The sequence below is a fragment of the Sphaeramia orbicularis genome, chromosome 7 (genome assembly GCF_902148855.1).
Source record: "Sphaeramia orbicularis chromosome 7, fSphaOr1.1, whole genome shotgun sequence".
NCBI classification, from domain to species: Eukaryota; Metazoa; Chordata; class Actinopteri; order Kurtiformes; family Apogonidae; genus Sphaeramia; species Sphaeramia orbicularis.
This window is the reverse complement of record NC_043963.1, coordinates 5,687,997-5,760,085: the sequence shown is the minus strand read 5'-3', so window position 1 is coordinate 5,760,085 and position 72,089 is coordinate 5,687,997. Positions and strand designations below refer to the sequence as shown.

The 72,089-nt window shown below is 37.4% G+C and overlaps 2 protein-coding genes and 2 long non-coding RNA genes across 8 annotated transcripts; all 4 read right to left on the bottom strand.

Moving 5' to 3' along the window:
* Nucleotides 1–12,313: 12,313 nt before the first annotated feature.
* LOC115422150 (pre-rRNA-processing protein TSR2 homolog) lies at nucleotides 12,314–21,233 on the bottom strand. The gene is made up of 5 exons (XM_030138252.1): nucleotides 21,136–21,233; nucleotides 19,171–19,261; nucleotides 18,941–19,032; nucleotides 16,578–16,736; nucleotides 12,314–12,846 (listed from the first exon to the last, which is right to left on the bottom strand). Exons 1-5 carry the CDS (start codon nucleotides 21,211–21,213, stop codon nucleotides 12,736–12,738), a joined length of 531 nt encoding a protein of 176 aa, XP_029994112.1. The 5' UTR covers nucleotides 21,214–21,233; the 3' UTR covers nucleotides 12,314–12,735.
* Nucleotides 21,234–24,449: 3,216 nt separating this feature from the next.
* On the bottom strand, nucleotides 24,450–26,011 carry LOC115422153 (uncharacterized). Of its 3 annotated transcripts, none has more exons than XR_003935800.1 (2): nucleotides 25,990–26,011; nucleotides 24,450–25,540 (listed from the first exon to the last, which is right to left on the bottom strand). It is a non-coding gene; the product is annotated as an uncharacterized LOC115422153 (long non-coding RNA). The 3 variants fall into 3 exon arrangements; XR_003935799.1 differs by lacking the exon at nucleotides 25,990–26,011 and adding an exon at nucleotides 25,895–25,948; XR_003935798.1 differs by lacking the exon at nucleotides 25,990–26,011 and adding an exon at nucleotides 25,806–25,879.
* Nucleotides 26,012–26,868: 857 nt separating this feature from the next.
* On the bottom strand, nucleotides 26,869–27,083 carry LOC115422156 (uncharacterized). Its single transcript, XR_003935803.1, has 2 exons — nucleotides 27,038–27,083; nucleotides 26,869–27,003 (listed from the first exon to the last, which is right to left on the bottom strand). It is a non-coding gene; the product is annotated as an uncharacterized LOC115422156 (long non-coding RNA).
* Nucleotides 27,084–29,737: 2,654 nt separating this feature from the next.
* Nucleotides 29,738–64,684, bottom strand: LOC115422145 (metabotropic glutamate receptor 6-like). Of its 3 annotated transcripts, none has more exons than XM_030138243.1 (16): nucleotides 64,462–64,573; nucleotides 58,953–59,088; nucleotides 57,056–57,210; nucleotides 56,783–56,923; nucleotides 52,236–52,436; nucleotides 43,211–43,350; nucleotides 42,903–43,025; nucleotides 40,830–41,094; nucleotides 39,193–39,428; nucleotides 37,422–37,583; nucleotides 37,183–37,332; nucleotides 35,522–35,662; nucleotides 34,064–34,214; nucleotides 33,983–34,017; nucleotides 31,199–31,900; nucleotides 29,738–30,380 (listed from the first exon to the last, which is right to left on the bottom strand). In XM_030138243.1, the coding sequence occupies exons 1-13, from the start codon at nucleotides 64,571–64,573 to the stop codon at nucleotides 34,125–34,127; spliced, it is 2,052 nt and encodes a 683-aa protein (XP_029994103.1). In that variant the 3' UTR covers nucleotides 29,738–30,380; nucleotides 31,199–31,900; nucleotides 33,983–34,017; nucleotides 34,064–34,124. The 3 variants fall into 3 exon arrangements, with proteins under 3 accessions (XP_029994103.1, XP_029994104.1, XP_029994105.1); XM_030138244.1 differs by having other exon boundaries at nucleotides 33,983–34,015; nucleotides 34,082–34,214; XM_030138245.1 differs by having other exon boundaries at nucleotides 33,983–34,214; nucleotides 64,462–64,684.
* Nucleotides 64,685–72,089: the final 7,405 nt, after the last annotated feature.

Below are 72,089 nucleotides of genomic sequence, written 5' to 3'. Positions count from 1 at the left end.
ATGCCTTAGGAATGCTCTAAAACACTTTTTAAGCATTTATGAAAATATGTTTAAAATGACGATTTTTGAACGTCATAGCCTTATGAAAATTCCAATTTTGAGCCTTTTGGTGACCATCTGAAAAAGTGTTGAAACAACCTGAAAATCCTCAGGGAGTGTTTATCAATGCATTAGGAATGCTGTAAAACACTTTTTCAGCATTTATGAAAATATGTTCAAAATGACGAATTTTGGACATCATACTATAGCCTTATGAAAATTTCAATTTTGACCCTCTTGGTGACCATCTGAAAGAAAGTGTTGAAACATCCTCAAATATCTCAGGAAGTGTTTATTGATGTCTTAGGAACACCCAAAAACACTTTTTCAGCGTTTATGAAAATATGTTTAAAATGACCATTTTTGGACATCATACTGTAGCCTTCTGAAAATTCCAATTTTGACCCTCTTGGTGACCATCTGAAAAAGTGTTGAAACAACCTGAAACACCTCTGGGAGTGTTTATCGATGCCTTAGGAATGCTCTAAAACACTTTTTAAGCATTTATGAAAAAATGTTTAAAATGACCATTTTTGGACATCATACTATAGCCTTATGAAAATTCCAATTTTGACCCTCTTGGTGACCATCTGAAAAAACGTGTTGAAACATCCTCAAATATCTCAGGGAGTGTTTATTGATGTCTTAGGAACACCCTAAAACACTTTTTCAACGTTTATGAAAATATGTTTAAAATGACCATTTTTGAACGTCATACTATAGCCTTATGAAAATTCCAATTTTGACCCACTTGGTGACCATCTGAAAAAAGTGTTGAAACAACCTGAAAAACCTCAGGGAGTGTTTATCGATGCGTTAGGAATGCTCTAAAACACTTTTTCAGCATTTATTAAAATATATTCAAAATGACCAATTTTGGACATCATACTACAGCCTTATGAAAATTCCAATTTTGAGCCTCTTGGTGACCATCTGAAAGAAAGTGTTGAAACATCCTCAAATATCTCAGGGAGTGTTTATTGATATCTTAGGAACACCCTAAAAATCATTTTAAGCACCTATGAAAATATGTTCAAAATGACCATTTTTGGACGTCATACTATAGACTTATAAAAATTCAAATTTTGAGCCTTTTTTGTGACAATCTGAAAAAAGTGTTGAAACAACCTGAAACACCTCAGGGAGTGTTTATCGATGCCTTAGGAATGCTCTAAAACACTTTTTAAGCATTTATGAAAATATGTTTAAAATGACGATTTTTGAACGTCATACTATAGCCTTATGAAAATTCCAATTTTGAGCCTTTTGGTGACCATCTGAAAAAGTGTTGAAACAACCTGAAAATCCTCAGGGAGTGTTTATCAATGCCTTAGGAATGCTCTAAAACACTTTTTAAGCATTTATGAAAATATGTTTAAAATGACGATTTTTGAACGTCATACTATAGCCTTATGAAAATTCCAATTTTGAGCCTTTTGGTGACCATCTGAAAAAGTGTTGAAACAACCTGAAAATCCTCAGGGAGTGTTTATCAATGCATTAGGAATGCTGTAAAACACTTTTTCAGCATTTATGAAAATATGTTCAAAATGACGAATTTTGGACATCATACTATAGCCTTATGAAAATTTCAATTTTGACCCTCTTGGTGACCATCTGAAAGAAAGTGTTGAAACATCCTCAAATATCTCAGGAAGTGTTTATTGATGTCTTAGGAACACCCTAAAACACTTTTTCAGCGTTTATGAAAATATGTTTAAAATGACCATTTTTGGACATCATACTGTAGCCTTCTGAAAATTCCACTTTTGACCCTCTTGGTGACCATCTGAAAAAGTGTTGAAACAACCTGAAACACCTCTGGGAGTGTTTATCGATGCCTTAGGAATGCTCTAAAACACTTTTTAAGCATTTATGAAAAAATGTTTAAAATGACCATTTTTGGACATCATACTATAGCCTTATGAAAATTCCAATTTTGACCCTCTTGGTGACCATCTGAAAAAACGTGTTGAAACATCCTCAAATATCTCAGGGAGTGTTTATTGATGTCTTAGGAACACCCTAAAACACTTTTTCAACGTTTATGAAAATATGTTTAAAATGACCATTTTTGAACGTCATACTATAGCCTTATGAAAATTCCAATTTTGACCCACTTGGTGACCATCTGAAAAAAGTGTTGAAACAACCTGAAAAACCTCAGGGAGTGTTTATCGATGCGTTAGGAATGCTCTAAAACACTTTTTCAGCATTTATTAAAATATATTCAAAATGACCAATTTTGGACATCATACTACAGCCTTATGAAAATTCCAATTTTGAGCCTCTTGGTGACCATCTGAAAGAAAGTGTTGAAACATCCTCAAATATCTCAGGGAGTGTTTATTGATATCTTAGGAACACCCTAAAAATCATTTTAAGCACCTATGAAAATATGTTCAAAATGACCATTTTTGGACGTCATACTATAGACTTATAAAAATTCAAATTTTGAGCCTTTTTTGTGACAATCTGAAAAAAGTGTTGAAACAACCTGAAACACCTCAGGGAGTGTTTATCGATACCTTAGGAATGCTCTAAAACACTTTTTAAGCATTTATGAAAATATGTTTAAAATGACCATTTTTGGACATCATACTGTAGCCTTCTGAAAATTCCAATTTTGACCCTCTTGGTGACCATCTGAAAAAGTGTTGAAACATCCTCAAATATCTCAGGGAGTGTTTATTGATGTCTTAGGAACACCCTAAAACACTTTTTGAGCATTTATGAAAATATGTTTAAAATGACCATTTTTGAACATCATACTCTAGCCTTATGAAAATTCCAATTTTGAGCCTTTTGGTGACCATCTGAATAAAGTGTTGAAACAACCTGAAATACCTCAGGGAGTGTTTATTGGTGTCTTAGGAACACCCTAAAAATCATTTTAAGCACCTATGAAAATATGTTCAAAATGACCATTTTTGGACGTCATACTATAGACTTATAAAAATTCAAATTTTGAGCCTTTTTTGTGACAATCTGAAAAAAGTGTTGAAACAACCTGAAACACCTCAGGGAGTGTTTATCGATACCTTAGGAATGCTCTAAAACACTTTTTGAGCATTTATGAAAATATGTTTAAAGTGACCATTTTTGAACGTCATACTATAGCCTTATGAAAATTCATATTTTGAGCCTTTTGGTGACCATCTGAAAAAGTGTTGAAACAACCTGAAAATCCTCAGGGAGTGTTTATCAATGCATTAGGAATGCTGTAAAACACTTTTTCAGCATTTATGAAAATATGTTCAAAATGACGAATTTTGGACATCATACTATAGCCTTATGAAAATTTCAATTTTGACCCTCTTGGTGACCATCTGAAAGAAAGTGTTGAAACATCCTCAGATATCTCAGGAAGTGTTTATTGATGTCTTAGGAACACCCTAAAACACTTTTTCAGCGTTTATGAAAATATGTTTAAAATGACCATTTTTGGACATCATACTGTAGCCTTCTGAAAATTCCACTTTTGACCCTCTTGGTGACCATCTGAAAAAGTGTTGAAACAACCTGAAACACCTCTGGGAGTGTTTATCGATGCCTTAGGAATGCTCTAAAACACTTTTTAAGCATTTATGAAAAAATGTTTAAAATGACCATTTTTGGACATCATACTATAGCCTTATGAAAATTCCAATTTTGAGCCTCTTGGTGATCATCTGAAAAAAGTGTTGATAAAACCTGAAACACCTCAGGGAGTGTTTATTGATGTCTTAGGAACACCCTAAAGCACTTTTTCAGCATTTATGAAAATATGTTCAAAATGACCATTTTTGGACGTCATACAATAGCCTTATGAAAAGTCCAATTTTGAGCCTTTTGGTGACAATCTGAAAAAGTGTTGAAACAACCTGAAACACCTCAGGGAGTGTTTATCGATGCGTTAGGAATGCTCTAAAATACTTTTTCAACATTCATGGAAATATGTTCAAAATGACCAATATTGGACGTCATACTATATAGCCTTATGAAAATTCCAATTTTGACCCTCTTGGTGACCACCTGAAAAAAAGTGTTGAAACATCCTCAAATATCTCAGGGAGTGTTTATTGATGTCTTGGGAACACCCTAAAACACATTTTGAGCATTTATGAAAATATGTTCAAAATGACCATTTTTGGACATCATACTATAGACTTATGAAAATTCCAATTTTGACCCTCTTGGTGACCATCTGACAAAAGTGTTGAAACAACCTGAAACACCTCAGGGAGTGTTTATTGATGTCTTACAAACACCCTAAAACACTTTTTGAGCATTTATGAAAATATGTTTAAAAAAACATTTTTGAACGTCATACTATAGCCTTATGAAAATTCCAATTTTGAGCCTTTTGGTGACCATCTGAAAAAGTTTTGAAACAACCTGAAACACCTCAGGGAGTGTTTATCGATGCGTTAGGAATGCTCTAAAACACTTTTTGAGCATTTATGAAAATATTTTTAAAATGACTATTTTTGAACGTCATACTATATAGCCTTATGAAACGGCCAATTTTGAACCTTTTGGTGACCATCTGAAAAAAGTGTTGAAACAACCTGAAACACCTCAGGGAGTGTTTATTGATGCCTTAGGAATGCTCTAAAACACTTTTTGAGCATTTATGAAAATATGTTTAAAATGACTATTTTTGAACGTCATACTATAGTCTCATCAAAATTCCAATTTTGACCCTCTCGGTGACAATCTGAAAAAAAGTGTTGAAACATCCTCAAATATCTCAGGGAGTGTTTATTGATGTCTTGGGAACACCCTAAAACACATTTTGAGCATTTATGAAAATATGTTAAAAATGACCATTTTTGGACATCATACTATAGACTTATGAAAATTCCAATTTTGACCCTCTTGGTGACCATCTGACAAAAGTGTTGAAACAACCTGAAACACCTCAGGGAGTGTTTATTGATGTCTTGGGAACACCCTAAAACACATTTTGAGCATTTATGAAAATATGTTAAAAATGACCATTTTTTGACATCATACTATAGCCTTATTAAAATTTCAATTTTGACCTTCTTTGTGACCATCTGAAAAAAGTGTTGAAAAAACCTGAAACACCTCAGGGAGTGTTTATTGATGTCTTAGGAACACCCTAAAACACTTTTTCAGCATTTATGAAAATATGTTCGAAATGACCATTTTTGGACATCATACTATAGACTTATGAAAATTCCAATTTTGACCCTCTTGGTGACCATCTGACAAAAGTGTTGAAACAACCTGAAACACCTCAGGGAGTGTTTATTGATGTCTTACGAACACCCTAAAACACTTTTTGAGCATTTATGAAAATATGTTTAAAAAAACATTTTTGGACGTCATACTATAGCCTTATGAAAATTCCAATTTTGAGCCTTTTGGTGACCATCTGAAAAAGTTTTGAAACAACCTGAAACACCTCAGGGAGTGTTTATCGATGCGTTAGGAATGCTCTAAAACACTTTTTGAGCATTTATGAAAATATGTTTAAAATGACTATTTTTGAACGTCATACTATATAGCCTTATGAAACGGCCAATTTTGAACCTTTTGGTGACCATCTGAAAAAAGTGTTGAAACAACCTGAAACACCTCAGGGAGTGTTTATCGATGCCTTAGGAATGCTCTAAAACACTTTTTGAGCATTTATGAAAATATGTTTAAAATGACTATTTTTGAACGTCATACTATAGTCTCATCAAAATTCCAATTTTGACCCTCTCGGTGACAATCTGAAAAAAAGTGTTGAAACATCCTCAAATATCTCAGGGAGTGTTTATTGATGTCTTAGGAACACCCTAAAACACTTTTTAAGCATTTATGAAAATATGTTTAAAATGACCATTTTTGGACATCATACTATAGCATTATGAAAATTCCAATTTTGAGCCTTTTGGTGACAATCTGAAAAAGTGTTGAAACAACCTGAAACACCTCAGGGAGTGTTTATCGATGCGTTAGGAATGCTCTAAAATACTTTTTCAACATTCATGGAAATATGTTCAAAATGACCAATTTTGGACGTCATACAATATAGCCTTATGAAAATTCCAATTTTGAGCCTCTTGGTGACCACCTGAAGAAAAGTGTTGAAACATCCTCAAATATCGCAGGGAGTGTTTATTGATGTCTTGGGAACACCCTAAAACACTTTTTGAGCATTTATGAAAATATGTTCAAAATAACCATTTTTGGACATCATTCTATAGCCTTATGAAAATTCCAATTTTGAGCCTCTTGGTGACCATCTGAAAAACGTGTTGAAACAACCTGAAAAACCTCAGGGAGTGTTTATTGGTGTATTAGGAACACCCTAAAACACTTTTTAAGCATTTCTGAAAATATGTTTAAAATGACCATTTTTGGACATCATACAATAGCCTTATGAAAATTCCAATTTTGACCCTCTTGGTGACCATCTCAAAAAACTGTTGAAACAACCTTAAACACCTCAGGGAGTGTTTATCGATGCGTTAGGAATGCTCTAAAACACTTTTTCAACATTTATGAAAATATGTTCAAAATGACCAATTTTGGACGTCATACTATACCCTTATGAAAATTTCAATTTTGAGCCTTTTGGTGACCATCTGAAAAAAGTTTTGAAACAACCTGAAACACCTCAGGGAGTGTTTATTGATGTCTTAGGAACACCCTTAAACACTTTTTGAGCATTTATGAAAATATGTTCAAAATGACCATTTTTGAACATCATACTTATGAAAAGTCCAATTTTGAGACTTTTGGTGACCATCTGAAAAAAGTCTTGAAACAACCTGAAACACCTCAGGGAGTGTTTATCGATGCGTTAGGAATGCTCTAAAACACTTTTTCAACATTTATGAAAATATGTTCAAAATGACCAATTTTAGACGTCATACTATAGCCTTATGAAAAGTCCAATTTTGAGCCTCTTGGTGACCATCTGAAAAAAAGTGTTGAAACATCCTCAGATATCTCAGGGAGTGTTTATTGATGTCTTAGGAACACCCGGAAACACTTTTTGAGCATTTATGAAAATATGTTTAAAATGACCATTTTTGAACGTCATACTATAGCCTTATGAAAATTTCAATTTTGAGCCTTTTGGTGACCATCTGAAAAAAAGTGTTGAAACAACCTGAAACACCTCAGGGAGTGTTTATCGATGCCTTAGGAATGCTCTAAAACACTTTTTAAGCATTTATGAAAATATGTTTAAAATGACTATTTTTGAACGTCATACAATAGCCTTATGAAAATTCCAATTTTGAGCCTTTTGGTGACCATCTGAAAAAGTTTTGAAACAACCTGAAACATCTCAGGGAGTGTTTATCGATGCGTTAGGAATGCTCTAAAATACTTTTTCAACATTCATGGAAATATGTTCAAAATGACCAATATTGGACGTCATACTATAGCCTTATGAAAATTCCAATTTTGAGCCTCTTGGTGACCACCTGAAAAAAAGTGTTGAAACATCCTCAAATATCTCAGGGAGTGTTTATTGATGTCTTGGGAACACCCTAAAACACATTTTGAGCATTTATGAAAATGTTAAAAATGACCATTTTTTGACATCATACTATAGCCTTATGAAAATTTCAATTTTGACCTTCTTTGTGACCACCTGAAAAAAGTGTTGAAAAAACCTGAAACACCTCAGGGAGTGTTTATTGATGTCTTAGGAACACCCTAAAACACTTTTTCAGCATTTATGAAAATATGTTCGAAATGACCATTTTTGGACATCATACTATAGACTAATGAAAATTCCAATTTTGACCCTCTTGGTGACCATCTGACAAAAGTGTTGAAACAACCTGAAACACCTCAGGGAGTGTTTATCGATGCGTTAGGAATGCTCTAAAACACTTTTTGAGCATTTATGAAAATATTTTTAAAATGACTATTTTTGAACGTCATACTATATAGCCTTATGAAACGGCCAATTTTGAACCTTTTGGTGACCATCTGAAAAAAGTGTTGAAACAACCTGAAACACCTCAGGGAGTGTTTATTGATGCCTTAGGAATGCTCTAAAACACTTTTTGAGCATTTATGAAAATATGTTTAAAATGACTATTTTTGAACGTCATACTATAGTCTCATCAAAATTCCAATTTTGACCCTCTCGGTGACAATCTGAAAAAAAGTGTTGAAACATCCTCAAATATCTCAGGGAGTGTTTATTGATGTCTTAGGAACACCCTAAAACACTTTTTAAGCATTTATGAAAATATGTTTAAAATGACCATTTTTGGACATCATACTATAGCATTATGAAAATTCCAATTTTGAGCCTTTTGGTGACATTCTGAAAAAGTGTTGAAACAACCTGAAACACCTCAGGGAGTGTTTATCGATGCGTTAGGAATGCTCTAAAATACTTTTTCAACATTCATGGAAATATGTTCAAAATGACCAATTTTGGACGTCATACAATATAGCCTTATGAAAATTCCAATTTTGAGCCTCTTGGTGACCACCTGAAGAAAAGTGTTGAAACATCCTCAAATATCGCAGGGAGTGTTTATTGATGTCTTGGGAACACCCTAAAACACTTTTTGAGCATTTATGAAAATATGTTCAAAATAACCATTTTTGGACATCATTCTATAGCCTTATGAAAATTCCAATTTTGAGCCTCTTGGTGACCATCTGAAAAACGTGTTGAAACAACCTGAAAAACCTCAGGGAGTGTTTATTGGTGTATTAGGAACACCCTAAAACACTTTTTAAGCATTTCTGAAAATATGTTTAAAATGACCATTTTTGGACGTCATACAGTAGCCTTATGAAAATTCCAATTTTGACCCTCTTGGTGACCATCTCAAAAAACTGTTGAAACAACCTTAAACACCTCAGGGAGTGTTTATCGATGCGTTAGGAATGCTCTAAAACACTTTTTCAACATTTATGAAAATATGTTCAAAATGACCAATTTTGGACGTCATACTATACCCTTATGAAAAGTCCAATTTTGAGCCTCTTGGTGACCATCTGAAAAAAAGTGTTGAAACATCCTCAGATATCTCAGGGAGTGTTTATTGATGTCTTAGGAACACCCTGAAACACTTTTTGAGCATTTATGAAAATATGTTTAAAATGACCATTTTTGAACGTCATACTATAGCCTTATGAAAATTTCAATTTTGAGCCTTTTGGTGACCATCTGAAAAAAGTTTTGAAACAACCTGAAACACCTCAGGGAGTGTTTATTGATGTCTTAGGAACACCCTTAAACACTTTTTGAGCATTTATGAAAATATGTTCAAAATGACCGTTTTTGAACATCATACTATAGCCTTATGAAAAGTCTAATTTTGAGACTTTTGGTGACCATCTGAAAAAAGTCTTGAAACAACCTGAAACACCTCAGGGAGTGTTCATCGATGCGTTAGGAATGCTCTAAAACACTTTTTCAACATTTATGAAAATATGTTCAAAATGACCAATTTTAGACGTCATACTATAGCCTTATGAAAAGTCCAATTTTGAGCCTCTTGGTGACCATCTGAAAAAAAGTGTTGAAACATCCTCAGATATCTCAGGGAGTGTTTATTGATGTCTTAGGAACACCCGGAAACACTTTTTGAGCATTTATGAAAATATGTTTAAAATGACCATTTTTGAACGTCATACTATAGCCTTATGAAAATTTCAATTTTGAGCCTTTTGGTGACCATCTGAAAAAAAGTGTTGAAACAACCTGAAACACCTCAGGGAGTGTTTATCGATGCCTTAGGAATGCTCTAAAACACTTTTTAAGCATTTATGAAAATATGTCTAAAATGACCATTTTTTAAAGTCATACTATATAGCCTTATGAAACGTCCAATTTTGAACCTTTTGGTGACCATCTGAAAAAAGTGTTGAAACAACCTGAAAAACCTCAGGGAGTGTTTATCGATGCCTTAGGAATGCTCTAAAACACTTTTTGAGCATTTATGAAAATATGTTTAAAATGACCATTTTTGAACGTCATACTATAGTCTCATCAAAATTCCAATTTTGACCCTCTTGGTGACCATCTGAAAAAAAGTGTTGAAACATCCTCAAATATCTCAGGGAGTGTTTATTGATGTCTTAGGAACACCCTAAAACACTTTTTAAGCATTTATGAAAATATGTTTAAAAAAACCATTTTTGGACGTCATACTATAGCCTTATGAAAATTCCAATTTTGAGCCTTTTGGTGACCATCTGAAAAAGTTTTGAAACAACCTGAAACACCTCAGGAAGTGTTTATCGATGCGTTAGGAATGCTCTAAAACACTTTTTCAACATTTATGAAAATATGTTTAAAATGACCATTTTTGAACGTCATACTATAGCCTTATGAAAATTTCCATTTTGAGCCTTTTGGTGACCATCTGAAAAAAGTGTTGAAAAAACCTGAAACACCTCAGGGAGTGTTTATTGATGTCTTAGGAACACCCTAAAACACTTTTTGAGCATTTATGAAAATATGTTCAAAATGACCATTTTTGAACATCATACTATAGCCTTATGAAAATTCCAATTTTGGACCTTTTGTTGACAATCTGAAAAAGTGTTGAAACAACCTGAAACACCTCAGGGAGTGTTTATCGATGCCTTAGGAATGCTCTAAAACACTTTTTAAGCATTTATGAAAATATGTTTAAAATGACCATTTTTGAACGTCATACTATAGCCTTATGAAAATTCCAATTTTGACCCTCTTGGTGACCATCTGAAAAAAAGTGTTGAAACATCCTCAAATATCTCAGGGAGTGTTTATTGATGTCTTAGAAACACCCTAAAACACTTTTTAAGCATTTATGAAAATATGTTTAAAATGACCATTTTTGGACATCATACTATAGCCTCTTGAAAATTTCAATTTTGAGCCTTTTGGTGACCATCTGAAAAAAGTGTTGAAACAACCTGAAACACCTCAGGGAGTGTTTATTGATTTCTTAGGAACACCCTAAAACACTTTTTAAGCATTTATGAAAATATATTTAAAATGACCATTTTTGAACGTCATACTATAGCCTTATCAAAATTCCAATTTTGGACCTTTTGATGACAATCTGAAAAAGTGTTGAAACAACCTGAAATACCTCAGGGAGTGTTTATCGATGCCTTAGGAATGCTCTAAAACACTTTTTGAGCATTTATGAAAATATATTTAAAATGACCATTTTTAAACGTCATACTATAGCCTTATGAAAATTCCAATTTTGACCCTCTTGGTGACCATCTGAAAAAAAGTGTTGAAACATCCTCATATATCTCAGGGAGTGTTTATTGATGTCTTAGGAACACCCTAAAACACTTTTTTGGTATTTATGAAAATATGTTCAAAATGACCATTTTTGGACATCATACTATAGCCTTATGAAAATTCCAATTTTGGACCTTTTGGTGACAATCTGAAAAAGTGTTGAAAAAACCTGAAACAGCTCAGGTAGTGTTTATTGATGTCTTAGGAACCCCCTAAAACACTTTTTGAGCATTTATGAAAATATTTTTAAAATGACCATTTTTGGACATCATACTACAGCCTTATGAAAATTCCAATTTTGAGCCTTTTGGTGACCATCTGAAAAAAGTGTTGAAACATCCTCAAATATCTCAGGGAGTGTTTATTGATGTCTTAGGAACACCCTAAAACACTTTTTGGGAATTTATGAAAATATGTTCGAAATGACCATTTTTGGACGTCATTCTATAGCCTTATGAAAATTCCAATTTTGAGCCTTTTGGTGACCATCTGAAAAAAGTGTTGAAACAACCTGAAACACCTCAGGGAGTGTTTATCGATGCCTTAGGAATGCTCTAAAACACTTTTCAAGCATTTATGAAAATATGTTCGAAATGACCATTTTTGGACGTCATACTATAGCCTTATGAAAATTCCAATTTTGAGCCTTTTTATGACCATCAGAAAAAAGTGTTGAAACAACCTTAAACACCTCAGGGAGTGTTTATTCTGAACTTTGAAAGGTCCAAAAACACTTTTGGAGCATTTCTGACCTGGTCATCTTGGATCTTTTTTTCACCCATGCTAAAAGTGTTCAGGACAAACCTGACTTCAGAGTTAACACTCTGAGGTATTTTTGGTCGTCCCAAACTCTTTTTCAGATGATCACCAACAGGAAACAGGTGGTGTTCTATGGCATGACCCCTGAAAACGGTTATTTTGGATCATTTTTCCATCGCGGTTTCAAAGGTTTTTCTAATATATTTTTGGTAGATTTGGAGCATTTTTCATCATAATAAACAATAATATGACCAACTTTAAAATCACAAACTAAAGCTGATGAAAATGAAACATATCTGGTAATCTTTTATTTGGACAGTTTGAAGCATTAGTAAAACTTCAACTGCACATTTACAAATAGTTCTAAAAATGTCTAATTCAAACAGAACGTATCAACCGTGAGGTGTTTAAATAAGCGAACAGGGATCCTGTTCCTGTCACTGACTCAGTAAAAGTCTGATGGGATCAAACCTACAGGAGTTGACGTTTAAACACAGTTATTTAAAAAACACCATGAAGGTCATTTAATCTGGGGTCAAAGGTCACGCTCCCCTCCCTTCAAGTCCACATCCCAGGGTTAAACCTTCACAGAGGTTCGACCAGGACGTCCCAGAGACCAACATGAGGACAAATGTCCAACAGTCTGTGTGTCCCATGCTGAAGGTCAAAGGTCAAAGGTCAGCTCCTCCAGGCTGCACAGTTCATCCTCTTCACTTCTTCCTCCGCACCACCGTCCACCCATCGTCTTCATCCTGAGGAGGAGGAGGAGGGGGGGCTTGTGTCCTGCTGACCGATGGACTGGACGTCTCACACTCCATCCCCTGGACACAAAAGCACCGGTCAGCAACCATCAGACCAGACCAGCTGACGTAAACACTGGTCTGACCTTTACCATCCAATGGAAACAGATGAACAGGAGCCGTTATTCAACACTTTTACCGACAACTTTATGAACAGATTTCACACATTAGATTAAATTGAACTTTATCGATCCTTTGGACGGGGCCTCGAACAAAAAAAACAGCAGCGAAAAAATAACAGTAGTAATAAGAAAGAAGTTATAATACTGTGTTCTAATTCTAATAAAGCGATAACAGTACTAGTAGTCATAACAACAGTATATACGGGGGGGGGCTGAAAAGTTCGTAGCCTGAGTAAGAAGGAGTTCTTCCACAGCAGTGAAACTGTGCATACATTAAATTCAACCTCTCCTGACACTGACTGCATGGTTTCCTTCCAGATAAACCCACACTGGATAAATAATTTAGGACTTCGAAAAGTACTGAACTTTCCAGACTATAAGCCGCTACTTTTTTCTCGTTTTGAACCCTGCGGCTTATACAGCGATGCGGCTCGAGTATAGATTTTATACAGGCTAATGGTCTCCAGGGGGCGCTCTAGCAGGAAGCACAAAAGTGAGACAGACAGGTGGAAGAGGTGATGAAGAGGAGAAGTTTAAGCTTAACTTTTAACAATCATTTTGTGTGTCATGCACAAACCCTCATCATGGAAAACGTGAAGAAATGCATATTTTGCTGCTTTTAAGTTAAAACCAATCGATGCATCTGTCTAAGAAGGAAACAGAGCTGCAGCACAGAAGTGCCATTGAGCAACAACGGAGGAGAGACGTAGAAGGTGAGTGACGGAGCCTTTGAACTCCGACACTGAAGAAGACGACTGCTGTAGGTTCAATGAGCAGAAGGAAGATGAAGATACAGATCCAGGACTTTTCTGGGTTTTTGAACCAGCCTGTTCCTGCCGTTTTACAGGCACTGTTTGGAAAAAAGCAGTTAAGGTATGGAAATAAATATTTACATAATCTGTCTGTTTACCATCTTTCTATGTAAATATCTCATGTCACAACGTGGACACCTGCGGCTTATAGTCAGCCGCGGCTTATAGCCCAGAAAGTACGGTAGTACCAGAGACATTTGGTGAACCATCCATGGCACCGTGGTCTTATCAAATGTCTGCAGAAAAAGGGCTTAGCCCCCCCAGGACGTCCATGCTGACATGGCTGCTGTAGGGGCTGATGCTCCAGGTTTATAGACTGTGCAAAACTGGGAAGAGGAATTCAAGAGGGGTAGGGAGAACGAGGGAGGGGTGAAAAGCAAGCATTTTCATGAAATGTCTGTAGTACTACTTTTCCAAGTCCTAAATTATTTATCCAGTGTGGGTTTATCTGGAAGGAAACCCTGCAGTTAGTATCAGGAGAGGTTGACTTTAATGTATGCACAGTTTCACTGCTGGGGAAGAACTTCTTCTTAGTCAGGCTATGAACTTTTCAGCCCCCCCCTCGTATAAGTAATAGAAAGAATAATAACATAGTAATAATAAAAATGGGAATAATAATACAAAGTGACTATTGACACAGTACTGTGGCATGAAATATGGGTTTATCTATAACCACAGAGCCAATCAGCGCCCTCGTTATATCATGTGTAGACCATCATGTACATCCCGAAAAGTACTGAGGCAATCATAAGGTGAACAGGTCATCGTGAAACACAACTGATGCTTAGCTCACTTGGTAATGTATCAGACTGCAGCATGGAAGACCTGGGTTCAATTCCCAGTGGAAATAGCTTCTTTTTTTTTCCCTAAAGATTTTCGGGGGGGGAGGTGTTTACTGGTAGGTAAATACAACATTGATATAAATCAGCCACTGGGACAACGTTCAGAGTGCAGAATTCAACAGGACCACAGCACTGAACTGACACAGAACTGAAGTCACATGACACACTACTGCATCTAACATGTAGCGCCGCCCACCTTCTCCAGAGCAAAGAACACCATAAAACAACATATAGTGTATTTAGCACAGTAACTCCTTTTCTATAATATATACTATCACTAATTTGTCATTTCTTCCATGAGTTGCCACAGTACTGTGGTAGAAAAATGCACAAAAGAATGAACTGAAGTATACGGCATATATGACCACAGTACTGTGGCAACAAGAGGAGAATGAGTAAAATTTTAAAAAACACAAGAGGATAATGAGTAAAATAAAAATTAAAAAAAACCAAAACAAGTGGATAATGAGTAAAAAAAAAAAAAAAATAGAGGATAATGAGTAAAATAAAAAAAAAAAAGAGGATAATGAGTAAGATTAAAAAAAAAAAAAAAAGAGGATAATGACTTCATGGAACAGTATCCCTGATTGGCAATAGACACAGTGATATTTTGTGCCACAGTACTGTGGCAGTAGCCATCGTCATAATAATAATTAGTATTATAAAATTAATTGACAAAGACAACAATACTTTACACATAGTCTACTATGACCACATTTCATCACATACATTTAAAGCAGCGTCTGATTTTTATCACAATCCATGTATCATTCGTTCTTTTCATATTCAATTGAGAATCCACAAACGGAAAATGAAAAACTGACTTGTTACTTCATTATTCATGTACAAATCAAAAATCAAAAAACAAGTTGTTTTTCATTCTTTTGATTGTTCACACAAATTAAAAATTGGAAATAATCAAATGGACCAAATGTGGGGTTTCATGTTGACATTTTTGATATCTGATTTGGTCTGACCCAGAAGTTCCTGACTTCTTCATGTGTTACTGAAGTGTCTTCTGCTTAGATTGTCTACCATGGACCCACTGTATCAGACAAAACAACACCTGGAAGGCCCGGACCATTTTTTCCAGTTTGTCATGTCGTCGTCCTTCAGAGTAACGCGTTTTCTGCCTCTGAGTAACACCACATAACCAATAACACGACTGTTCAGCTCAACACACCAAGAAGTTAGTGACTTCTGGGTCATATCAAATCAGAAAATTGTTTTACCTGCAGTTTAACGCTATATTTTTTTCTGAAAAAGTGACTTTTTTTCAGTTTTCTCTGTTTTCATACAATAACCTTTGAATTTACTCTGAGTTTTAATGAACAGCTACATGATCAGTGGGTTAAATATTAGAAAATACACGATTTATACTGAAAAATGCAGTGGATAACATAGTAATAAATCGTGATAAATCCCTCAGGAAAAGGTTAAATATAGAGAAACATTCATTTGGAAATCTATAAATGTTAACATAACAAGCATTTGTTTTGTTCATTTTGTTTTTATTATTTTTTTCTCAGTTTTGTTCAGTTTGTAGCTTATATTGCTAATGTTGTTTTGTTGATTTATTATTTGTTTTTGTTCACTATATAGCATATTTTATTCTTTTTTACTATGTTTAAGATTCTTTTTTTTACTTATTTTTTTATATTATTTATTATTTTGTACATTTTTTATTTATGTTCATTCTTTTTATTATTTCATATATATATATATATATATATATAAACCCAGTGTATCCATCCACTGTCATTGATCCAACTCCATGGGTTTTACTGGTGAATCAATGCTGTAGAGGATGACGGTGTTTCCATGGTAACCACCTAACCTCTGAACGTCCACATTATTTACACATATTGATAGGATTCGTGGATCAACAGGTATGAAACATCTCAGACACAAAAACAGATTCTTTGATGAACCTGTGAAACGTTCGGATCGACAGAATCAGAACCGCTCAGACCCACCTCTGCGTCGCCGCCGTTGCTGTCCTGGTCGGAGTCGCTTGGTGCCGCCGTGACCTTCGCCCTCTGCGTGTTCTGTGTCAGTTTGCTGATGTTGGTTTGGAGCTGCTGCAGCGCCCCCTGCTGCCACAGAGCGAACATCTGCATCAGAGTCAGCGACACCTGAAAGGACAGAGACGCAGAGGTGAAGGTTCAACTGCAACAAATATAAGAAAGAACTAACGCACTAGCAGCAGGAAGTAGGTCACGTAGACCACTGGAGAAAACTGCATTCAAAAGTGTGGACTTGAAACACTCGCTCACTTTTCATTTGATGTTGATAGAGGAAATACAAACAGAGATATGACGGTTTGAAACTGGAGCAAACAAACATGAGTAAAAGTATGAAAATTAGGTGGTGGGGGTTATATATCTTACCATAGCTTCGTCATTTTTTTGTCCTTTTTCAAAAAGTAAAAACTGGCTGAATCTGTGGATTCTAACCCACAGACTGCATTAGCATTACAGGTAAGGGTGAGAATGACCCCCACCTGAACCAGATGAGGAAACCAGGACGACTGGGGGGGGGGGGGGGCACACTCATGTAATGTTGTGACTTTATTTGGGAAGGATAAAGTACAAGTAATTTGTGTTTAGATTTATTATAATTTGACGATGCATATGCAATTGCAGTTAATTCATTTCTGAGTAAAAAGATACAAGATATTTCATTTGTGATTTATGTTGAAAGTTGAGTTAAAATAAGCAATAGTAAATGCTAAGATTAAGATAACTACATTTCCCATGAGGCTTAGCATTACCTAAGAAGTAGGGATGCACCGATACCACTTTTTTCCAGACCGAGTGCGAGTACTTACATTTGAGTACTTGCCGATACCGAGTACCGATACGAGTACTTAATAATCCCATTCCAGTTCTTAGTTCCTTTTGTAAATGTGCTTTATTGTCGTTGTCATTAGTCGGACTGGAACAAAGTGCTGCTACTGACATTTAATGTGTTAGAATGGGCATTTGTCAATTAATCCACCAGGGGGCGCCGCTCTGAATTAACCATACTGGACAAATACCACGAAGAAGAGGAAAGTTATTTTTTGAGAAGAAGAAGAAGAAAGTCAGTAATAACAAACATGGAGACGACAGAGGTAACACCAATGTGATAGTAATATTGCAGCGTTTTCACTGGTAATGTTTAAAAGTTTAGCTTCAGCAGGAAAAGAAAAGAGAAATGAGCCATAAGTTTCGTTTTCACTTCCGCTGGCGGTGGTCCGCACCGCTCCGTACTCCTGGTGGTATTCTCTGTCTCCACCAGCACCTGGAAAACAGATAGAATGTACGCAGAGGACGGACAGAACGCTGTGTCCGTATCTGTCTGTGTCTGGAACATTACTGTCAGTCAGTGTTACTTTTATCACCGTCGCTTATTTTGAAAAATCTCCACACTCTTCACACTGCCCACACATTATTCCACCGCCGCGTACCTGCTGCACTGAACTGGGAATGTCACACGGCCGTAAGTGGTATCAGTGCATTTGTATCGAATTACTTTTACGAGTACGAGTACACACACTGAGTATCGGAGCCGATGCCCGATACTGGTATCGGTATCGGAGCATCCCTACTAAGAAGCAAAGGGAATTTTTCTCGGAGGCAGATGTACGTATGCCACGAGTTGTGAAAAGTTGTATGTTTCAAGTTGCCGCAGTAAACAGGAATGCGTCTTTTTAAACCAAGAGTCTCGCTTCGTTGTTTTTGACGTAATTTGAATAATTACAACATGTAAAGATATGCTTTTATGTCAACTGTTTAAGTATAGTTTTAATTTATTACATTTTAAATTTTATATACCTAATATTTAGAACCAATATTCACCTTTAAAGTCTTTGAAAAGGTTCGTTAAACATCTTTGTGTTATTTATGCAAGAAATTATAAAAATGTTTCAAATCAGATTTTTTTTTTGAGTGTTTTTTGGCCTTTTGTGTTGCTATAGCAGGTTAAAGTGGAAAATGAATAGGCAGATGATATAAATGAAGTTGTGCTGAAAAAAGAGATACCAAACATGGGTATAGTAAACATTTCTTTATATAGTATATAAAGGTAAAAGTAGTCAAAAACAGCCAAAATAGGCCCAGACTCCTAAGGGTTAATGACATAGAAATGTTGGTTTCACAGATTCTCCTTTTAAATATGTGACGTTTACATCCTGATGAACTGCAGGTCAATAAACCGTATAAAACATCAGTGTTTTACTGTGAAACTGAAGCTGAAAACTCCTGTTTCCTCTTTTTCTGAAACATGAATCTTGTTTTTTTTTCCATCTTTTCTGATCCACGTTTGTCCTTTAAAATCAAAGTGTCAGTGTTTGTACCTGAGGTAAACTCCCATCATCCACCACGGTGTCGAACTCCTGATCCATCAGCCCAGAGATGTAATCCTCCACCTCGTACTGGTCCAGATCAGCTGATGGGAAAACACACACACACACTATTCAATATGTGCAAATCATTTTTAGATATTTGAACATGGAAACGTAACATTTTGTGGCTTTAATCCAAACAGCCCGTAGTCATTAGCTAACTGGTTACCGTGGTGACCTACCGTTGTCATGGAAATACTGCTGGACCACATCCACCAACCAGTCAGCTTTCTGCTGACCGTACACGCCTCCAAACCCGTTGTCCACGGCGATCTGAGGAAATTCAGACGTTCAGACTAAATATGTGATATCATCATTTATCTGTAAAAGTTGGACCCATTGAACTGTTACCGTGGAAACAGTGGAGAGACGTTTTCAAGTGGACATTAGGCGCCATTTAACATTGTCAGAACATACAACAATTCACAGTATTGTCATCTTATTTATTTTACTACTTTTTAAAATGTTATTACTGTAATCATTAAAATTGTTTTCATGGAAATGTCAAGAAAGTACACATTTTTGGCTTTTTTAAAACTAAATAATTGCGTATACTGGAAACATCACGATGCAACAGTTTTTTCTGATGCATTTTTTATTTTTATTTTAATGGAATGTCCTTTGCAGTGGACAGCTGTTGTTTTTTTTTTTGTTTTTTTTTTGTATAAAGCTGTAAAACTCTTGTCCATGAAACCCATAGCTGGGTCTGAGGACGTTAAAGTTCCACCTCTGTTTTTTTTTGTATTGTAATAACAGTATCTTATGTTTATGTTTATGCATTTGGCAGACGCTTTTTTCCAAAGCGACTTACAGGGGAAACCAATCAAATCACTCACTCAATCAAATTTTATTTATATAGCGCCAGATCACAAAAAAGTTATCTCATGACACTTTATATATAGAGTTAGTCAAAACCAGACTCTAAGCCAATTTATAGAAACCCAACAGAATCCTCTTCTTAACATCTTTTACTAATAAAATCAATTAAACCCATAAATAATCATCTGGTTTCCTAAAATTTCACACAAAACCAAACACTCACCCTCTAAACTTGAAGTAAATAATTTGTCATTAAATGTATTTCGTGGCTGCAACGTTTAAAACAATGTTATGTTTTTTCTCATAATATAAAGGTGAATTAGGGTAAAAAAAATTTAATAAATTGGTCAGACATTAATAATAAAGCTATAATATTATGAAAATAAAGCTGTGATTTTATTTTAGTGAAATGTCTTCATGGAAATAAAACAAAGAAATCATCAGAGTCAAACAACCAAACACTGACCTGAGGTTCAGTCACAACAGCTGCTGCTGCGTTTGGGTGAGATGGGAATTTTCCAATATCTTGCCCATTCGGTAAGAAAATAGGTTTTACAAATAATTTTAATAGATTTGTACCCTCTACATAATCATTACTTCACATAATATTCTGATATAATATTCCCTTGTAAAGACATACATTTTATCAATACATATTAGATATTTTTGTAAATCCTAATACTCCTTCATTCAGTAGAAACACAAACATACTACAGTCATAAACACACTCTGAAGCGTTGTTTATACTGTGAATACATACTGTGACACATGCACAAAATAAAGACAATACAAGAAAAGACCGATTTCACCTCATTTTCACAGTTCACATAAAATCAATTAAGATTTGGTTAAAAACGCATAATTTTCAGTTTTCAAGTTTGCATCAGAATGTTAAATTAATGTCAGATACCTGGTTTCTTTGTAATAATAGAACACTTCAAACATGAAAAAACCTCATTAAACCAGCCCCACCATACAAAAAAAAACTGTATTTACACTCGTCAGATTTGGTAACACTACGTAAACTAGTGTTGACTCTTAAAAACTGAACTTTAATGACTCTGCTTCTGTCTGAAACTGTGTCTGCCTTCAGCCTGTTAGCTTCATGTTGTTAGCCTGTTAGCTTCATGTTGTTAGCCTGTTAGCTTCATGTTGTTAGCCTGTTAGCTTCATGTTGTTAGCCTGTTAGCTTCATGTTGTTAGCCTGTTAGCTTTAGCCGCTCGGCTCCTCGGATCACGTCGGGTATTTCCGTCTGTTTCCGCGGTCTGTCTGTTTACCTGTGGACGGACCGGGCTCTCAGGTGTGTGCACAGGTGTTCGGGTCTTACCTGGAGGACCGGCCAGGTGTGTAACACTGCTCTCACTCCTTCTCTGAACACTTCACGTGAAGCCGCGGAGGCCGCCATGTTGGACGTGTCAGACAGAAGTAGTGGAGTACAGATCTGGATCCGCATCGATCAGGATCAGAGTCCGGGATCCGGTTTAGTTTATTATTAAAACACGTTTATTCTCTATATACAGGCATTCATATCATTTATATATTTAATGTGTTTAATTTTTAACTGTATGTGTGTTGTTGAAGGTCATATATTTATGAATGTCGATTAAACGTATATCATTATTAAAAATAGGTTAAAAAAAAAAAAAAAAGAGAGAGAGAGAGGGAGAGAGAGAGAGAGAGACAAATATTTATGTTTCCATTTGCTAACTTTTTTATGAATATTATTGTCAGTGTTGTGAAGGTTTCTTTTGAAATGTAACCGATTACAGATTAATTTATCAATCTGTTGAACATGGAATGAGTCACTTAGATGTCAAAAATTACTTTTTCAAAGTTATGTAATGACTCACATTTAATGACTATATTATAATTCCTAATATTTAAAGCTGTGAAGTTATAAAAACACCCATTTAAACCAATACTGTGCAGTCATGTTTGATTTGACAAAGAAAATATTTGTGATTTAATACTTTCTGTTGAACTTGTGTTATTTTTATTCATTTCATTGATTTTATATATATATATATATATATATATATATATATATATATATATATATATATATATATATATATATATATATATATATATATATACACATACATATATATACATATATATATATATATATATAGTTATATATAGTTATATATAGTTATATATAGTTATAGTTATAGTTATAGTTATAGTTATATATAGGTGCCAATTTTTGTAAGTTTTTGATCATTAAATCAATTACAAAAGTGTATTTTTTAAATTGTTATTCAACTTTCTTATTGTTTTACTTTTACAAATAAGAGAAAGTATTCCAAGTCATATGAAACAGAATGTACTTGTATTTTTGATCATTGATGTCATTTTACAGAAATGAATTCATGATTATCCCCACATATGAACAAAGGTTTACAGGGCAGTTTATGGCACTTACTTTTGCAAATAAATAGATAAATAAATAGTAGTAATGGTTTATTAAAAAGACAGATCCTGAATGACTCAGACTCTCCTCTTTCATATATATATATATATATATATATATATATATATATATATATATATATATATATATATATATATATATATATATATATACACTGAACACAAATATAAACGCACCACTTTTGTTTTTGCTCCCATTTTTCATGAGCTGAACTCAAAGATCTAAAACTTTTTCTATGTACACAAAAGGCCTATTTCTCTCAAATATTGTTCATAAATTTGTCTAAATCTGTGTTAGTGAGCACTTCTCCTTTGTCCTTTGCTGAGATAATCCATCCACCTCACAGGTGTGGCAGATCAAGATGCTGATTAGACAGCAGGATTATTGCACAGGTGTGACTTAGGCTGGCCACAATAAAAGGCCACTCTAAAATGTGCACTTTTACTGTATTGGGTGGTCCAGGGGGGTCAGAAAACCAGTCAGTATTTGGTGTGACCACCATTTTCCTCGCACAGTCTTCTTCATGAATTCTCTGAAACAGCTTTGGAGATGGCTTATGGTAGAGAAATGAACATTCAATTCACAGGCAAAAGCTCTGGTGGAGATTCCTGAAGTCAGCATGACTACTGCATATTCCCTCAAAACTTGTGACATCTGTGGTATTGTGCTGTGTGATAAAACTGCACATTTTGGAGTGGCCTTTTATTGTGGCCAGCCTAAGGCACACCTGCACAAAAATCATGCTGTCTAATCAGTATCTTGATCTGCCACACCTGTGAGGTGGATGGATTATCTCAGCAAAGAAGAAGTGTTCACTAACACAAATTTAGACAGATTTGTGAACAATATTTGAGAGAAATAAACCTTGTGTGTACACAGAAAAAGTTTTAGATCTTTGAGTTCAGCTCATGAAAAATGGGAGCAAAAACAAAAGTGGTGCGTTTATATTTTTGTTCAGTGTATATATATATATATATATATATATATATATATATATATATATATATATATATATATATATATATATATATATATATATATATATATACACATATATATGTATGTGTGTGTGTGTGTGTGTACACTTTTTTTTTTTTTAAATCATATGCTCATTTTTTCATTTCTCCAGACTAAATTATCTCTATCTGTGCTTCTCTTTGCACATAAGGAAAATTAAGTGTAATAAAATTCAATAATTATATGAATCTCAACACAAGTAACACTGACTCCAGACTTTATGTTGTATTTTTCATGGTGCTTTTGGGAACCTTTAAGCCACAGATTTGATCATTTTTGCCCATTTTCTGAAAAAACATGACCAAACATACTGATTTATGTCAAGTCGTGGTGAGTTTAGTCCATATTTGACTCATCAGAAGGTTTTTAAAACTGTATCTTTCATTAAGTGTTTTCGTATTTTCTTATATCCAAGAAAAACAATAAAAGCAGACGCTTTAGGATTTTATTTTGTTTATTAGACAATTTATGTAAACTATAGGAAAAAATGTCCCCTTCACAATTTTAATACCAATACTTTTACTACTATTATGATTATGATGATGGTGATTAATAATAAGACAAAGAAGAATAAAAAGAATAATTATGATGATTTTTTTTTTTTGTATTCAAGATGGACTAATAATTATTGGCCTTATACACAAACCAATTTGTTGTTTATTTTACATGCTTACTGTTTTATTTCTATTTATCATGTAAAATCTGATGTAATAACATGAGTCACCAGCAGGTGGCAGCAGCAGCTCTACAAAGACTCATGAAAAAATACAGAAATAAATGAAAGGCACATAAATGAAAAGGAATTAAAGCCAATAAGAAGTGTTTCTCTTATGGGTTGAAGGTAAATGTGCTGACCGATGGTTTTATTTTGAAAATCTGCTTTTCCCTTCCTTTCTAAATAAAATCTCTTTCAGATAGGATTTTCTCTCCACAGCAGGATTTTAATCCTCTCAGGCTTTTTCTTCTTTTACAGATTTAAAAGCAGACACAAACGCTCTGTTTGTCCACTGGGTTTTTCACAAAAACAGTGGATATTTATTCATTATATAACAGACTCTAACTGGGCGATCGTCCTCTGAAACTGGAAAAACCTTTTTTCCCTCCTCGTTTTTGTCTGATTCTGCTTCTTTTTTGGTTTTGTTTCATAAACATGTGCATCGAAACAACAGGAAACAAATCCAACACTGTCGTCGTAGCAGTGTAACATTTATTTATAGATTAAATGTGTGAAATGAGGAGTTTGTTGTTCAATTCAGCTGAAAATGATCAAACAAGTACAAACAACAGAATAATAAACTGTTCAGTCTTTTCTGTTCAGACTGTTCTCAGTTACAGTAACTTTTAAAATACACATTACACCCATAAAGATCAAATAAACAGGAATAATCCCAGTTTTATAACTCAGTGCAGTCATTATTCTACTGCACAGTGTTGTTAAACTGTAACTTATTCACTTCTTCACTGGTAAAAATAGACTCTGAATGGACAATTTGTGCCATTGTATATAAAGATCACACTTCTGTTGTCAAATAACAAGATTTATCTATAAAAAAAAAAGAACATAATGATAATTTCAGTTCAGGTTAGAGGATAAAAACACACTGTTTTTCACTGTATTGGTATAAAACTGCAGAGGAATCACCAAAATCTGCAGAAGTGTTTTATATTATTCCATTTTTATGAACATTTTTAGAACGGGGAGGAAAGTGACTGATCTGCCTTTGATCGGATCCAAAAAGCTCCAACTGAAATAAAAAAAAAAAAAAAAAATACATGAATAAGTAAAACTGACTAATATTTAATCACCTGCTGAAAAATGAATCCTGTGTCATATGACTGAAGCAGAAGAGAATAAATGAATGAATGAACAGATGAATGAATGAAGATGCTGCTGGTGTTTTCTGTACAAATGTTGGTGTTGTTTTTTCCAAAAGTTCTTTCCAAATAGTTTTGACATGTGATGTACGAGCGAACAGGGAACAGGTGGATGAACAGTAGAACCAGGCGACTCAAAGACCTCAAAACCAAACTGAAATGGAATAATTCAGGTTAAAAAAATGTCCTTTATGAACAGTTTTCCCTCAAAGTCAGTATTTCCAGTCAGATATTAGTTATTATTGAACAGCACTGACACTGATCAGTTATAGAGCATTAGATCAACACAGATCAATCGATATATAAACATAGAAATAAAAAACAACAGCTCAAAACTGAACTGATGTGAGAATCTATCACATCATGTATAACAGAAGCATCATGACATCAGACAGTATCTCACCTGTACATATCCTATATTATTTGTATATATTCTATATTATCTGTACATATTCCATATTTCCTGTACATACTGTGTATTACCTATATATATCCTATATTACCTGTATATATCATATATTATCTGTACATATCCTATTTTATCTGTATATATCCTATATTACCTGTACAGTTATTACCTGTATATATCCTATATTACATGTATATTTATTAGCTGTATATATCCTATATTTCCTGTATATATCCTATATTACCTGTACGTACATTACCTTTATATATCCTATATTACCTGTACGTATATTCCCTGTATATATCCTACTTTATCTGTATATATCCTATATTACCTGTATATTATTACCTGTATATGTCCTATATTGCCTGTATATATCCTACATTACCTGTACATGTCCTATATTACCTGTATATACCGTATATTACATGTACATATATTACCTGTATATATCCTATATTACCTGTAATATTATCTGTATATACCCTATATTTCCTGTATATGTCCTATATTACCTGTACATATATCACCTGTATATATCCTATATTGCCTGTACGTATATTACCTTTATATATCCTATTTTATCTGTATATATCCTATGTTATCTGTATATTGCCTGTATATATCCTATATTACCTGTACATTATTACCTGTATATGTCCTATATTGCCTGTATATATCCTATTTTACACATACATTTATTGCCTGTATATATCCTATGTTATCTGTATATAGCTTGTATATATCCTATTTTATATGTACATTTATTGCCTGTATATATCCTATGTTATCTGTATATAGCTTGTATATATCCTATTTTACATGTACATTTATTGCCTGTATATATCCTATATTACCTGTACATGTCCTATATTACCTGTATATACCGTATATTACATGTACATATATTACCTTTATATATTCTATATTCCCTATATATATCCTATTTTACATGTACATTTATTGCCTGTATATATCCTCTATTACCTTTACATATATTACCTGTATATATCCTCTGTTGCCTGTATATATCCTTATTTGTTGTACATATTTCTCATCTGTAGTATTGTTGTATATTTCAGTCGTTTTTGTAGTACTTTAGTAGTATATGTATATATAATATTTTATCCTGTAGTTTTTTGCACATGCCTACATTCAGTATTCTGATGTTATGTGTGATATTTTTATACAGTCTTTTTGTACTAAATGTTTTTGCTGTTTAACTGATTTTCATCGTTCCTGTGACAGTGAAAATAAAGATCTATTCTATTCTATTCTATTCTATTCTATTCTATTCTATTCTATTCTATTCTATTCTATTCTTACAGAGGCAGAATTTTTGAACCCCCGCACGAATGTTGCTAAATGACAGACTAGTGATAAAACCATCCATTTCACTCAAACCATCATTTAAAGACAACTGATTCAAACACTGAAACAAGGTGTTTTATCAAAACCTGTCAACATAATTTAAAACAGTACATTATCCACCTGTAAAGTAATGTGTTTTTAACCCATAAAGACCCAAACATCTACCATCGACCAAAACCATCTACTGATTTAAACTGTTTAAAAACTATTGATCCAATAATCCTATCAATACATGTCAATAATTGCTGTAAAATACAGTTCTTCATCTTTTCACGGTCATCAGAGATGACCCATTTGGACATTCAGAGGCTCCGTAGTTACCATGGAAACACTGTCATCTTCTACAACATTAATTCACCAGTAAAACCCATGGAGTTGGATCAATGACAGTGGATGGACACACTGAGTTTATATATGGTAAATGAAATTAACAAAATTAATAATAGAAAAAAAAAACATACAGAATAATAAATAACATGAAAAAGAAGCAAAAAATAGACTGAAATGAAATAAAAAAAGAATAAAATGAGCAACAAAACAAATAAAAACAGCTAAAGTAATGAATAAATGTAGCAAAAATGAATAAAAGATTGACAAAATAATAAGTAAAAATGAACAAAATAAGTCACTAACTGAATGGAATTAAACAAAAAAAACCAAAAAACTTAAAGGTAACAAAATGAACAAAAATGAATAAAACAGTGGATGGAGAGGCTTGTTTTAATGTTTAGTTAATGATATCTTTACTGGAAAAATGACTTTTTCTTCAGTTTTGGTATAATAACCTTTGAATTTACTCTGAACTTTAACGAACATTTACATGATCAACGAATTAAATATAGAAAAGTGCACGATTTACACTGAAAAAACTCAAAATAAGGAGGATAATACTACAATGCATGGTGGCAAATCACTTAGAAAAGTTAAATATAGAAAAAAAATTAATTTGGGAACTGACACAAAAGTAGCTCTGGGTCTTTATGGGTTAAATATTCAAACCAGTTCTTATAAATCAGATAATCAATCAGAATAAATTATTTGATCTGAGTGTTTTTCATCAGAAAAAGTCCTTTTGTGTCTTAGTTTGTGAATAACAAAATTTGCACGGAGGTTCAATAATTGTTTCCAACTGTTTAGTGGGAAAAGCATATGATCAATATTTCAGTATAATCAGTACCGTTCATTCTGCCGATGATGCGAATGTGATACGACTGTGATGTTTGATCCATAGGCTTTAGTTTGACCGTTTCTCAACCTCCAGGATCCATCACTTCCTTCATAAACCAGACCTGAGTCCTTCCATCTGATCGATTCGCTCATATATTGATCATTTTACAATAACACACTAGTCGCTTTTCCATTGACCCTCAAATCGCGCATAAATACAACTTGTGTATAAAAATGTACCTAATGGAAAAATGACAATTTCACCAAAACTCTCATTTTTTGATTAAAACTTTTTGCGCTGGCAAGAGGTGGTTTTTCCAGATGTAGCACAAATGGTATAATCACACAAAACTGCAGTGGAAAGACCTTCTGCAACTAGAGTCAGGTTAATAAAAAAAAAAAAAAAAGGGATGTTGATGGACGTTACAACAAGAGAAGATGAAGAGTTTTAGAAGAAATTGAATCATTTTTTAATTTAGTACAGGATAGGTCAGTGTATCTTTTGGTGATTTGGATTTTCTTTTCAGAATCAAAAGAAAAATTAGTGGTTAATTGATTTTCATTTTAAAATAGAAGAATTAAAATTGAATTTCAAGGCGTTTTTGTTTGTCAGTGTCATAACAGATAAACCAAATTTAAAAAAAAAAAAAAAGACTTTCCTTGAAAATGACAACGTCTGGTCTCAGAAAATGAAAAAAAAAACTCAAAAAACCCACCATTTTTGGTCAGTTTTCCCATTTCTATCAGATAGTAACTTTCGTTTTTGTTATTAGAAAGAGAAAATGAAAATCAATCCATTTTTTAAAAAATTTGGTTTATCTGTTTCGACACTGAAAAAGAAAAACACTTTGAAATTCAATTTTAATTCTTCTATTTTAAAACTAAAATCAATTAAACACTAGTTTTTCTTTTGTTTCTGAAAAAAAAAAATCCAATTACCAAACGATACACTGTCCTGGATAGAGGGGTAATATATAATAATAATGAATATTTCTGTAAATCAACACCATATTTACGTTTGTCGCCATGTTTATGGAATGACTTCTCGTGTCATTTTCACAATAATAAATAAACATATCACATTTGTGATTTAATGGAAAAACCAACAATACACACTTGTGTTTTTTTGACATTTAGTAAATATCAGTTAAGTTTTGCGCAGATGTCCAATGGAAGAGTGACTGTTGACTCACATGACGGTAGATTTAATGGAAAACTGACAAATACAAGGACAATAATAAAGATAGAGCTGCATTTATGTGAAACAAACATTATTTCCATTTATCCCAAAGGTGGATGTTTATAATCCATTAAAACATTTTACTCGTCATATTATTGATTATTGAACTCTTCCTTAATTCTTATTTCACTGTATTTATTGTTAAATTCAAGACGACTGTTCCTTCATATTCAGCTGTTACATTATTTTATTTATTAGGATTTCATCTATTCTCTGTATTTCTGTCTTTGTATGATTTTATTTTGCCCTGGATGTTCCCTTAATTTATCTTTTTTATTATTATTATTATTATTATTATTATTATTATTAATGCATTTATGTTAGAATTTCTATGTATAATGTAAATAACCCTGTTTGTCTTGTATAATAAGAGCACATTATTCTTTTTTGAGGATATCTTTGCGATTGTGATGAACTTTTTTTTTTTTTTTTTAAATTTAGTGGCCATTTTAAAAGACTCATGCAGGGCATTGTGGGTAGTTAATGAGCATCAAGGAACCACAGATGCATCCTGGGTATTAATCATCCTCCAATGAAATCTGATGATGGAGCTTTAAGTAAATAAATCCTTGAAATTGAGAAACGATATAAAGCCTATATATCAATTAACTTCCTGTTTCAGGGTCACATGGTCTCTCCTAGGCCCCGCCCCTTTAGGAGGCTGGCAGCAGATCCCATTAGTTCCAATATGAGAAGTGATTTTCAACCAATTCCTTAAACTTAGAGTCGCCAAAGTAAATTCTGGACTCATTTTCCATAAGATACACAACGTCTGAACAAAACTGAAAAGAAAACTGACTTTGTTTGAGATTATAGAAAAAGAATCTGATTTAAAAATAGGTAAAAAATAAGTGAGAAAATAAAATGAATGATAATTATGATAAAATAAAGTGATTTACTGCTAAAACATATAATATTACTGTATTATTATTGCATTTGGAACTCATTAATCTGCTTTCATTCATCCACTCAGTATTCTCAACCCTTTTGGCCACGCCCACTCAGAAGACAGGAAGTGAATCAGTTCCTGTCACAGGTGAAGCGTCATCGTTAACTCTAGATCAGGGCTCTCAAATTAATTTTCTTTCAGGTTCCACATTCAGCCTGATTTGATCTGCAGTAAAATAATAACAGAATAACCCATAAATAATGACAACTCCAAATTTATGTCTTTGTTTTAGTGAAAAAAAAACCCCATTAAATTATGAAAATACTTACTTTTATAAACTATCCAAACAAAAAACATGTGAATAACCTGGAAAAACTGAAATTTCTTAAGAAAAATCAGTGTAATTTTAACAATATTCTGCCTCCACTTATCATTTCTACATGTGCATTATGGATCAGATCTACAAAGACACTAAACACTGAGGAACAGAAGCAGAAAAGAGTTCAAACTGGGCTGAATTTTCTTTAGACGTTTCAGGTTGTTCATATTTGTTCAGGTTATTCACATTTTTTTGTTTCAGGATAGTTTGTAAATATCAATATTTTCATAATTTAATGTTATTTTTAGCACTAAAACAAAGAAAAAAATTGAAGTTGTTAATTCAAGATTTTTTGCTACATTTGAGATTTTTTTTTGTTTTTTTTTTTGCTTAATTCAAGATTTTTTTTTTTTTTTTTTTAACTTAATTGAAGATTTTTTTTGCTTAATTCAATTTTTTTTTTGGCTCAGTTCAAGATTTTTTTTCCACTTCATTGAAGATGTTTTGTTTGTGCTTAATTCAAGATTTTTTTCCTTAATTCAAGCTAAATTTTTTTTGTTTATTTCAATTCAAGACTGTGGAATTTTTACACTTTGCAAAGTCATCCTGCAGGCTGGATTGGAACCTTTGGGGGGCCACATTTAGCCCCCGGGCCGCATGTTTGACACCCCTGCTCTAGAGGATCTTTGAAATCGCCCGGCTCTACCTGAAGGACAGGTGATGGAAACACCTGAAACACCAGAGGAGCAGTTCGTCAAACACCAAACACTGACATTTCAACGCTAACGACGGGTTAGCTTAAACGGAAAAAGGTGTCACCCGGAAGTAGGAGGAGCTAACGAGGAAATGCAGGCGCTCCGACCAATCACGTTCCAGCGTCACCTGTATGAGTCCGTATGTCGAGTCACATGATTGAACTGACATAAACGGACCGTGTTACCTGTTCTATGAAATGTTCTGTTTCTGCTGTGATGAAAGAATGGGGGTCACCTGTCGCGTCTCTGTCCTCAGAGTCCCACTTCCTGTCCTCAGGTGGACAGGTGAGTCCGACAGGTGAGTCTCCGCCCCCTCCGGCCTTTGTCCTCAGACTGGACCTGGTTCTGCTCCTCGTGATCAGCTGATGGAGTTTGGTTTCAGTCACTGCTGATAGGTTGGAGTAAAAAAAAAAAAAAAAAAAACAAGCTCCGCCTTCTTCTGTCATGTGATCATCAAAAGTCCTGATTTTCACAATAAAAGTTCAGTTCATTAAATACAAACACGGGCTGTGTCGCTGTTGGTCGGTTGTATCTGTGTGTGTGTTTATGTGCTTTAGGGGGCGGGGCATGATGATGTCATCAAGCTCTGGACAAGGATTGGTCGGGAAAAGACCTGAGAATAAAAACAGAAATAGACGTTAACAGAGAACGAGACAGAACATGTAGAACCTCCATGAACTTCAGAGTCTGAGGCCTCGTCCACATTAATGCACATATTTGGTCAAACAGATGGTTTTCTGTGCATTTCTTCATCTTATCAACAGATAAACAACATCTTTAAGTCACAAAAACTGAGATCTTTAACAGCACTTTGTATATAATCTGGTTTGTGTTTGTCTGCATCAGGTATTTGATCATATTTGTTTAGTAAATATTGTACAAATTGCTGTTCTAATTGTTTTAATACAGTGTTTTATATTCATATCGGGTATATTTATATATATGTGTGTGTGTGTGTGTGTGTGTGTGTGTATGTATATACCTTTGTTTTATGGTATTGATAATTTCCTTCCTGCAACTTTTTATTATTATTCTATGACAAAATTGCCAAAGTGTCAGTTTAATTGTAACTTAATTTTAATGATGACATTTTTGTAAGACCAAATGATTTCATGAACAGAACGTGTTTGAACCAAAAGGATGTCCTTAATTCCTTCTACTTTCTATTCAACTGTAACACACAGTATTCTGATTCACACATACAGCAACTTTTCTGGCAACTTTCAGATGAATTTTACTCAACATTTAACCTTTTGTAAAAGATTTATAACCATTTTCTATTATTGATTGACATTTTTCAGTGAGTTTTTCTGCAAAAATATATCATTAAAAACATGTGTTTCCATCCACTGTCATTTCTCAAACTCCATGGATTTTACTGGTGAATAAATGTCACATTTTTTTTTTTAATCTATTTTGTTTATTTTATTGATTATTTATTTAATCATTTTCTCCACGTTATTATTTTGTAGATTTTCTTAGTAATTTTCTTTATTTCATTTATTATTTCATTTGTGTGTTGTCTTTTAAATTTCTTTCCCATTTTATTCATTTTGTGGCTTATTTGTTCATGTTTTATTGACTTTAATTCATTTTTGTTCCTTTTACTCATTACTTTGGCTGTTTGTGTTCATTTTGTTGCTCATTTTATTCTTTTGTACTTCACTTCAGTCTATTATTTACTTATTTTTTCATGTTATTTATTATTCTGTATGCTTTTTTAAATTAATTTTGTTCATTTTACTTAATATATATATATGACCCCAGTGTGTCCATCCTCTGTCATTGATCCAACTCAATGTTGTAGAAGATGACGGGGTTTCCACGGTAACTACAGAGCCTCTGAGCGTCCAAATGGGTCATATCTGATGACCATGAAAAGATGAAGAACTGTATTTTACACCAGTTATTGACATGTATCGATAGAATTAGTGGATCAATACTTCTTAAACATATTCGATCAGTAGATGTTTGGGTCCAGCTGTTTGACGTGTGTTGAATAAACGTCACATTTTTCATTTACAGACTTTGATTCTATCGACTCGACTCATTGGTTAAACATTAAATATTCGTCTCTGATACTCGACACGGGTCATGTGACCTGCTGCTTCCTCTTATCGCCACGAGTTATTGATCGTACAGGATATTGGAAATCACTGTGTCTGGTTCTGTCTCAGGTTTCCTCGGTTCACTAATGTTATTAACCAGGATGATGGTTCTATTCCCCGTGGAGCAAGGCAGCATGGGAGAGGAACCACCACAGAAGAAGACTAATAATAAGAACAGGGTAAACACAAAACCATCTGCTGTCAGATCAGTCCGCTCATCTGTCTGTCTCCGTCTCCGTCCTTCGGGGAATAGAACCATCCACCTGCTCTGTTAGTGCCTTGCTCCAGAGCTCAGAGCAGCGACATGAAAGTTTAACAAACAGCTGAAATATTCAACAGCGTCTCCAAAAATATCTGCTGCAGCTTCCAGACGTCAGGACTCATCTGCATCTGTTTCAGCACACGCATGTTAGATGTTAAACCCCACCCATTTACATGTAAGGACACAGAGGAAACCCCGCCCCCACCCAGGGACACGCCCACCAACTGCCGAACCAATAAGCATCCTAAGGAGATGACGTCACGGAAACCAGCAAATACACATGAAAAGAACCAGACAGTGTGTGTTGAAGGTTGTGTGTTTGTACCTGTGGGTCTGCAGAGGAACACTGTAGTAATACCACAGTAGTACTGCAGTAATACCACAGTAGTACTGCAGTAATACCGCAGTACTACTGCAGTAATACTACAGTAATACTGCAGTAGTACTGTGGTATTACTGCTGCAGCGTTACTGCGATCTGTCAGGTTCAATCTTTGTTTCTCCGTTCTGTTTCTCATTGGACGATTTCTGGGAAAGTCGGGCAGCCTGGGCAACAGCCTGTGGGCAACACGGCAACCATTACACAGGCAATATGGCAACCATTACACAGGCAATTATTACAACAAACAACACAGCAACCATTACACAGGCAACATGGCAACAATTACACAGGCAACATCGCAATTATTAAAACAAACAACACAGCAACCATCACACAGGCAACATGGCAATTATTACAACAAACAACACAGCAACCATTACACAGGCAACGTGGCAACAATTACACAGGCAACATGGCAACAATTACACAGGCAACACCACAGTTATTACAACAGACAACACAGCAACCATTACACAGGCAACATGGCAATTATTACAACAAACAACACAGCAACCATTACACAGGCAACATGGCAACAATCATACAGGCAACACAACAATTATTACAACAAACAATACAGCAATCATTACACAGACAACATGGCAACAATTACACAGGCAACACAGCAATTATTACAACAAACAACACAGCAACCATTACACAGGCAACATAGCAACAATTACACAGGCAACACAGCAACCATTACACAGGTAACATGGCAACAATCATACAGGCAACACAACAATTATTACAACAAACAACACAGCAATCATTACACAGGCAACATGGCAACAATTACACAGGCAACACAGCAACCATTACACTAGCAACACAGCAACAATTACACAAGCAACAGGGCAACCATTACACAGGCAACACAGCAATTATTACAACAAACAACACAGCAACCATTACACAGGCAACATGACAACAATTACACAGGCAACACAGCAACCATTACACAGGTAACATGGCAATTATTACAACAAGCAACACGGCAACAATTACACAGGCAACACAGCAGCCATTTACACAGGCAACAAGGCAACAATTACACAAGCAGTAAGGCAATGATTATAACAAGCAACACAGCAACCACTACACAGGCAATAAGGTAACAATTACAACATGCAATAAGACAATAATTACAACAGGCAACATGGCAAACATTACACAGGCAATAAGGCAATGATTACAATAAGCAAGACAGCAACCATTAAACAGGCAATAAGACTAGAATTACAACAGGCAACCAAGCAACGATTACAACAGGCAGCACAGGAACAATTACAACAGGGAACACTGCTACTGTTTCAATGGGCAACATGACAGCCATTACAACAGGTAACACGGCCACAATGACAACAAGCAACATAGCAACAATTAACATATAATAGTTACAACTGAAAGCATGGCAACTATTACAACAGGCAACACAACAACACTTCCACCAGACAACTAGGACCAGTAAATGTGTTTGGACCTTGAAACTCCTCTTCCTCTTCTGGACGTTCTGCTCCGGATGGAAGATGATGACGTAGACTTTGGGCATGTAGAGCATCCCCAAAGAGACGGACGCACTGAGGGACATGGAGACGGTGAGGGTGGCCGTCTGGATGAACATCTGCAGAGAGACAGGCACACAGGCAGGGAGACAGTTAGAGACACAGAGACAGAGAGACAGGCACACAGGCAGGGAGACAGTTAGAGACACAGAGACAGAGAGACAGGCACACAGGCAGGGAGACAGAGACACAGAGACAGAGAGACAGGCACACAGGCAGGGAGACAGTTAGAGACAAGGAGACAGAAGCAGGGAGACAGAGAGACAGTTAGAGGCAGAGGCAGGGAGACACTTAGAGACAGAGGCAGGGAGACAGTTAGAGACAAGGAGACGGACACAGGGAGACAGAGACAGGAACATAGAGGGTTCTATTATGTTCTGGTCCATGGAACATCCAGGACTCCTGGAGGACGGAACAGAGGAGGAACACCAGAGGAACAGGAGGATTCATTGTGTTTTTGTGGATTTTGTTGGGAATTCCAAAAAAGCTGGATTTAAATTCTCAGCATCCTCCCATGAAGAGCAGAAAATAGACCCGTTTGTTCTGTTTCACCTTCCTTTGTTTTTCCATTTGCTCATAAATCCGTTGCTTCCCTTTTCGTCTGCCGTGAAGCCGCGAGAGTTTGGTTTGACAAAGTTAATACAACAGAATTAGATCCTGTGTTGTTTTATAATCTGTATAATCCAAATGTGCTCCTGTTCTGCCTGAAATTATTCCATTAAGGACACGTCCCTCTGTGAACCCGCACTGAGCCGGAAAAAAAAGGAAAACCTGCTCTGGTTTCTGCACGGAACGCAGAACATGGAACACAGAACATAGGACAAAGAACATGAAACATGGAACACAGAACATAGAATGCAGAATGCAGAACATAGGACACAGAATGAGGAAATAGAACATAGAATACAGAACATGGAACACAGAACATAGGACGCAGAACACGAAACATGGAACATAGAACACAGAACACATCTCGGGTCTTTACACCATGATAATAAATAACCTGGTCTTGCAGGGTTGTGACGTGTTTCACATTGGTTCCAATCATGATTAGTTTGGTTCAGTTTGGTATTTTTCTGGGATTTCCTGAATCTGACTTTGTTTAGCCTGGTTCTGGCCTTCTTTAGCTGGTACAGCCTGGTTCTGAGGTTTTTCAGGCTTCTGACCCGGTTCAACTTTGTACAGCCTGGTTCACCTTGGTGGTGACTTGGTTTAACTCGTTATAGCCTGGTTCTGACCTGGATTAACTTGATTCTGCCTCTGTTCACCTTGGTTCTGGCGTGGTTCAGCTTAGCTCTGATCTGGTTTACCTTGGTACAACATAGTTTTGACCTGGCTTGTGCTGATTTTGCCTCACTTCACTTTGGTTCTGACCTGATTCCCCTTGGTTCTGGCCTCGTTCAGCTTGGTACAGCCTGGTTCTGACTTGGTTTAGTCTGGTTTTGACTTGGCTTTCCTTGGATCTAACTGGCTTTAGCTTGGTTCTGACCTGGTTCAGCTTGATACAGCCTGGTTCTGACCTGGTTTTTTACTTGGTTTAACTTGGTTCTGATCTGGCCTGCTTTAGCCTGGTTCTTACCTTCTCGGTGGACTGAGCGGTACCAAAGAAGATGGGTACGAAGGCGAGCCAGACGATGCAGGTTGTGTACATGGTGAATCCGATCGGTTTGGCCTCGTTAAACGTCTCCGGGACGCCGCGACTCTTCACTGCGTAAACTGTACACGTTACCTGGAAACAGACCAGACCTCACACCTGTCAATCACACCTGTACTTACATCTACTACCGATAACTGATCAATGGCAGATCAATATGTTACCATGAGTACGATACTGTAGCTCAGGCAGCAGATGATGGACAGGTCCGACATGTCACACTTCAGGATTCCTCGGGCCAGGTCAGGGTTTGGGGGGCGGAGCTCCTCGTAGTCGATGATAGTATGAGGCGGGACGACGGCGAACCACACGAAGACCCCGAGGACCTGGAACGAAGACCAAACCAGAGTGAACCTACTGACGGAGAACCTCAGACAGACCGGACGCAGACGTACCAAGGTTCTAACAGTTTTGGATTTTTCATTCTAGTTTAGTTTTATTTAGTTTTGACTTTTTTTTCTCTAATTCAGTTAATTTTAATTCGTTTTTAGAGCAGGTTTACTAGTTTTTATTAGTGTTTGTTTTTTTCTAAATGCTTAGTTTTAGTTTTGTCGTATCTTTTCTCTTCTTCTCCGTTGTATTCAAATAAATCCCAGACAGGACTCTGCTGCTTTCTCCCAACTTCAGCCTCCATGTTTCCAGGTAGAGTGGGGACCAGAAGACGACTGGAAACCACAAGTGACAAGAAGTGACGGACCATCAAGTGTCGTATGGTGCCGCTAGCTAAAATTGCTAGAGCAACATAAATTGCTTTTGTATCAATCCGACGTTGACAAAGACGAAAACGAAGGGAATTTTATCCTTTTTTTTTTTTCAAAATATTTCTTGTCATTTTTGCTTTATACACACATACACTCACAAAATGACAATAAACAAAACAAAAAAACATATCAACAAAACAACCAAACTAAAACAAAAATTGGCCCATAAAAGTTATGTTTTCATTTCAGAATACAAACGCCCTGTTAACAATTGTTAAAGCTTCCAGTCCCATATAGGTACAGGGTGACCCAAAAAAAAAAGGGAATTTTTGAAGTGCGTATTGGCAGACATGAGCAAGTGGCAGCACTGCAAGACAGTGACCTTGAGCAAGTAAACACACCCCCATTTTAGTAACCATGGATCAGTGGAACAGTATCCCAGCTGAGATGTTGCAGCGGTCAATGAGGAATCTCAACAGCAGATTTCAAGAATGCATTCGTACAGGAGGACGCCATCTACAGGAAGTAATTTTTAAAAAATGAAAATTCCATCATTGTTTCTTAAATGGCATGTTTTAAGGTTTCAATTACTATGAATAAAATATTTTTCTTCCATCACTCTTGGTTTCATTGGATTGCTAAAAAGTTCCCGTTTTTTTGTGTCACCCTGTACTAAAAAGTTCCCAAGTCTTTAGAAAGACATCGTCCTTATGGTGTAACCGACATGTGAGATAGTCAAAGGAAACAGAACTAAAAACTGTCTTATGCCGTTGAGTCCGGGTGGGAATCTGATCTGAGATCCAGTTTACAGGCAAACATTTTCTGGCACAACAAGTAAGCATTCGATATAGTTTTTTGTGATATTTGTTGGCAACAACAGGGTCAGTTAATCCAAGCAAAAGAAACAGAGGATTACAGTTCAGTTTCGCATAAAATATTTTTTCCATTTCCTGACCAATCATCTGACAGAAATATTGCACTTTTAAACAAGACCAAAAGCAGTGTGTGAGGGTTCCAGTCTCAACTTCACACTTCAAGCATTTATCCATAATTTTTATCCGTTTTAGTTATTTTTGTAAACGCAAAATACAGTTTCAGTTAGTTATCGTTTTTTCTTTTAATTATAGTTTTCATTTATTTCAGTTAACGAAAATGTTTTTTCAATTTTAGTTTTCGTCATTTCGTTAGTTTTCGTTAACGATAATAACCTTGGGACGTACTCCTGACACCTCACCTGGACCGAGATCAGGATGAAGGTGATGACCAGCTGGGAGGTGGGGCTGATGAACTTGGGCGGAGTCACCGACCTCTTGCCCTGCTCGAAGATGCGGTAGATGCGGTTGGTTTTGGTGAGCATGGCGGAGTAGCTGATGGCCATGCCCAGGCCCAGCAGGAGGCGGCGGAACGCACACGCCACCACACCTGGTTCTGCGATCATCAGGAAGGTGATCAGGTAGATCAGAAAGATCCCTGAAGAACATCGGACAGATGACGTCAGTAGAGGAAGTCATCTGGGTTTACATGGACATTTTAATCGGACTTACACAGAACCTACTCACTGACTCCTAGAACCCAAAAATGTACATGCTAAACCTTCTCATTCACCACTAGAACCTCAAACTACTACATATTTAATACCTTCTGACCATCTGAAATTTAGAACTACAGTCAACTCAGAAACTTTTAGAACAGGGCTCTCAAACTCATTTTCTTTCAGGGGCCACATTCAGCCAAATTTGATCCCCAGTGGGCCGGACCAGTAAAATAATTGCATAATAACCTATAAATAATCACAACTCCAAATTTTTGTCTATGTTTTAGTGCAAAAAAACCCCATTAAACTATGAAAATACTTACTTTTATAAACTATCCAAATAAAAAAGATGTGAATAAGCTGAAAAAACAAAAATTTCTTAAGAAAAATAAGTACAGTTTTAACAATATTCTGCCTAAACTTATCATTTCTACATATGCATTATGGATCAGATCTACAAAGACACTAAACACTGAGTAAAAGGCAGAAAAGAGTTAAAATTGTGCTTAATTTTCTTTAGACATTTCAGGTTGTTCATATTTGTTCAGGTTATTTACATTTTATTGTTACAGGATAGTTTGTAAATGTAAATATTTTCATAATTTAATGTTATTTTTTGCACTGAAACAAAGACAAAAATTTGAAGTTGTCATTATTTATAGGCATAATGTAATATTGATTTTTTTTTTCACATCAAACTGAGAAAAAAATATGGAGTCATTCTTTTTTGTCGGTTCTTCTGCTGTTATTTTATTGTAGATCATATTGGTCTGTATGTAGAACCTGAACTAAAATGAGTTCCACAGCCTTGACTGTGGAATTTTGGCACTTTGCAAATTCATCCCAGGGGCCGGATTGGAACCTTTGGCGGGCCGCATTTGGCCCCTGGGCCGCATGTTTGAGACCCCTGTTTTAGAAGCTAAAAAATGCACAATTGTTTCAGTTGTAATCCTGGTTTTGACCTGTTTTTTCTTGTTTCTGACCATGAGAACTGTTGTAGTCTAATTTTGTCCTGCTTCACCTTTGTTATAGTCTGGTTTAGCTTGGTTTTGACATAGTTCTGGCCCGTTCAGCTGGTATAGCCTGGTTCTGTCATGGTTCTGCTTGGTTTGTGACCATGACAACCTCCTACTGTGAACGGGTTTACCTGATTTTAGCCTGTTTTACCTTCCTGGTGGACTCACCTGTGGGCTGGACTCACCTGCGGGTTGGACTCACCTGCAGGTTGGACTCACCTGCAGGTTGGACTCACCTGTGGGTTGGACTCACCTGTGGGTTGGACTCACCTGCAGGTTGGACTCACCTGTGGGTTGGACTCACCTGTGGGTTGGACTCACCTGTCAGCAGGACGTAGCTGAGCTCCCGCCCTGAGGCCCTGACGATAGGCGTGTCGTTAAAGCGGATGAAGGTGATCACCACGACGCTGGTTGCTATGATACCCAGCATGGCCAAAGAGGCGGGCACCAGGGCGAAGGGCGAGTTCCACTCCAGTTTTATGATCGGGGTTGGACGACAGCCGGTTCTGTTTATGGTGGGACGCATGTCTGATGGACAGGTCTCACAGTTGAACTCGTCCAACTGGTACTGGTAACCGTCACACAGCTGAGGACGACGAAGACAAAGACAAACAGACAAACAGACAAACAGACAAACAGACAGGTCAGACTCACACTGATCAACGTCCATTTTATCTCATGTCTCTACTTTGGATTAGTGTAATACTACTACTACCACTACTACTACTACTAATAATAATAATAATAGTACATTTTATTTATAGGCGCCTTTCAGGACACTCAAGGTCACCGTACAAAGTTGTTAAAATAAATAAAACACAATTAAAATTACACACATACATAGCGATATTTGGGCTCTCTGCTGACTCCTGTTTTAACCAAATAGAGTCTGATATAATAGCTTTAACATCCCTCCTTGCAAGACGACGCATCTTATTTTTGTGGAAGTCTCCTAAACCCCCGTCTATTTCATTGTGGCTTAGAGATGCTATGTTTTTTTTTTAAATTAGAAAAGATTAGACTCTCATTACAAGGTTCCTCAACTAAATTTTTTAATAAATGGCAATCTTTTTTAGATTACTTTTGATCTTTACAAAAACAGCCTTCAGTTGATCTCTCACACCTCCACCCTACTCTATTTTGTTATTGTTTAGGTGTCGTTGTTTTCTGTCATAATTCATTCTGTCTACCAATTATTGTTACATTTGATACATCTATGAAATGTCTAATTTAAAAAAAAAAAAAAAAAAAAAAGTCAGCACAGGACTTTCTTTTTTTTAAATTATTAATTTATTTGTTTATTTTACTTTTTTTCTATTTCCATTAGTTCAGTTAATATTCTTGCACAGAATTACAGATTTGATACTGCTTGTACTTATTTGATTTTCTTCTGCTCAGAGACTGTTATAATGTTCTTATTTCTGCTGTTGCCCCTTCTTAGAGGGCCTTGGGGTTGGTTTGGGCATGGGGGAAAATTATATAAAAGGCAATGTATAATGAATGCACTATAATTCTGTTCCTTTGTATGTACTATTATATTGCTCAAAAAAGATAAATAAAAAAAAAAAAAATTAAAAATTACACACATACATATATAAAACATACATGCCACGTTTCCACTACATGGTACCAGCTCGACTCGACTCGGCCTTTTTGCGTTTCCATTACAAAAAAGGACCTGGAATCTGGTACCCGGTACTAGTTCTTTGGTATCAAAGTTCCAGGACTGGGGACCAGATACTAAAAGCTGACGTGTAAACACTGCAGAACACTGATTGGTCTGAGTCGTCTCTGTGACCTACCGTTTTACAAAAAACAGATGCAGAAGTTTGCAGTAAATATAGCAGCAGGTTATTCCACATGATGACAGCCTGTAAAACTACACCATTCAGTCAGGAGGTTCAGTCTTTGGTGGCTGATGTAAAAATTCAGCATGAGTTTGACAAGACAACACGCAACTAGTGAGTTTATCAGCAACTCTGAGCAGATGACACAGAAGTAACGCGCCACATCACTATGACATCCAGGTACTGTAAAGTCTGTAGTATCCTGTAATGGAAACAGTCTCCAGAAATAGGACCTGGTACCAGAGTTGAGTCGAGCTGGTTCCACGTAGTGGAAACGCGGCAATAAGTACATAAAATGGCAGCAGAAAAAAAGTGAAATTATGGAAATGAGTTTGAATAAATAAGTCTTAAGTTGGGATTTCAACAGAATACTAACAAATAATTTTTTGCTCCAGACACATGGGCCAGAGTTGGGGGGTTCTGGCACCGTCTAATATTGAATCCCAGAGTATTTGTGAGTGAACTATAAAGTACCAACCTCACAGAATAAACTGTACTGCCTTTAAAGCCGATACAAACACAGACTGTAACTCCAGACGGACTCTACCTCACAGTGCCAGCAGCAGGGAACGCCCTTCACCATCTTCTTCCTCTCTCCAGGTTTACAGGGAAAGCTACAGATGGATTCTGGGACAGACTGATCCCCCCCAGACCACTGCATCTCCTCCAGCTGAGAGACAGACAGGTGAGAAGGGGGCGGGGCCAACAGGTGGCACAAGGTAAGACAAAAACAAACCCACAACAGTTTTTGGTTCAACATGTCAGAGGTGTCACAGTCCTGCTTTAGAGGGAAAAGATCAAACCGCCCGAAAATGGTTTGGATTAAATGGAAAGACACGTTCGCTTCTAGCTTACGTTTAGTCGCAGGTTATTGGTCCATTGGCCGATGACGTGGTAACCAGGGTGACTGTGATTGGTCATCTGGAACTGGAAGATGTCATAGCGACCGGGAGCGTCTCCATTTTCATTGAACAAAACGCTGGTACCAGCACTTCCTGTAGAGAGGAAGGAAGGAAGGAAGGAATGAAGGAAGGAAGCAGGGAGGGAGGGAGGGAGGATGGGGGAAGGAAAAGAGGTAAAAGCACACAAGATAACGACACTACAATCTAAACAGTAATAACATCTATAAACTGTAATTGCTTCATTTGTAAAGTCAAATTACAGTCTATTTAATATAACCTTATATAACTGAATGATTCCCATGTGATGTCCATGTGATTTCTTCCATCATTTGATTTATGATTAAATCAACATTACATGTTCCTTTAATCATAAATTATCGATAAAGACCATCAGTTTTTCTGTCCTTCAGTGCATAATGTAAAAGGGGTGAGGGTCCACAATGATGTGACAACAGACGTGTGGAATAAATTAGTTTTATGTGTCTCATCTGTACTGTCTGACATTTTTATACTTCCACTCAATATGCATGTATACAGTCTGTACAGGTGTTATTACTATTTTTTATATTGTTTTTTTGCATTATCTGTATGTATCTCTTGCACTTTAATCTAATCTAATCTAATTTGATCGAATCTAATCTGATCTAATCTAATTTAATCTAATCTGATGTAATCGAATCTGATCTAATATAATATAATATAATCTGATCTAATCTAATTTAACATAATCTGATTTGATCAAATCTAAACTGATCTAATATAATCTAACCTAATCTAATCTGATCTAATTTAATCTAATCTGATCTAATCGAATCTGGCCTGATCTAATCTACTCTAATCTAATCTAGTCCAATCTGATCTAATCTAGTCTAATCTAATCTGCACTAATCTGATCTAATCTAATATGATCTAATCTAATTTAATCTAATCTGATGTAATCGAATCTGCTCTGATCTAATATAATATCATCTGATCTAATCCAATCTAATTTAACGTAATCTGATCTGATCGAATCTGATCTGATCTAATCTCATCTAACCTAATCTACTCTGATCTAATTTAATCTGATCTAATCTAATCTGCACTAATCTGATCTAATCTAATCTAGTCTAATCTGATCTGATCTGATCTAATCTAATCTAATCTAATCTAATCTAATCTAATTTAATTTAATTTAATTTAATTTAATTTAATTTAATTTAATCTAATCTAATCTAATCTAATCTGATCTAATCTAATCTAATCTCATTTAATTTAGTCTAATCGAATCAAATCAAATCCTTTATTCAGTGACTGATACATAGTGTTGATTGGTTGCTGGTTTTCTTCGTTGCTGGTTTTCTTCGTTGCTGGTTTTCTTCACCACAGCTGTGAATATTAACAGTACATACAGTCAGACTCCTTTAAAGTCTTATTTCATATTTTGGCCTCAGATCCTAAAGTCGTGTGTGAAGTGGAGGTAAACCAGTGGAAAAGTTCTAAATGTGTTTGTGCACTCAAAGCGGTCCTGGTCCAGACCCAGACTAACCCTTTTACAGCCTCTTACACTTGGATTTACTGCGATTCTGGGTCTATTTTTATTTTCCCTCCTCTGGAACAGACATGACTGTGAATAACTCCAGCCTCACATCCACACCTCCTCTGCCCCTCACACACTTTTAGCACTTTTCAGACTCATGCAGTGAGTGGAGTTAGACTCACAAACTGGAGGTACAGTCAAAAGTACCGACATCTATAAGACAAAGGCTTCTTCCACTTCAACTGTATTTAACTAGAACCTCCTGAATAGGGCTGTAAGAAAATATCGGTTTTGCAATATATCGCGATATTTCATTTCACAATACTGCATCGATATTAAAAAGTACTGTATTGATATTTTTAGATATTTATTCAAATGCAGATATTGTGGAGGTTCATTTTAGTTCCTTTTCTTTTTAGGTTGTAAATGTGCCATTATTTTATGTAGGTATTTTAAAGTTAAATTTTAGACGTATATTTTACTTTTTTTTTTTTTTTTTTTAATTAGCCTTAGATTTTAGTCGATTTTAATGTATTCATTTATTTATTAGTTATTTATTCTGTTGATGTGGGTAATACGGGTCCTCAGTAACCAGTTTCGTTCTTTCTTTGTGATGGAATGATAAATAAACTCCTTTGAATCCTTTTGTTTTTTTTGTTTTTATCTATTATTATTTAACACTCTTTGATTAAATAATGTTCGTTCCTTTGTTGGGATTGAACTAAAATAATGTTCTGATGTTAGTTCTGAACTAATAGAACATGAACATTTGAACAGGATCTTAAACTGTAATGTCTGTAAAACAGAATTTCAGTTTGAACACAGGAACATTTTGTGATACAGCATTAGATCCTGTTGTGATCAAATAAAAATGTGTTTAGTATTTGTGCAGATTTCGGGTGTAATTCAGTTCTTCAAGGAAATAATCATAATAAAAATTAAGAAACAAGTGAAAAAATTGCCTTTTTAACAATATCGTGATATATCGTGTTGTGGTCCTCGTATTGTGATTTGTATCATATGTCTAGATTCTTGCCAATACACAGCCCTACTCCTGAAGTTCATCGTTTTGATTTTATTTCAAGATTTTTTTGTTGGATAATGTCAAATTATCAACTAATTTTCACTTCCTGCACCTACAGGTAAGTCTTTTCTCACCTGCCACAGCTGGAACGTTAAAAAAAAAAAAAAAAGAAAAAAAAAAAGCGATGTATAAGTTAAATATGTGACTTTTGAATGTGCAGAAAATGAAAATGTGGTGGAGAACAGGTGAAAGGAGGAAAAACTGTGAATGTTCCTCTTGGTGGTCCTGAGTGTTTTCAGCAGCTGCTCACTTCAATTATTAACATGACACACACACACACACACACACACACACACCACGCACACACACACTCACACACACACACACACACACACGCACACACACACACACACACACACACACACACACACACACACACACACACACACACACACACACACACACACACACACCATCCTCAGAGGAAACATGTAAAGTGCATTAACTTATTATCTCCCATCATCTCTGAATAAAGTAAAGCTGTCAGTGAGGATCAGACTCATGTGGGTTCGGTTTGATTTGGGTTCTGGACTCATCAGACCTGGACCAGAACAACAGAGTACAGTTTTGTTTTTGTTTTGTTTTTTTCTATAATTGGTTTCATTTACACTAGATTTATATTAAGATTCACATTCTGACAATAGAATCACTACTGTACAACTGTCTATGTTTAGATATTTATTATTGAATTTCAGGAACAAGAAACTACAGATTTATATTTAATGATACATCAGATAATAACTGTACTGATCTGTATGATGAAAATATCCAATAGAGATTAGATTAGATTAGATTAGATTAGATTAGATTAGAACTTTATTCATCCCTTGGACAGAACCCTCAGGAAATTAAGGTTCCAGTAGCAGCACAACACTGAATATAAACATGTAAGAAATATTACAAGAAAATAATAATAACAATAACTACAAAAATCATAGTGAAAAACTATACATATATATATATATATATATATATATATATAAAGATCTCTTGTCTGGGGATAGTTTTTTTAATTTATTGACACTGAGCAAAGAAATGTGACCATGTCAACACACAAATATTGTTGAAGTTCTTGTATTTTTAGCAGATTTTTCTGTTCTAGTTTAATTTGACATTTCTAAATCTAAACTTTTCCATAAACCTTGAACTTCACATTAACTGCATTCCAACTTTTTCACCAGGTAATGCAGCTGTAGTTATCAGCCAGAGAAGCGGAAAAATAGGATTTAAATATTAAAAATCATGGTGTGAATTCACTTCACAGTGCAAATGTATGCAGAATAATATTTTCAGTGTCTCCAACTTCAACGCAGCCCATTTTTCTGATGTTTTAACAGAATGTGACATGAGGCTGAAATATGAAGTGTTTCCAGCTCCATGTTTTTATTCTGGGACTCGACTAGAATAACTCTGCATGACTCACAGTTCACAAACTCCTTTTCGGTCTCTAATGTAAGCCTTCACTTCAGCTTTTCTCTCATTGGCCGGTTTTCTTGAAGTCTGCCTAGCAACAGCGCACAGTGCCCATAAGTCCCGCCCCATTCTTCTACCAGTGCCATGAACAAACAGTAGAAGAAGAATTCCACATCCTCATCACAGTTCATGACGTACAGAGAAAGGTTGGAATAGTTTTGGATTTTTCATTAGAGTTTAGTTTTATTTAGTTTTGACTTTTTTCTCTAATTCAGTTAGTTTTAATTCATTTTTAGAGCAGGTTCGCTAGTTTTTATTAGTTTTCGTTTTTTTTTTTTTAAATGCTTAGTTTTAGTTTAGTTCAGTATTAGTTTTATTTTTTTTTATAACTTTTCTCTTCCTCACCATCGAATTCAAATAAATCCCAGACAGGACTCTGCTGCTTTCTCCCAAATTAAGTCTCCATGTTTCCAGGTAGAGTGGGGACCAGAGGACGACTGGAAACCACAAGTGAACACAAGTGACAGACTGTGTGGAGACACCAGCTAAAATTGCTCAGATGAAATAAATCGATTTCATATCAATCCAACATTGACAAAGACAAAAACAAAGGGAATTTTATCCATAATTTTTATACGTTTTAGTTAGTTTTGTAAGCACAAAATACAGTTTTAGTTAGTTATTGTTTTTTCTTTTAATTATAGTTTTTATTTATTTCACTTAACGAAAATGTTTTTTCAATTCTAGTTTTTGTCATTTCATTAGTTTTCGTTAATGATAATAACCTTGGTACAGAGGCAAAAAATGTCCAATGGCATAATTAATGACATAAATCGACATTCATTTGATCTTTCAAGGTCACTCAAGGCCAAAGGTCATGGCACCAAATGAAAGCCTATGTGTGACTTCTTATCTATTACTAATAGTAATGATATCAATATCTTCAACTGTTTTGAAGTTACAGCACTTTGAAATGTGTCCTGTTATAAACCAATGTGGATTTTTAATTCTTTGAACAGACTTGGTAGACCTTACCCCAAAAACATTCTAATTTATTTATTTACTTTTTTATTTATTTATTAGGACGATGCAGAACATCAGCTACTCTTCCTGGAGTCCTCCCATTCCCAACAGACATAACAGTATCTGTTTACAAGCATAAAAACTATGTGATTCACCCTGATATCAGGGTGAATCACATATTACCTTCTTAAGTCTCAACAGTAGGGATGTAACGATATGAAAATTTCATATCTCGGTTATTGGGACCAAAATTATCATGGTTATCATTATTATTGCTGTATTGTTGAAATTGTGCTCAAAATGTTCAAAAAGTACTTATACACACACTGAAATAATTTAACCAAGTTGTATTTTGAAAAAAAAAAAAAATAAAATAAAATAATTGGCACAATGTACCTTCTGCTGACAGAAACATTCAAGTATTAACCCTTAGCGGTCTGAGCCTATTTTGTCCGTTTTTCAGTCCTTTTGATTTTGCCTTTATATACTATATAAACAAATGTTTACTATACCCATGTTTGGGATCTTTTTTTCAGCACAACTTCATTTATATCATCTGTCTATTATTTTTTTCACTTTAACCTACTATAAAAACATAAAAGGACAGAAAACACAAAAAAATATATAAAATCCGATTTGAAAAATGTATATAATTCATTGCATAAATAACACACAGATGCTTAACGAACCTTTTCAAAGACTTTAAAAGTGAATATTGGTTCCAAATATTAGGTATATAAAATCAAAATTGTAATAAATTAAAACTATACTTAAATATTTGACATAAAAGCAGATCTTTACATAGGGTTTTTTCCCCTAAAAGTGCGGTAATCAAACACAATTATCATGATAATTAGAATTTAAACGGTAATACTAACCGTCTGCAATTTTACGGTTTATTGTTATACCAGTAATCATTACATCCCTGCTGAACAGTCAAACAAAACAACATTAACACTAATAATAATACTGCAAGATAAAATTAAAAAAAAAAAACAGAAAAAAATCAATTCATTCTAACTGATGGTATCTGAGAAGAAGATTCTTGAATAATTGTTTACAGACGAATGACAACTGATACCAATCGTCCATCAGACCCATTGGACTGAAAAAATGATCATACTGAAGAGATGAAAATTCAAACACCAGACAAGAAGAGGATTCATATGGAAGCAGACGTTGGAGCGGCAGATAGGTGGGTTGGATGGCGTGCAGATCTGCCTCTCGGTGTTCCAGCTGCTGGAGCTTCTCATCTTTATAAAATATGGATTGTATAAGTAACAGGGTGAAGCTGCTGCACTTTGTTCTGCTGTTTTCAAAGCCTTCTCTGAACATTTAACAGAGAAAACGTTGTGATCCGATGATCAGGGATGATCGGTTTATTCTGTCGACTTAAATCTGAGGCAAACATTTTAAAGCCGAGTATTCACGAAACAAAACAAGAGGAAAACATGCAGGAATTTAATGGTACTTAACCTTTGGTCCTTTTCTGTCAACACCCCCACAAACCTTTATCAGCAGGAATTTATTTTCCCGAGTTAAAGGAAAGTCATGGTGATCTGTGTGGTTTGGACCTCAAAGTTCTGGAACATTTATTCAACCCTTAAAGACCCAAATATTCTGCCTCAGTTTATTATTTACACATGTTCATTACAGCGTACAGATCACAGTGGATCTACAGATGAATAAAATAGTTAATAACAGGCTGAATATTAGTAAAATTGCACTAATTTTTCTTAAGACATCTCAGGTTTTTCACACTTTTGTAAAAGTATAGTTTGGTATTTGTGTGTGTATGTATGTATATGTATATCTCCCTTTTTTCTTTTTTTTCTTTTTCTTTTTTTTTAATTTTCTCAGTGATATTTTGTCCCTGTGTTTAAGTGTAAGTTTCCATCTCACAAACTCTGTTACATTTGTCCAGGATGATAAGTGGCTTGCTTTATGATGTTTTTTTGTTTTTGTTTTGTTTTGTCATATGTGTGTTTTGTACATGTTCTGTTCTGTATAAAAACAACAGTTCCAATTGTTTAGACCAGGGGTGTCAAACTCATTTCAGTTCAGTTCCACATACAGCCTAATATGATGTAAAGTGGGCCGGACCAGTAAAATAATATAAATAACAGGAGAAGAACTTTTGAGAGAAAAAAGTAAAATTCTGTAATGATAATGTTTACATCTACGAACTGTACTTGAACATAACATGAACAAATATGAACAACCTGTAAATTCAAAGTGCAATGTTAACAATATTACGCCTTAGTTTATCATTTATACATGCGAATCACAACGTACAGATCACAGTGGATCTACAAATAAACAAAACATTTTAATAACAGGCAGAATATTTTTACAATTCCACATACTTCTATTAAGACATTTCAGGTTATTCACATTTTTTGTAAAAGGATAGTCTGTAAATGTCAACATTTTTGTGAAATGTTTTTTTTTTTTTACACTACAACAAAGAGAAAAATGAGCAGTTTTCGTTATTTATAGGTTATTATATAGTACTTTACTAGTCTGATCCACTTTAGATTGAATTGGCCTAAAATGATTCTAACATCTTTGATCGTTAATATTTTCAGTGTGATTTTTGCATTTCACAGATTCATCCCTGGGGCCAGATTGAAGCCTTTGGCGGGCCGGATTTGGACCCTGGGCCGCATGTTTGGCACCTTTTCTTGCACTATTGCTGTAAAAAATTCAATTAAAAATAACTGTGAAAAAAAGATAGTATGTAAATGTAAACATTTTCATGTAATTTAACTTTTTTACACGAAAGCAGAGAGAAAATTTGTAGTTTTCATCATTTATAGGTTATTATGATAATATTTTACTGGTCTGATCCACTTTAGATCATACTGGTCTGAATGTGGAACCTGAACTACACTGAACAAAAATATAAACGCACCACTTTTGTTTTGCTCCCATTTTTCATGAGCTGAACTCAAAGATCTAAAACTTTTTCTGTGTACACACAAGGTTTATTTCTCTCAAATATTGTTCACAAATCTGTCTACATTTGTGTCAGTGAACACTTCTTCTTTGCTGAGATAATCCATCCACCTCACAGGTGTGGCATATCAAGGTGCTGATTAGACAGCAGGATTTTTGCACAGGTGTGCCTTAGGCTGGCCACAATAAAAGGCCACTCCAAAATGTGCAGTTTTATCACACAGCACAATACCACAGATGTCACAAGTTTTGAGGGAATATGCACTGGTCATGCTGACTTCAGGAATCTCCACCAGAGCTTTTGCCTGTGAATTGAATGTTCATTTCTCTACCATAAGCCATCTCCAAAGCTGTTTCAGAGAATTCATGAAGAAGACTGTGCGAGGAAAATGGTGGTCACACCAAATACTGACTGGTTTTCTGACCCCCCTGGACCACCCAATACAGTAAAAGTGCACATTTTAGAGTGGCCTTTTATTGTGGCCAGCCTAAGTCACACCTGTGCAATAATCCTGCTGTCTAATCAGCATCTTGATCTGCCACACCTGTGAAGTGGATGGATTATCTCAGCAAAGGACAAAGGAGAAGTGCTCACTAACACAGATTTAGACAAATTTATGAACAATATTTGAGAGAAATAGGCCTTTTGTGTTCGTAGAAAAAGTTTTAGATCTTTGAGTTCAGCTCATGAAAAATGGGAGCAAAAACAAAAGTGGTGCGTTTATATTTTTGTTCAGTGTAAAATGGTTTGGACACCATTGATTGTTAAATTCTTCAGTGTAATTTTTGCATTGGACCCTTTGGTGGGCTGGTTTTGGTCCATGGGCCGTATGTTTGACACCTGTGCTCTAACTCATCTCTGACTGTGATCTCATTTTTCTGAGGTTTTGGGTTCAGATCCTGTTTTCTCACGTCTTAATCTGACTGGTTTATTTTGCTGATCTTGCTCTAATCCCATGTGACCCTGGTCCCAGGACTCACCGTTGAAGTGGACGGCTCTGATGTAGTCGAGCAGCGACCGTCCCTCCACAGGGTCCATGTTCCCGCAGACCCCTGAGCTGCCGGGACACAGTTCCTGATGCATGTTGTGCAGAGCGTGAGCCACGGCGTACACGGCGTCGATCACAAACTGAACCTTCCCCTCCTGCTCGTACAGAGAGTCCCGGCCGATTCGCTCCTCGCCTGCAGAGACAAAGACATGGATGAACCAGGTTTTGGTTTTATCTGGTCCAAACTGAACCCAGGAGCCTGAACCTACAGGTCCTCCAACATCCACATGAGGCTGGATCCAAAAATGACTCAGTCCCCAAAGACCCTCATCCTGAAATGTTCAACTTCTAAAGAAAAAATGTAAGAAACTAGAAAAGCACTCAGAGAGCACAGACCTCCGCCAAGGTAGATCAGCCCCCCCCCCCCATCACCACCAAAATTTAATCATTTGTTCCTTGTGCCAGTATTGACATTTCCTAAAAATTTCATGAAAATCCATCCATAACTTTTTGGGTTATCTTGTTAACAGACAAACAGACTCCGATGAGCCCTGATGAAAACATAACCTCCTTGGTGAACGTAATAATACCAATATTTTTTTTTTTGCCCATATCACTGCACTCTGTTGGAACGGGTCAACAGCACGTTGCCACATTTAGCACAAAAGTTCATTTGGGCACAAAAATGAAGTGAAATGATTTTGATGGCCAAAGGTCAAGCTCACTGTGACCTCAAGTCTGTCCATCCTCACAAACAGAATCTGTCATAAATCACTTGAGGGAATTTCTAAAAATCTGGTACAAAACATTCATTTACACAAAAGGAAAGGATGAACTGAAAAAAGATTTGGTGTTGGTCAATGTTCAAAGACCTGTATGTGAACCCTTTAACCCCTGACGTATCTGTGGTGATTCATTTTAAATATTCATATAAATTCAACCGTTTGCTCAATAGGAAAAATTTCAAAACTTGCTGAAAGAATAGACCTTGTTCTTTCCATAGACATCTGAGCATGCTCAGTTCACCCCCCACCACCTTTGGAATGGGGGGTAAAACACAGATACAGCAGTGAGGGAGACCGACTCACTATAAAAATAGACCGTTTGGAATTTTTTTTTTTTTTTTTTTTTTTACAGGTTTCCTTGTTGTTGTTTTTTACCTCCGCCAAGGAGGTTATGTTTTTGCCAGGGTTTGTCTGTCTGTCTGTTTGTCCGTCTGTCTGTCTGTCTGTCTGTCTGTCTGTCTGTTTGTCCGTCTGTCTGTCTGTCTGTCTGTCTGTCTGTCTGTCTGTTTGTCCGTCTGTTTGTCCGTCTGTCTGTCTGTCTGTCTGTCTGTCTGTTTGTCCGTCTGTCTGTCTGTCTGTCTGTCTGTCTGTCCATTAGTGTGCAACATAACTCAAAAAATTATGGACAGATTTTGATGAAATTTTCAGGGTTTGTTGGAAATGGGATAAGGAAGAAATGATTAAATTTTAAATTTTGGTGGTGATTGGGGGTGGGCCCACGGGGGGGGGGCACAGACCAGAAAATTTCATCAAAATCTGTCCATAACTTTTTGAGTTATGTTGCACACTAATGGACAGACAAACAGACAGACAGACAAACAAACCCTGGCAAAAACATAACCTCCTTGGCGTGGGGGGCCCACGGGGGGGGCCACTGATCAGCCTTGGCGGAGGTCTGCGCTCTCCGAGTGCTTCTAGTTTTTACTGTTGTTTAGAGAGTTGTGGTGATTTTCTTTTCTTTTTTTTTTTTTTTTGTTTTACTGTTATTACAGTTTTGACCGTGTAACTGCTTTTTGGAGTTCAACCAGGTGTCAAAAAGCAGCTGGACTGATTTAGAAAAAAAGAGCCCGAAACATAAACTACTGGGAAAAAATTCAAATCCTTGTTTTTTGTTCTGTGTGTTCCAGTTCACAGTTCATTTTCAACATCCTAAATGCCTTATTTAGTCCAAACCTGTTAAACTTCAATTCCTCTCTTTGTCTTATTCTGTTATTACCTCAGCAGAGGTTATGTTTTCATCGGGGTTTGTCTGTTTGTTTGTTTGTTTGTTTGTTTGTTTGTTTGTCTGTTAGCAAGATAACTCAAAAACTTATGGACTGATTTGGATGAAATTTTCAGGAAATGTTGATACTGGCACAAAGAACAAATGACAAAATTTTGGTGGTGATCGGGGGTGGGGGGTGGGGGGACTGATCTGCCTTGGCGGAGGTCTCTTTTCTAGTTCCACCCTGTTTTGACCCTAAAACACACAGTAAAACAAAACCACTGAGGTAAAGGAACACAAACACAAACTCACAGCAGCTTTAACGAACCTGAAACAGACGCACATTCACAGAACAAAGAATGTCTGAGGGGTTAAAGGGTTAAGAATATCATATAAACTACTGGGACGTTTTCAGTGCAACTCTAAGTGAAGTAACAATAGAAACATAAGACTGTAATCATACTTATGTAAATAAAAGGTTTTTCAGGCAGGAATGTCATTGTTTAGACTCAAATTGGTGGTTGATTTGTTAAGATCAGGCCAACACAAACATTTTCAACATGTTTTAGAGATTTCCTGCTTCAACTTGGTTTTCTGTGTTGTGACATGAACACACACATACTGTATCTACTGATTTATGTTTTATTAATTATGTTTTAATTGTAATTGTGTGTTTTTAACCTGTCTCTTTTCCATTTTGTAAAGCACTGTGAATTGCCCTGTGTATGACTTGTGCTATACTAGTAAATCTGCCTTGCCTTGATGCAGTTACACAGTAGTATGTGATCTGCATGAGTGTATGTTATATTTACTGATGCTTTAGCTTCGTGAAGGTGATGCTGTCTTTGTATTATCACTTTGAAAGTGCCATTACATTCTGAATATGACACATTTTAACAAAGATGCACTTCTCTTTTGTCTTTGGTTGGTTTGTTTGGCTGCACTCAGTGCCACTCAAGAATGAAAGAACCCACAGAACACTTTATCAGGATGATATTGGAGGCTGTAAGACCTACCTACAGAACTGACACACAGCTAATGACGTATGGAGATCAGTCTGGATGTATAAGACTAGTGGTAGGACCTCCTGATCCCTGCTTCAATATGAAGGAAGTGTCAGACTGAATCACTGAAAGATGAGTTCAAACAAAAATTCACTTCTCGTACAGTTTTCATGAACAAGGATCGATCAGTAGATTCATCAGCTGTTGTCTACTTCCTGTTATAAACCTGTTGTTATTGTATCGTCCTGTAAAACCCTCTACATCAGGGGTGTCAAACTCATTTCAGTTCAGTTCTACATTCAGCTAAATTTGATCTGAAGTGGGCTGAACCAGTAAAATAATAACATAATAATATATAAATAATGTCAACTCCAAACTTTCCTCTATGTTCTACAGTGAAAAAAGTAAAATTACCGTACATTATGAAAATGTTTACATCTACAAACTATCTTTTCAAACATTGTGAATAACATGAACAAACTGAAGAAATAATCGTAATTTTAACAATATCATGCTTCAGTTGATCATTTACACATGTACATTATATATAACTTACAGATCACAGTAGGTCTACAAATACACTGAACATTTATTAACAGGTGGAATATTGTTAAAATTGCACTTCTCTTAAGACATTTCAGGTTGTTCACATTTTTTGTGAAATTATACTTTGTTTTAGTGTAAATACATGCAAATATTTGCATTTACAAAGAGAAAAATTTGGAGTTATGAGTATTTATAGGTTATTGGGTAGTATTTTACTGATCTGACCCATTTGAGATTGAATTGGTTCGAATGTGGAACCTGAACTAAAAGGATTGTTAATATCTTCAGTGTAATTTTTGCATTTCACATATTTATCCCAAGGGCTGGACTGGACCCTTTGGCGGGCCGGATTTGGCCCCCCGGGCCATATGTTTGACACCTGTGCTCTACATCTAAGGCAGTGTTTTTCAACCTTGGGGTCAGGACCCCACGTGGGGTTGCCTGGAATTCAAATGGGGTCACCTGAAATTTCTAGTAATTGATAAAAAACAAAAAATTAAAACTTACTAATAAAAAATATATGGTGAGATGACAGAGACAATCCCAATCCATAAAAGACAAACTGTGAGTGTGAAACTGCAGCACTGTGGTTCTGTTTATCTGTCAAATGTTCATTGTGGTCAGTTTCAGATGCTGCAGCTCTTTCATAATTCATAGTTTCAGTTCTTGTTTGTTCAGTATTAATTGTCAGCCTTGTAAATCCAAGCTGGACTGACTGTACATATCCTGACCAAGGAAAATCAAATTCTCCCTTTGTGCAGTAATCTACACCTGGATTTACTGCCTCTGTCCATAATAATATACATTATATAGGTTAAATGTCATCTAAAGTTAATGTTTATTTGCAACATAGTTTAGCAAACTATTACATGATCAAAAACAAATTAATTTTAGCAAAAAAATGTCTCAGTTTTTAATGTCTGGAGTCGCCAGAAATTTGTGATGTTAAAATGGAGTCACACGCCAAAAAAGGTTGGGAACCACTGCTCTCAGGTCAAACCTGTGCATTTCTTCTTTTCTGGGTCCAGTTTGATTCCAGGTCGGGTCAGTTTACACCTGAAGTCGTCCTCCCAGAACTCAGCGAACCAGATGTTCCTGCGGTTGTTCTCCAGAGAACGAGTCACAAAGTACTGATCGAATCCTGAGGAAACACACACACACACACACACACACACACACACACACACACACACAAACACACATGTTCAGACACACTGTTTGAACTGACAGGTTTGTTCTTAGTTCATCCTCTGGTCACGTGTCCTGGTTTTACCGTCTATGGACGCTCGCTTTGGCAGGATGGTCACCGCCCCTTCGGCCACGTCCTCCAGCTCTGTGACCGGGGAGCTTTTGGCCCCCCAGCTGTCCGACCCCACGAACAGGAAGTGACCCGTTAAATTAGCCCGCTTCGCCGCCTCAAGGACCTGCCTACCGAGGAGAGGGAGGAGTCAGGATGGAGTCATGTGACTGAACGGACCAGGGACATAATGTCAGATACAAATACAGACCCCAGGGGTTCTCCACACTTCAACGACTTAAATTTAGAACATCTTAAAGCCCATTATAGAGGCAGTTTAAGACCTTTTTCATAAAGTAAATATACCGTGTTCATTCACCTGAAAGATCCTGAAGAATTTATGAAGGCTTAATACTTCTAGAAGCATCTACTTTTTAGACGAGTCCATTGTTTATTTTGTTCAGAGGGTGTGTTTGGTGATTGATCCCATTATAAAAGTAACACATGCATTCAAATGGTGATGTTTAATATGTATGTTCTTATCAGTTTTAAGTTTGTTTTTAGTACTGACTTTTATTGTGTTCATGTGTATTTTTAGTGTGAATGTACGGCTGGGATTTCCATTTTGTGTAACTTCTGCTGCTGCTGCCTTGGCCAGGACACTCTTGAAAAAGCAATTTTTAATCTCAATGAGCGTTTTTTTTTCCTGGTTGAATAAAGGTTATAATAAAAATACATACAAATACAGTATCTGTGGAATATAGGGCTCAGAAATCTGCCAGATTAAGATGTTCAAATCGAGAGGATTCCTCTGGACACCTGGTATCTTGTAATATATTAATTATAAATGTGTTTCTTCAGTCATCATTTTAACGTTTTAGTAAAGAAAGTGTTTTTCAATCATATTTTGTCTTCAGTTCCTATAGCCATTAAACAATTTTTAAAAAATGATACATTTTCCATAAGAACAAGGATGACATAGAACGATAGAACGATAGATAGAACGATAGATAGAACGATAGATAGAACGATAGAACGATAGAACGATAGATAGATAGATAGATAGATAGATAGATAGATAGATAGATAGATAGATAGATAGATAGATTTAGAAAAAGAAGACAAACCATGTGTCTGTTGAATCACCAGAAGAATAAATATGAGAAATAATAAAGAATAATATATTCCTCATTCTTACTGAAACAGTTCAAAGTGTTTCCAAGTTTATGACAAATGTTCAATCGAGACTAAAATGAAGTAAAATGATATTTGCGGCCAAAGGTCAAAGGTCAAGCTCACTGCGACCTCTAGTCTGTCCCTTCAGAATGTCTCATAAACACCTTAAGGAAATTTCTTTAAATTTGGTACAAACATTCACTTAGATTTGAGGATGAACTGAAAGAGTTTTGGCAGCCAAAGGTCAAAGGTCAAAGTTACTGTGATGTCAGTTCCATTTATTCTTATGAGGATGATAACTGAGGAACGCCTCTGACTTAGTTCAAACTTTAGATTCAAGGGTAAAGTGGAATTTATTAGATTTTGTCTCTAAAACACTTTTCAGGCCATAACTGCAGAGACAGATCATGAGTTATTGTGCATCATTTTGGTTCTGGTTTGATGAAATGAGACATGACATTAACCCACTACTGAACTGGGTGGACTCCATGAAACTCTGACAGATGCAGTTACAGCTGATTGGTCAAATGTCCGTTTGGTTTGTGCTGTTGTTAGAGGTCAATACTAACTTAATTCATCCAGACATGTTTCTGACCTGTCAAAAGTCCAGTTGGATTATTAGAGACTTTCTACGACTTTATATGGACCCTAATAAATGTTGTGAGTAAAGGTGCGAACACCAATACGACGTGTTTCCAGTAAATACATTGTCCTCCAGAGTTGTTTATCGTTGTTTTCCAGGTAAATAAAATGCTACCTGATGTCGTCCTCGTTAGCGAAGATGATGACTCCTCTGGCGTTGCTCGTCTCCATCAGTCGTTTGATGATTTTATCGAACTCCCCGTCTGTCGGCTCGCGAGGAATCTTCACCGACTGTGCGATGCAAACGCCACCTAAATAGAAAAGACATAAAAAAAAAAAATCTATTTTTCCTTAGTTTAAGGGTTTATGATGAAACAGTCAGTGGAGATAAAGTCAGGCGTCGCCATCCGAGAACTGTTTATTATGAGGATAAAAGAAACGTCTGGTGTCTCTGTGGAGGCAACAAATGCAATTAAAGCCCAGAGTTTATGACTGATTCACTGGTAATGAGCAACGGTAGGCGGTTCCAAGTCAGTAAAAATGGGTAATTAATCTAGTGAACCTTTTCCACGAAAGGCTGAAAAAAGACGGATGACGTGAACAAACGCTGGTTCATGTGAAAAACAACAGACTGGTTTTAAGTGTGAATACAAAGTCAATAACTGTGGATTTGAATATTTGCAGGAGAAGAGCTGAAGAAGAGAACAGACAGTTGGACAAAAAGGAGTCTACAACATCCACAAATACTGGAAATGATCCTTCAATCCAAACAGAAATGAAGCTGAACAATAAAAGAAAGGTCTTAAAGTTCTAAAAGACAAATGGCTTTAACCCACAGGTGTCAAACATGCGGCCTGGGGGCCAAATCTGGCCCGCCAAAGGGTCCAGTCTGGCCCTTGGGATGAATTTATGAAATGCAAAAATTACACTGATTAGTGATGTGACGTTCACGAATAAATCAAATCTTTTGAACGGCTCTTTGAAATGAACGATGGGAACCGAGTCTTTGTAAAGAGCCGTCCTTTTCCTTTCTTTCTTTTTTTTTTTTTTAAGGAGGAAGTGTCTGATTGCCTGTCAATTTAGCGTCACTGGGGAGGCGTTGGGCAGGAGGAGAATGTTCCAGCAGAAAAAACAGAGTGCTTGCACACTGCGCATGTCTCATGGCAAGAAGTTAGCAAAAAAACAACAGTTTGAAACGTGAGGTGAGCATATTCAAGGAGGCGGAGCTGGAAGAGTGGTCGAAACCGGAGAAAAGTTTGAGAGTGAGTGAGTGAGTGAGTGAGTGAGTGAGTGAGCACCTGTGAGTAATGAGCCAAAGAAAAAGGAGGAGTATTTGGATGCACTTTTCAGGAAGAAAAGATGGACATGAAACTTGCAATATTTGCAAAAAAATATATATCTTTCAAGTCTGGGTTAACGAATAATTTGCACCTCCATTTGAAAACTCAGCACCGACTGTACTTGTGGGACAGCTCTACAGTCCACATAATGAACCGTGATGTTTTTGGTCCAATTCCAGCATTTGTCTAATGTCACCTCTCATGTCATGGATGGAATAAATCCACACATTTGAACTAACTATTCTTTTTTACAGTAAGATAATATTTACTGCTACACCAATTAAACACCTTTAAAATGTAATGTCAATCATCACATGTAGCCTATTTAGTCATTAAAACATTGGTGTTTCAGAATAATGCAAAACACATAAAAGAGCCAGTCCTCTAGAACGGCTCTTTTCAGTGAACGGCTCCTGATTGAACGACTCCCTTCAAAGAGCCAAAAGCCCCATCACTAACACTGATATTAACAATCCTCTCAGTTCAGGTTCCACATTCAGACCAATTCAATCTCCAGTGGGTCAGACCTGTAAAATACTATCATAATAATCTATAAATACTCACAACTCCAAATTTTTCTCTTGGTAAATATAAATATTTTCATGTATTACACTAAAGCAAAGTATAATTTCACAAAAAATGCGAATAACCTGAAAAAATATGAACCACCTGAAATGTCTTAAGAGAAGTAAATACAATTTTAACAATATTCTGTTTGTTACTAAATGTTTGTGTGTTTGTAGATCCACTGTGATCTGTAAGTTATTATGAACATGTGTAAACGATAAACTGAGGCAGAATATTGTTAAAATTACACTTATTTTTTCAGTTTGTTCATGTGATTCACATCTTTTGAAAGGATACTTTGTAGATGTAATCCTTTTCATAATATAAATGTACTTTTTTTTCGCTCTAAAACAGAGAAAAGTTTGGAGTTGACTTTATTTCTATATTATTCTGTTATTATTTCACTGGTTCGGGCCCACTGCAGATCAGATTTAGCTGAATGTGGAACTGAACTACAGTTTAACACCCCTGCTTTAACCTGTAAAGACCTAGTTCTGCTTTTGTGGTAGTTCCAAATGTTTTTTTCTCTGTATTTAAACTTTCTTAAGTGATTTATCACCATTTTTATAATAGGGTCAAAACACAGTCATGTCCTGTCACAGAGTGAACTTTAACTGATTTCCATTACAACATTTATTTCAATATAAAGTAGCTCCTTGTTTTGGATAATCTCTTATGGTCCAACTAAAGCAAAAATGAATGTAAAAGTACAAATGTGGGTCATTTAGTAACACTAATCTGTCAAAGTGTCTCTAAAATGTCCGTCAGAGAGATTTCAAATACTGTGTTTTGACCCAATATTATCCTCTGGATTTGGCTTTTTTCAGTGAATTTCAGGTATTTTCCAGTATTTAAGTTACTGAAAGACTCCTCCTCCTTCTCCTCTGCCTCCTTCGTCCTCCTCCTCCTCTAGCTCCTCCTCCTCCTTCGTCATCATCCTCCTCCTCCTTCTCCTCTGCCTCCTTCGTCCTCCTCCTCCTCTAGCTCCTCCTCCTCCTTCGTCATCATCCTCCTCCTCCTTCTCCTCTGCCTCCTTCGTCCTCCTCCTCCTCTAGCTCCTCCTCCTCCTCCTCCTTCGTCATCGTCCTCCTCCTCCTCCTTCCTCCTCCTTCCTCCTCCTCTGCCTCCTTCGTCCTCCTTCTCCTTCCTCCTCCTCCTTCATCCTCCTTCATCCTCCTCCTCCTCTAGCTCCTCCTCCTCCTTCATCATCATCCTCCTCCTCTGCCTCCTTCATCCCCCTCCTCCTTCGTCCTCCTCCTCCTCCTCCTTCATCCTCCTCCTCCTCTGCCTCCTTCGTCCTCCTTCTCCTTCCTCCTCCTCCTCCTTCATCCTCCTTCATTCTCCTCCTCGTCCTTCATCCACCTCCTCCTCCTTCATTCTCCTTCATCCTCCTCCTCCTCTGCCTCCTTCGTCCCCCTCCTCCGTCATCGTCGTCCTCCTCCTCCTCCTTCCTCCTCCTCCTCCTTCTCCTCCGTCATCATCCTCCTCCTCCTCCTTCGTCGTCCTCCTCATCCCGTTTATGGGTGTAAAGTGGAACTCCAGGAACCTGGCACAAGTTTTCTGTCATTTGGTTTTTGATTTGACGACGGACGTGGCGGTTTAACCCGATTGGTTAACTCCACCCACAGAGAGGGACAAGCTCCGCCCCTTTCAGCAATCCCATTAGAATTTGGTGGTTGTGTACAGGGTGCGATTTGTCAAAAAAAACAGAGGGGGGATGTTTTTTTGTTTTTTTTTGTCAGAGCATTGGGGGGGGGGCAGTTATATACGTGGGGGTGCGTTCCATAACTAACGTGACTAACGCTGGCGTGAAACGAAACTAAAACTTTACATATTTTCAACATCCAACTCTCAGGTTGTATTCTTCTATTTTTCAGCAGATCTTACACAAATGTTCACAAAATCTAACTTGTATCCACTGGACCCCCTCCACTGGTCAGTGGCCCTCCCACAAATGCTTGGCCCCAGGAGTTTGTCACGTCCCCCCCCCCCCCCTTTATAGCGCCCCAGTGCATGAGGACGTTTGCGAATTCTGAGACTGTGACAGCTGAACGTTAGTGTCAGTAATGTAGGATAAAGGTGGAAGAAAACTGTCACAATGAAATTCATGAGATGAAATTCACTGAGCAGAAGTAGGGATGCAAAAACCAGAGGGGGGTTGATCCGCCCCGCCCCACCCAACAAATTGCACCCTGGTTGTGTCCACGTACAGAAAAGCGTTGCACTGGTCAAGAATATGGAACATCTCAGCGTCACAGTTCCACCTCCTTTAACAATAAAAACGTTTTAAAGATTTGTCCTCGTCAACTTCTAATTTTTTCCTCAGTGATTTCTCATCATTTATTATATCATCATCTACACATTGTATTTTTTAGTGGAAATCATGTATTTTCTTATATTTAATTCACTAATCATGTAGATGTTCGTAAAAATTCTAATTAAAGTTGTGAATTATTATATCAGAAACAGAGAAAACTGAAGAAAAAGTGTCTTTTTCAGTCAAATCTCTCATTAATTGAACATAACCCCAGTGTGTCCATCCACTGTCACTAATCCAACTCCATGGGTTTTACTGGTTGAATCAATGTTGTAGAAGATGACAGTGTTTCCATGGTAACTATGGAGCCTCTGAACGTCCAAATGGGTCATATCTGATGACCATGAAAAGATGAACTGTATTTTACACCAGTTACTGACATGTATTGATAGGATCAGTGGATCATCAGGTATTAAACAGTTTAGATCAGTAGATGGTTTTGGTCGACGGTGGATGTTTGGGTTTTTATGGGTTAAACATATTCTGTGAATCCAAACCATCAAACTTTTTCTCCTTTTTACTTCACTGAATAACAATCTTTGATTCATCATGGTCCTTAAATATTAAAGTATATCTTTCGTTTCTGTGCATTGTGAAATAAAAACTTGCTTTCCAAATGACAGACGTCTCTATTTCCTACAAAACAAATAGAAAAACATTCAATGTGGGATTAGAAAGGATTCAGATCGGGTGAACCGCTTTCCACCCAAATCCCTGCATCTGACGCAGAACGAGACGAGATATTTACGTCCAAATCCAAAGCAGAGACATTGAATGCATCACAGAGGAGACATGAGACACCACAGGACGAGGACGAGGACATACCTATGGCCAGCTGGCTGAGCATGTATTACATATCCTTCATATCCGCTGCTGTTCTGCTGCACTAGTAAGGCAAAACGTCACACTAGTTTACTAGTGGATGCCTATTTGACCTTATTAGTTTAGCTACTAGTGCAGCCAAAATCTCTCACTATTTAAGTAGTAGATGCATTTTAGGCGTACTAGTCAACTAGTACGGCGCAAAATACCAATTAGTAAACTAGTTGAGCATATGCTAATGAGGAGGTGGGTACGAAGATTAAACCGAAGCTTCCTATTGGCTTTTCCTGGAAGATTCCCACCATAACGTACAATCATGGCTCAAGGCACGGCTGCACATTACACATTTCCAGTGGAATCTCAGGATGTTAAATTACTTCTGCCAACTGTAGAGTGCAGAGCTAGTGGGCCTGGCCAAGCAAAAGTGAACATCAGGGCCAATTTCTTTTTTTCTCTAAAACTATATTTCTGGTTACTCAGTATGAAAGACATAGACCTCTAAGTTCCTAAAACTGTGTTTAATTTGTACCTGAATTACAACTGGATATATAAGATATATAAGATATTACTAGTGCAGCAAAACAGCAGTGGATATCAAGGATATGTAAGAAGTGCTCGGGTCGGCTTGCCATACACACCAGCCTCTCTGGAGATCTGCATGAAGGCTTCCACGCCGCTCTCGCCGTAGTTCCCCTCGGACGCCAGCGTGGACACGTAGTTCCAGCCCAGAGCTTTGACGATGTCCAACATGGCCTGAGCCTGGTACGAGTCCGGAGGAACCACCCGCGAGAAGAAGTCGTAGCGGTTGTTATCGCTGAGCTCCGGAGCTGTGGACGCATAACTGACCTGAGGAATCTGAGGACGGATTTAAGAAAAAAAAGACAGCGTTAGAGTCAGACATCAAACTGTTCAAACCTGCTTCATCACAGACACATGAGGACTGACAATCACTTTAAAGCAGCGTATGACTTAAAGCACATATTTTACAATAAGGGTCCCTTAACTAATGTTAGTTAGTACATTATTAGCATTAATTAACTGTTTAATATTATATAAACAATCATTATTATGTATTACTTCGCATTGGGTAACATATCAGTTAATGTGTTAATAAGCCGTTAATTAATGTTTATCACTCAAAGTTAGTTAATAAACTATTAAGCATTAATAAAAGTTGAATAATGGCCAGGGGTGTAAGAAAATATCGGTTCTGCAATATATCACAATATTTCATTTCACAATACTGTATCGATATTAAAAAGTACTATCGATATTTTTAGGTATTTATTCAAATGCAGATATGGTGGAGGAAAATCAAATTCTCCCTTTTGTGCAGTAATCTACACCTGGCTTTTCTGCCTCCGTCCATAATAATATTTATTATATAGACTAAATGTAATCTAAAATTAATGTTTATTTGCAACATAATATAGCAAACTATTACATGATCAAAAACAAATTAATTTTAGCAAAAAAATGTCTCCAGTTTGAATGTCTGGGGTCGCCAGAAATTTGTGATGTTAAAATGGAGTCACGAGACAAAAAAGGTTGGAACCAGTGGAATAAGCTCAGTAGTTGTTGTAGCACAAGCACTGCTCTGTACTCCTCCAGTGTTACCTCCGCCAGGAGGTACTGTGATCACTTTGCTTCGTGTGTTTGCGTGCGTGTGTGCGTGTTTGTTTGTTTGCAAGATCACTCAAAAAGTTATGGTGTGGTGTACAGGATATGGCGTTTCTCTCACCCAGAGGATGTAGTGGCTTGTGGGGCGGGTTTTAGCACCCACAAGGAGTGTTGAAGTTTCCATGATTGTTTTCTGGTGGCTGGAGAGCAATAAAGTTGGCTCGCTAGCAACTGGCTGGTTTCTCCTTTTTCCTCGCCACATTGGTGACCCCGATTCGAACATGTCTGATCCAGCTGAAGAGAGTGTTTCCTCTTCAACTTCGGCCGCGGACTCGGCCTCCTCTCCTCTCCAGCTCCCACAGCCGGCTTCTTTCTCCGCCGCCCCGACCGCCATCAAGCTTCCAGAATTCTGGCACAGCGACCCGGCGTCGTGGTTCCAACACGTCGAAGCCCTTTTCCATCTACGGGTGTAGACGCGGATGTTTCCCGGTACTATTTGGTGGTCGCGGCCCTGGACCAGCAGTCCACCCGCAGGGTTATGCCGCTGCTAGGCGTAACCCCCCTCAGAGCGGGATGTACGCCGCTCTGAAGAAGCTTCTGCTGCGGAGGTTCAGCCTGTCCTCCGCCGAAAGAGCGGATAAAATCCTCAGCCTGCCTGGTTTGGGGGACGGTACGGCCGTGGACCTTATGGACGATATGCTATCCCTCCTTGGTTCAGATGACGGCGGTTTTCTTTTCCCGCACATTTTCCTGCGTCAGCTCCCGCCGCAAGTTCGAGCGGCTTTGGCTAACTCTCCTCGTCTGATCGCTGGCGATTACCGTGGTTTGGCGGAAGAAGCTGACCGGATCCTGCTGGCTACCAGACGCTTCATGGTGCAGAGTACTGCGGCGGAGCCCCAGCAGAGGACGGCGGAGGACCCGGCGGTGGTGTCTGCAGTCGGCGCGGGGACTCGTCGTCGTGGGAGCCCCCTGTGTTTCTACCACCGGAGATTTGGCAACAAGGCTAAGCGCTGTGTCCCCCCATGCACGTTTGAGGTGTCTGGAAACGCAGTGGCTGCCGTGGGCGCCGACGGACGAGGTGAGCTGCTCTTTATTAAAGACTCCCTGTCGGGACAGCGTTTTTTGGTTGACTCTGGCTCTCAGAAGAGTTTGGTGCACCCCACCGGTCCAGGGATGTCAGACCGTGGGGGTGGCCCACTGCTAAGTGCGGCTAACGGTTCACCTATTGAGACTTTTGGCACAAAACGGACAACTGTTTGTTTCCACGGACGTGAGTTTGAGTGGGACTTTGTAGTTTCCCTCTGTGACTGTTCCGATCATTGGTGCTGATTTTTTGTGTGCTCACAGTTTACTAGTTGATGTTGCTAACCGCAGGCTTATTGATGCTGTAACTTTCGCCACTGTTCCATGTGAGGCTGGGGGAGTTGGGCCGGTGACGCACGGGAATTTTTCAGCGTCTGGAGATATCTTTCAGTGTCTGCTGGCTGAGTTCCCATCCTTGACTACTCCTGCCTTTTCCTCCACAGTCACTAAACATGGGGTGGAACATTTTATCCCCACTAGTGGTCCGCCGGTTTTTTGCGCGCGCGCGGCGTCTTGACACAGGAAAACTAGCTTGCGCTAAGGAGGAGTTTACTACCATGGAGAGGCTGGGGATCGTGAGACGCTCTAACAGCCCCTGGGCGTCGCCCCTCCACATGGTGCCTAAAGCAGACGGGTCTTGGCGCCCGTGCGGTGACTTCCGCCGTTTAAACAACGTGACGACACCAGACCGTTATCCTATTCCTCACATTCAGGATTTCTCCGTTCGGTTGTCTGCGGCCTCTGTTTTCTCTAAGGTGGACCTGGTGCGCGGGTATCATCAGGTTCCAGTGCGGGCAGAGGATGTGCCTAAGACGGCAGTAATCACCCCTTTCGGGCTTTTTGAGTTTCTCCGTATGCCATTTGGCCTCAAGGGGGCAGCCCAGACTTTTCAGAGACTTATGGACTCGGTGTTGCGCGGCCTTGAGTTCGTGTTCGTCTATCTTGACGACATTTTGGTGGCCAGCTCGTCCCCCGAAGAGCACCACGCGCACCTCAGGGAGGTTTTCCTCCGGCGCTTGGATGCTCATGGCCTGATTGTCAACCCAGCCAAATGCCAGTTTGGGTTGCCGGTGATCGATTTTTTAGGTCATCGCATTTCGGCGTGTGGCGCCGTTCCGTTGCCTGTTAAGGTTCAGGCTGTAGCGGATTTCCCCCGCCCGGTTGTAGTCAAGTCGTTACAGGAGTTTTTGGGCATGGTGAACTTCTACAATAGGTTCATTCCCCATGCCGCCCATCTCCTGCAACCGCTTTATGACGCCTTGCGTTCCAAGAAGGCTGCTGACACTGTTGTCTGGACTCCGGACCGGATTGTTGCTTTTGAAGGAGCTAAGTCTGCCTTAGCTAATGCAGCTCTCCTGGCTCATCCTGACCCTGATGCTCCTATCGCCCTCACGACCGATGCTTCTGATTTAGCTGTGGGGGCTGTTGTGGAGCAGCGGGTGGCAGACGCATGGCAGCCTCTCGCATTTTTTAGCCGCAAGTTGCGGGACTCTGAACGTAAATACAGTGTTTTTGACCGTGAGTTGTTGGCCCTGTTTTTGGCTACACGGCATTTTCGGTTTTTACTGGAGGGTCGTTCTTTTACAGCTTATGTGGACCATAAGCCTCTGACGTTTGCCATGTCTAAAGTATCAGAACCCTGGTCGGCACGTCAACAGCGTCACTTGGCGGCCATTTCTGAGTTCACTACTGACATACGTCATGTCGCCGGGAAGTCCAATTCAGTTGCGGATTGTCTTTCACGCGTGCTGGTTTGCCCCGTGCTCCTCGGGACGGATTTTTCGGCTATGGCCGCCGAGCAGCCTGCTGATCCGGATATCCTTGCTCTTCGCTCCGGCGGTACAGGTTTGAAGTTGGAGACGGTTGTGTTGCAAGAGGGAGGTCCCTCACTCCTGTGTGACATGTCCACAGGACGGCCTCGCCCCGTGGTTCCGGCAGGTTGGCGGCACCGCGTTTTTGACTCTATTCACTCACTTTCACATCCGGGTGTGCGCGCGTCGGTTAAGCTGGTCGGTTCCCGTTTTGTGTGGCCCGGTTTTCGTAAGGATGTTAAGGGGTGGGCAGCTGCTTGTGTTGCTTGCCAGCGGGCCAAGGTGCACCGGCATACCAAAGCCCCTCTTGAACCTTTTCCAATTCCTGCCAGGCGTTTTGACCATGTGCACGTGGATCTGGTTGGGCCCCTGCCACCTTCGAAGGGTTTCACTCATCTGCTCACTATGGTGGATCGGACCACCAGGTGGCCCGAGGTGGTTCCCCTGTCCTCCACTGCGTCCACCGATGTGGTTGGTGCCTTTCTCTCTGCTTGGGTGGCCCGTTTTGGTGTACCGTCAGACGTTACTTCTGACAGGGGCCCTCAGTTTATTTCAGAGCTCTGGTCTGGGATGGCGCATTCCTTGGGGTACAGGTGCATCGTACTACGGCTTACCACCCTCAGGCTAACGGGTTGTGTGAACGTTTCCATCGTTCGCTCAAGGCAGCTCTGCGCGCTACGCTCGTGGGTGATGGTTGGGTGGATCGTTTGCCGTGGGTCCTGCTTGGGTTGCGCTCGGCTCCCAAGGAGGATCTTGACGCGTCCCCCGCGGAATTGGTATTTGGTCAGTCGCTCCGTGTCCCAGGTGAATTTTTGCTGGAGTCGGCCGCACCGAGTCCCCGTTCTTCAGTGGACCCCTTTTCGTCCGGTGGCGCTTTAGCCCCGGGCCCTATGCACCACTGTTTCCCAGGGTCTTTCGTTCCTACAGCTCTCCTATCTGCACGTTTTGTTTTTGTACGTCACGATGCCCACCGCTCGCCCCTCCAGCCTCCTTATGATGGTCCGTTCCGTGTGCTTGAACGGGATACCAAGGGTTTTGTTTTGGATATGGGTGGGCGCAGAGAGCTTGTATCTGTTGATCGCCTGAAGCCGGCCTATGTTGTGGCGGGCGAACCTGTGTTGCTAGGCCAGGTTCCTCGTCGCGGCCGTCCGCCTTCCAGGCCTCCAGTTTTGCCTCCTAGTACTGATTGTGTTCCTCATCCTGTACTGGACAATGATGTTCCTGCCCATTGTTCTAATGAGCACCTTGTTTTGCAGGTTCCTCACACTGACTTGACGGTGGTTCGGCGCAGTCGCTATGGGAGGCCAATTAAGCCCCCGTTGAGACACTGAGTTGCTGGTTGTGTTCCCTTCTGGGTGTTCGGGGGGGGGCTGTGTGGTGTACAGGATATGGCGTTTCTCTCACCCAGAGGATGTAGTGGCTTGTGGGGCGGGTTTTAGCACCCACAAGGAGTGTTGAAGTTTCCATGATTGTTTTCTGGTGGCTGGAGAGCAATAAAGTTGGCTCGCTAGCAACTGGCTGGTTTCTCCTTTTTCCTCGCCACAATGGAGGGATTTTCATGAAATTTTCAGGAAATGTTGCAATCATTTCTTCCTTGTGCCAGTATCAACATTTCCTGAAAATTTCATGAAAATCCCTCCATAACTTTTTGAGTTATCTTGCAAACAAATAAACACGGGAGGCAGATCTGTCTTGGCGGAGGTCTGCGCACTCTGAGTGCTTTTCTTCTTGTTGTTGTTGTTGTTGTTGTGAAGCGGCGTCTTGCTTCCGGGGTGCAAGGTTAGAGAGGCGGGGCTATGACATCATTGTGTTAGAAAAGTTGTGGTTTGGTCGTACAGGCGAAGACACAAAACCTGCTATTTCAAAGTTATCCACTCTGGAACCTGGTTTCAGAAAGATGCAGTTTCAGTGACTGAAAACACCAGTTTCATGTGGATGAAAGGTCTATCTGATAGAAAAGTTTTGCGGATACGACCAAAACCTTTTTGGTATGGACAGGGTCTCAGTGCGTGTCTCTGTGGTCACGTATTCCATCAGAACACCTTTAGTGCATGTGGGTCACTTCAGGGTCGCATTCAGTTCAGACTCAAAACTGATAGAAGTCGCATTTAATGTGTGATATGAACGAGCACAGAAAAAACAAGAAAAGCACTTGGAGAGCGCAGACCTCCACCAAGGCAGATCAGTGGGTGCCCCCCTCCTGATCACCACCAAAATTTAATCATTTCTTCCTTGTGCCAGTATCAACATTTCCTGAAAATGTCATGAAAATCTATCCAAAACTTTTTGAGTTATCTTGCTAACAAACAAACAACAAACAAACACGTACACACACAAAGCAAAGCGATCACAATACCTCCGTGTGGAGATAAAATCAGATTTCACCCAAAAATCTGAACTGTGCATTCAGACCTGCTGTGTGAGACTTGGTCACATGTTCAGGACGTTGTATTTTCAGACTCGGAGGTCGACAGATTGTGTTTTAAAGCAGAATCTCAGTGAATATTTCATGGCTGGAGGTGAAGCTGAGAGGTCTGAGCCGCTTCCAGTAACATCTGTTCTTGGTTTTCAGATGAGTGATGAGCCCACTTTAGGGTCGGTGGGTCCAGCGGCTCATGTTTCCTGTTCACGTCCACATGTTTCCGATCAAAAGGTCAATAACGGCCTTTCAGACGGTAACTGAAGCTCGCCGTCGGACGCAAAACTATCACGGGTCAGAAGGAGACGGTCTACGAGGCGTCGCATCCCGCAGGTCCTCAGGGAGGCGCTAAAGGTGACGCCCCACTGAAACGGAACTGACTTGTCCCACAGCGGTCAGGAGCCTGAACGCCACATCCTCCAGGTTCCATTTAACCTGATTTACCAGAAACGCCTTTATCCACGACCTTGACCCACATTTAGACTGAACAGAGAATCTGGTGAATATTCTGTTCCTTTTGTTCATATGTTGAATTTTTGTTCAGTTTGCTGAATTGTGTGGTTTTTTAATCATTACTACTTTTTGCTAATTTTGTTTATTATTGTAATGTTGTTTATTTTTTCTGTTTATTTTGTTCATTTTTCTTTTTGTTTATTTAATGTGTTGTTTTTCTGTTTATTGTCTTAATTTTCTTTCTGTTTATTATTTCATTTTGTTGTTTTTTATTTACTTGTTCATTTTTCTTTTTTTAAATTATTTTCATATTGTTGTTTATTTTCTTCATTTTTCATTTTGTTGATTATTTTCATTTTGTTGTTTTTCTGTTTATTTTGTTTGTTTTTCTTTTTGTTTGTTATTTTTCATTTTGTTGTTTTGATTTACTTTGTTCATTTTTCTTTTTGTTTATTATTTTAATTTTGTAGTTTTTTCTGTTTATTTTGTTCATTTTCTTTTTGTTGATTATTTTCATTTGGCTGTTTTTTCGTTTTTTTTATAGTGATAGTTAACAAGACAATGTGGACAGAAAAACAACAACAACAACACATAAACAAAAGGAAAATCAAGCAAATAAATGAACAAACCAAAAACAACAACAACAACGACAGAGTATTGACAAACGACAACAACATCATATTAGAATGAAAAAGATCATAACTGTAATGGGTTTTCTTCATTTCTTGTCCTTTTTGTGTAATTCATTGATTATTTTTAATGTGTTACTTTTGTTGAATATTTTAGTCTTTGTTCATAATACTGATTTTTTTTTTTTTTTTATTTCTTAGTTATTTTATTCTTTTTTCAGTTATTTTGTTCATATTAGTTTCTTAAATTT

Excerpts from the sequence above, each read along its gene's own strand:
- LOC115422145 (XM_030138245.1), bottom strand. The coding sequence starts at position 64,573 with ATGTTGGACATCGTCAAAGCTCTGGGCTGGAACTACGTGTCCACGCTG. Across the intron at positions 56,924-57,055 it reads AAAGCGAGCGTCCATAGACG|GATTCGATCAGTACTTTGTG; the intron begins GTAAAACCAGGA and ends GTGTTTCCTCAG. Across the intron at positions 35,663-37,182 it reads CCGCTCAGTCCACCGAGAAG|ATGTTCATCCAGACGGCCAC; the intron begins GTAAGAACCAGG and ends GTCTCTCTGCAG.
- LOC115422150 (XM_030138252.1), bottom strand. The coding sequence starts at position 21,213 with ATGGCGGCCTCCGCGGCTTCACGTGAAGTGTTCAGAGAAGGAGTGAGA. Across the intron at positions 19,262-21,135 it reads ACACCTGGCCGGTCCTCCAG|ATCGCCGTGGACAACGGGTT; the intron begins GTAAGACCCGAA and ends GAATTTCCTCAG. Across the intron at positions 16,737-18,940 it reads ATGATGGGAGTTTACCTCAG|GTGTCGCTGACTCTGATGCA; the intron begins GTACAAACACTG and ends CTGTCCTTTCAG.